This window comes from Elephantulus edwardii, unplaced genomic scaffold, assembly GCF_000299155.1.
Source record: "Elephantulus edwardii isolate Elephantulus edwardi_28Jun2011 unplaced genomic scaffold, EleEdw1.0 scaffold00048, whole genome shotgun sequence".
NCBI lineage: Eukaryota > Metazoa > Chordata > Mammalia > Macroscelidea > Macroscelididae > Elephantulus > Elephantulus edwardii.
In genome coordinates this window covers 3744659-3815014 of record NW_006399798.1, presented here as the reverse complement: position 1 = coordinate 3815014, position 70356 = coordinate 3744659, and the positions used below count along the sequence as shown (strand labels likewise).

The following is a 70356-nucleotide window of genomic DNA, read 5'->3' as shown; positions in this document are numbered from 1 at the left end:
TAGAATTTCAGGGGTAAGCAGTGCTCTCTCCTGTTCTTGTTCCATCCTCTTCAGTTTCAGCCAATAGGCTTTCCATTTGAGCCCTTAGTCATAGGTTTACTCTCTCCGACAGAAGACTGGATAGCCATGGCCTTGGAGGTGAACATTTGAGGTCCCTAGATTGAATCACAGAACATTCAGATCTTGAAATTTTGTTTTCATTTTGCACAGTGCATTTTTCAGTTCCTTTCCTCTCACAGACCCAGAAAGGAGAAACCACATGATTTCTTTAAGATCATGTTAGAATTTTCATCAGCCAACTATTCAAATCCATCACTGACAAATTCTGCCTTCCGCCAAACATTTTCCAGATGAATTCAGATTTGCCTTTGCCATGGAATAGAAAGCACAGCCTTTTCTTTCTCCATTGTCCAATCACATGTTCACCATTTGTCCAGTCACAAGCTCACCACTCACTTTGAAAGCCTCACCAGAAGCACCTTTGGCATCCACATTTCTAACAGCATTCTGTTGTTGGACCCACATGTATTTTCTAGGTTGATAGAGATTTTCTGATATTGTGGAGTTTATTATTATTATTAAAAATGGCTTTCCTAGGCACTGAACTTGACTTTGGCATATAGATGGGCACAAAAATGCAAATAGGGCATGTCAGCCTATCCACAAGGGGACAGGCTAGTCTCACCATTAAATTGAGTGGCCCAGCAGCAGGAGGAGGAGACCTTTACCACCATTGAAGAACAAGCAAGAGGATGTCGAGTCAGAACCCACTCATAGCTGAGCCCCTAGCAGGTTTTCAGAGGCAATAAATCTCACAGGAAGAGTTTGCCCATATTTCTCCTGTGGAGCAGCTGGTGGATTTGAACTGCATACTCTTGCACTGGCAGCACAATTCCTTACGAATGAACCACCAGGAAGAAGGAGTGGCATCCACTTCCTAAGTAACATGCCTCTGAAAATATATGCCTCCTAGAAACGTAGAGTTTCCATGAACCTTGATAAATGTTGGTGGTTGTAGAGGGGCTTCAGGCCTTCTGTTCATGGGGTTGCTACGCTACGAGTCATGCTCAAAGGCAATCAACAACGACAACAAGAGGCCACCAGAGCGCCCTATCACGGACTAGTGCTATGTGATTAGATAATTTGGTCTTTAGGAAAGCAAACCACCTGCATAATGTGGGTGTGAGTCTTATCCAATTAGTCCTCAGTCTTAAAAGCAAAAGTGAGCTTCCGTGAAGGTGCATCCTGCCTCCAGACTGTAAATACTTTTGCTGGAAGTCGCTCCCTTTGCCCTCTTTCCGCTGCCTGACCGATGGTTTTGAGGATCTCTAACCAGTCCCCTTATATACTCCTGAAAATGAACCGACTACAGAGCATTGTCCCTCTCACGTGTGTTGGACCATCCTTACCCAAAGCCCACCCAGCACTGTAGAGGCGGCTCGTAACGCCCTGACAAGGTGTTACATCTCAATGGGGAAGATTGCTATCCTTCTCCTGTCGAGCAATTGCTGGATTCAAACCAGGGACCTTTTGGTGAGCAGCACAACGCACGATGCCCTCCACCCCACGAGCATTAGTTGCTGGAGGAGGTTATTATGTTTGGTCAGGTTGAGGACCAGCAGAGGAGGCCTTGGAGCACTGGACTGGTGTGAGAGCCACAGTGACAGGCTTGAAGATGCGGGCGGCTGTGGGATGAAGCAGGACCGGGCAGTGTTCCGTTCTGTAGTGCGTCAGGTTGCCACGTATCAGGATTAAGTCCATGTGGTCATCTGGCTATCGAGCACCTCTTACTGATCCTGACTCGAAGCCTTGGGACACAAAGCCAAGACCAAGAATGGCCTCTCCTCGGTGTCTGTTGGTTGTCTCAATCCCTCGTCTGCAAAAGTCCCCTGACCTCTCTCCTTCCCAGCCCCCTCCTCAGGCCCAGCAGTTCTTCCTGCAGTCCACTGTGGGCAGGATGGACAACTATGGGTACATCCTTTGTCCTTCACTCCTTCCTAAAAGCAAACACCAATCTATCCCAGGAATCATCATCATCATCAAAAATATCCAACCAAACTTCAAGCCGCTGTTACCACGTTGGTTCAGGGTAACTGGCCTGCGGGGTTGCCAAGGCTGGTCCTTTACAGAGTGCCTCATTGTTCTTCTAGGTGGCTGGTGGGTTTGATCCACCAACCTTTCACTTAGCAGTCCAATGCTTAACTTACCACATCACCAAGACTCCTTCCCACCCGGTTGAGAGAGGGAACAAAACCCCAACCCAACAAAGTAAGACAGATCTACATTTCAAAGGCTGCAGACTAATTTTTAGCAAAAGCACAGCCCCTGCAATGTGTGGGATATGCTAATCACACAAAAAATATTTCTGCTTTTCTGCTCAAATGTCACCCAGGGTCCTGCATTTAACAGGCAGGCCTGGTCCCACCTGCCCCTTTCTGGGCCTCCTCCATCTGGAAGAAAGCAGCTCGATTTCTCACCGAGTCTGCTGCTCAGAGCGTGTGTCAAGTGCGTCTTTCCTGCTGCTGCGTGTGTCAGTGTCTTTCCTGGGGCTGAGAAAAGCTGCTGCTTTTTTGCATTTTATAGTTTTACAATTGCAGCAGTGAAAAACAAAACAGAAGAAAACCCGCTTGTCAGCAGAATGACTGGAAATTTAACTACAAAAGGAAGAATGTGTTTCATTAGCGTTTTAATCAGAGACAAGACAGCCGAGCATTCTCAAGAACACAACTGCAGTTCTTGACTGTGAACTTGGTGTCTGGAAGTGACCAAAGCAGCGAGACTGTAATTACCGTATTTTGGACACACAGTAACGTTTCTTCCCAGCCATCTTGCTGCAGTGGGGCTGTTTGGTTTTTGTTTGTGTTTTACAGTTATTGTTGCAGTAAAATTTATAATCCATTGAATTATGATACTATTCTTCTACTAATGGGGTCATTGTATTTCTTTGTTGGTGTTTTATAGCCATGGAAATAAAATTTACTTCTAACAATGCAGCTACCATTTGTATGCCTGAAACTGGCCATAAAGAAGAGCGATAGGAAGAGAATGTCTGTAAACCCACAAGTGCCTTTCTTGGAAGGAGTGGGCTGGAAGTTCCCTGATGAGACCCTGTGGGTGGCAGGCACTCACCTGACTGTGAGTTAGGGTGCCCTGGGCCTTGGCATCCACCAGAGGACTTCAAAAGGCCGAAGGTACTTCTTCAGCAGCTGCAGGGAGCAGCAAATAGGACTCAGAAGTCTGTGAAATGGGTACAGAAGGCAAGCATGGAAGAGCTTTCCTGTAGGGAGAATGCACTCATTTCCTGAGCCGGCCGTAACTGATGCCAAAGGAGGGACCTTCTCAGCCTGGAAGCCTCAAGTCAGGACCCACAATGTTGCCGGGCTGTTCCGGAGTCTGTCATTGCCTCTCCAGCTTCTGGGGGCTCAAGGCATCTGGCCTGTGGCTGCATCTCTACACTACCTCTATCTTCCTGGTCTTTTCCTCTGCCTCACTGCCTCGCTGCCTCTCTCCTTCTGTCTCTTATTTTCATCTTTCTCCCATAGACTATCTGGTGGACTAGAACTGCTGACCTTTTGGTCATGCACTACAGCACCAAGGATCCTTTCGTTCTCTTCTTAGGCACTCCCTAATCCAGAAGGAACCTAACCCTTTTTCCAAGTAAGGTTTTAGGTGGGCATACCTTTTGGGGGTCAGCTGAGCCCTCTACGGTTGTTGTTACAACCAGAGGGGCGGTAAAAGGAAGGTGAAGAAGTCCCACCAGAAGGATGTGGTGGGGTGCACCTCACCCTCAGGCCTCTCCCCTCTTCCCATTCCACAGTACCCTGCACTCACGGTCCAGGAGGGACTTTAGGATATTCTGACAGCCTCCGAAGGCTTGCTCCTCCTGTTCCTGCTCCGTCCTGCCCCCTCCCCAGACAGCCTCTTTTCCTGGTCTATTGAGGCCTGCAGGATGCCCTCCTGGACTCACCTCCGTCCATCAGATGCATTTCCCCAGTGCTGGAAGTGGGGTGATGCCCTCCTGGACTCACCTCCGTCCATCAGATGTGTTCTCCTCGTGCTGGAAGTGGGGTGAGCCCTGCTTGAATGAATGAATGAGAACGAGGCAGCAGCAGCAGCAATCAGGCCTGGTCAGCAGCTGAGGGAAGCCTGGTCCTTTAGGCTTCAACTGCTGTCCAGGCCTGGGGTGTGAGGTTTCCTGCAACAGCCCATACCGGCTGCTTCTGCACCTGAGGCCGCTAGAGGGAGACCTTTTCAGCCCATCCTAGTGCTGGCCAGTCTGTGTGTCTGTGCGTGCTGATGGTGCAGGGGTTAGTTAAACAGCTGGCTGCTATTAGAAAGATCCAAGGTTCTGCCCTCCCAGCCCCTCTTGGCGAGCAGGAATCCCACAGCCCCCGCAGGAATCGCCGTGTGCGGGGTTGCACCACGAGGCAGGGTTGCTGTGATTCTGAATTAACAAGGACAAGTTATGGGTGAATTTCCAAAGACTCAACAATTGCTCCCGGGTCTGCCCCTCAGTTCTGTCCACCGTGTTGATTCCACGTCCCTCCTCCAGGACAGATCAAGGTTAAACCTTGACTCTCCAAGGGGACCCTTTCCCTGTCGCTGGAACCCTCTATGCCCAGTTTGTCCTGGGTGGGTCTGACTTTGTTCTGCTCAAGGTCCTGGGCCTGGCCTCCCTTCATCAGGCTTCCTGGAGCTTGACTGGACACTAGCCCCTCTGTCCCCAGCTCCCTCCTCCTCCTCTGCTTGCTCTTCCCTTCCCCTCTCACTCCTACTGCCTCCCTTTCCCCCCCTCACTGTGTTCTGCTTGGACCCCATCCTAGTCCTGACACCCTCTTGGTTGATGCCCTTTCCAACCACTGACAACATCCCTCAGGCTCCTTCACTAGGGTAAGTCTTTGCCTCCTCCATCCTTGCCCAGAAGCCCTGCCTTCCTACTGTTAACACCTCCTCTCCAGCTACTCTTACCTCAAAACTTGACTCCCATCAGACCCAGCCCTGCTCCTGTCCCCTCTTCCACCAGGTGGGACTCCATCAGGGCTGGGGTGAGGATGCCAACAATCTGCTTTCCAAACTTGGCAAGAGACCACCCTCTGAAAAGTATTGATTTAAAAAATGAGTCAACTGGATGATTTTTTTTTCATGCTCCAGGGTGTTTTAGAAAATAAAATTTTTAAAAATCCCATCTTATCTGTAATTTAAAAGAAAGCATCACTTAAGTGTGGGATGTATGAAATAAGAATTCAGGAACATTGAAATTGTCAAAAATTAAATGGGACATTTCAAGATTGATCTCCTAGGTCGTGGTGAGTGAAAGTGGACTAGTTAATATCAGCCGTTGCAGGGCCGTAAAGAGGAAGTGTCTCATTCTAAAGATTACTGTCGTCTTCTGCAGACTGGAACCCACCAGACATGCAGTCAGGACGCACTGGAAATTACTGGAGATTGGAACGTGAAAGTTGGAAACAAAGAAGGGATCAGTAGTCAGAAAATATGGGCTTGGGAACAGAGAGCACAAGACGGAACTTCGCAAAACAAATGAATGACTTATGGAATACCTTGTTGACCAGATGGGCCACATGGAAATCAAGTGGGCTTTATCTATAGAAAGAGATAATGGAAAAGCTAAGTCTCATCAGAGAACAAGGTCAAGACCGACAATGGACTTGCTCATATCCAAGTTCAAGCTGAAGTGGAAGAAAATGAAAGCAAGTTCACAAGAGCCAAAGTGTAACCTTGAGTACCTCCCACCTGACTTCAGAAGCCATCTCTAAATGTGCAACAATGAATGGAAATCCAAGTTTTCTGTAAACTTTCATTAAAATATCAATAAAAAAGAAAAAAAATGAATTGACCAAAAAAAAGAGAAAAATCTGTCTCTTAGTAAATTTGATGCATTGAACACTGATGATTGAATACCAGATGAATCGTGGGATGACATCAAGGACATCATCCCTGAAGAAAGCAAAAGGTCATTGGAAAGACAGGAAATAAGATCAAAACAGATGTCCCAGGGTCTCTAAAACACACTCCTGACATAAATTAGTAAGTGGAGGGGAAGAAATGAGGAAATAGGAGAGCTGAACAGACGTCAAAGGTCAGCTCAAGAAGACAAAGCCAAGTGTTGTGATGAAACAGGCAAAGATCTAGAGTTAGAAAGCTGAAAGAAAGTAACACAGCATTTCTCAGGTTAAAGGAACTGAAGAAAAACGTCAAGCCTTGAGGTCCAGTATTTAGGGTTCTGGGGGCAAAAATTGAGAAGGTCCAGAAAAAGAAAGTGGAAGAATTAGACAGTCTCTCTGGAGCAAAAAAGAATTGGTCTGTGTCTATCATTTCAGGAAGTAGCATGTGATATTTTTTAAAAATAGTATTGAAGGAAGGAGGCCAAGCTGCACTGCAGACATAGGCAAAAACCAAGCCTCCAGGAATTGTCTTTGTTCTGTGCTGTCGAGTGGACTACACCTCACGTCAAGCTGATGAACAACGGCCCTGAACCTTGCCCTGTGCTGACCTTCTCTCACACACCTGCCCCCACTGCCGCAGTGACGGTGTCAACCCTCTCGTCCGGGGTCTTCCTCTTCTCCGCTGATCCTCCATCCTTCTACCATGATGTTCTTCTCCCAGGACTGACACCTTCTGACAACATGTCTAAAGTTTGTGAAACAGAATTTCAAAACCCTTTCCTCCAAAAAGCAAACTCATTTTACCCTCTCCAATGCCCTTCTCTAGCACTCCAACTCAAAAGCATCAATTCTTCTTCTGTCCTCCTTTTTTATTGACCAGCTGTCAGATGCATAGTTATCTGTTCTGAAGATTACCTCCTGGTCCAAGCATAGGTTTTACATGAGCACAATTGGTATTCATGAATTCCTGCAGCCTTCAATATGACTTGTATCTCGACATCAAGGAAACAAAAATCCTCACCACTGGGCCTATAGGCAGCATCATGACAGATGGAGAAGAGATTGAGGTTGTTAACAATTTCATCTTGCTCAGATCCACATCAACACCCTTGGCACCAACAGTCAGGAAATCAAAAGACTAATTGCATTGGGAAACTCTGCCGTCAAGGACCTCTCCAGAGTGCCAAAGAGTAAATGATGTCAGCCTAGATACTAAAGTGCTCCTGATGCAGGCCATGTCTTCTCAATTGCTTGCTATGCATCAGACAGCTAGATAATGACCAAGGATGACAGAAGAACTGATGCCTTTGAATTGTGCTTCTGGAGAAGAGTATTGAAAATATCATGGACTTCCAAGAGAACTAACAGGTCCGTCCTGGAGAGGGTGAAACCAAGCTGCTCCATGGAGGCAAGGATTTTTTTTTTAATATTAATTTCAATGAAAATTTACAGAGACTTTGGATTTCCATTCATCCATTGTTGCAGTTTCTCCCCTCCCAACCCTCTTCCCTAGTATACTACCCTCTTGGAAAAGTAAAAGAAAAATTCCTTCATTGTTTTACAAACCCTTCCCCCAGGTCCACTTCACCATGTAGTCTTTGCTCTGGACTCCTGTCAAGACAATAATACCTAATCACATATCCCTTTTAAACAGTTTTCTCCCTCATCTGTTTCAATGCAGTATACATTATTTATCCCATCTTTCTCAGTCTGCCCCCCAACCCCAATGTCAGTCCTGTTTTACAACAGTGGCACCATGCAGTATTTGTCCTTTTGTGACTGAGATATTTCATTCAGCATAATGTCCTCCTGGGTCACCCATTTTGAATAATATTGCAGAGTTCCTTGTTTTTCAATGAAGCGTACGTAGTATTCAATTGTGTGAATAGACCATAGCTTCTCTATCCATTCATTTGTTGATGGGCACTTAGGTTGTTTCCAACTCCTTGCTATTGTGAACAAAACCACAATAAATATGGGTATGCATATATCTGCTTGGATGGCAATTATGGTCCCCTTGGGGTATATTTCCAGTCGTGAATTTCTGGGTCAAACGGTATCTCTATTTGCAACTTTTTGAGAAAGCGTCATACAGCGGTTGCACCAAGGCAAGGATTTTAACTCCATCTCATATACTTTGGGCATGTGATCAAGAGGGACCAGTCCTTGGAGAAGGACATGATGCTTGAAAAGATGGAGGGACTGGAGGGAAAGCACGAGAGGAAGATCTCAGGTGAGATGGATTGACATAATAACTGGGGTAATGAGGGTAGGTGTATTAGAGGTAGTGAGACTGGCTCAGGATAGAAGAAGGTTCAGAGCTAGCGTACATAGGGTCGCTGTAAGTAATAGTCAGCACGTAACAACAATGCTGGTGTTTCAGCAAAGAAATGCAGCCCTGGACATGCTCATTGGTCTGTGCCAACCAACTGGAAGAAACATACACACACACACACACACACACACACACACACACACACATGCATTTCTAGAGAAAAGTGAACCAATGGAATGAGAAAATTATTGGGCCATATCATTAATATCACATTATAATAAAATTTTGCTGAAGAGAATTCGAAAGTACTTTGATGGGGAACTTAGAAACATTCAAGCCAGATTCAGAAGCCATGGAACAAGGGATTTCATTGCTAACATCAAATGATGGATCTTGGCTTGAAGCAGAGAACATCTGGGGGTTTTTTGGTTGTTAATTTGGTTTTGACTGTGTGGGTCACAACAAGTGATGGATAAGAATTCCAGAACATCTCATTGTGTTCATGCAGAGCCTTTAGGTAAATCAAGAGGCAGTCAGCTGAACAGAACAATGGGACACTTCGTGGTTTAACGTCAGAAATGATGTACCTCAGGGTTATTACCCTTCCCTGCTCCTGGTCAGTCTGCCAGAGAGAGATGAACGGACTCCTGTGTGGTTTACAGTCTCCAAACCCCCTGGACGGTCAGCTGGGAGTTGTTCTGACTCAATGGCAATATGAAAGACTCGATCTGTCACTGAGCAGATAATCCAAGCCCCTGAGCTTTATGAAGAGAAATACAGCAACAGGATTGGAGGAAGGCTCATTAGGAAGCCACAACATGCAGCTGACACACCATAACACTTACTGAAGAAGCTCAAAGACCACAGTCTTCTCCACGACTTGAACCTCAATCTACCTACCTCCATACCTTTTCAACCTGTATGCAGAACAGATTATCCGGGAGGCTGGGCTGTATGAGGAGAAGTGTGGCGTCAGGATGGTGGAAGATTCACCAACAATCCTGATGCCACACTCTTCTTCATAGAGCCCAGCCTCCCGGATAATCTGTTCAGCATATACATTGAAAAGTTATGGAGTTTGGGACACATTCCTGGCATACACCCTTCCTGATTTTAAACCATGCAGTGTTTCTTTGCTCTGTCCTGATGACCACCTCCTGGTCCAGGTATAGATTTTGCATAAGTACTATCAAAGACCCTCTATGAGATGGATTGATTCTGTGACTGGGGTAATCGGGATGGGTGTGTCAGAGGCAGTACGGTTGGTGCAGGATAGAGCAGGGTTTAGGGCTGTTGTGCTTAGGGTTGCTATGAGTCGCAAACAACTCGACGGCACATAACAACAACTATCAAATGTTCTGGGATTCCCATTCTCAGAGTCAGCCACAATTTACTGTGATCCACACAGTCAAAAGCCTTTGCATAGCCAATGAAACACAGATAGACATTCCTCTGGTACTCTCTGCTTTCAGTCAAGTTCCATCTAACATTAGCTATAATATCCCTAGTACCACGGCCTCTTCTAAATCAAGCCTGCACTTCAGGCAGTTCTCTGCTGATGTGCTGTTCCAGTCATTTTTGAATAATTTTCTGCAGATTCTTACTTGCATATGATATTAATGATATTGTTAGATAATTTTCACACTCTTTCAGGTCAACTTTCTTTGGGATAGAAAAAAATGTAAATTTCCTCCAGTCAGTTGGCAGGTGGTTGTCCTTTAGATTTCTTGCCACAACTTGGTGAGTGCATCCAGGGCAGCGTCTTTTTGTTGAACTATGTCAATTGGTATACCATCAATTCCAGGGGTCTTCAATGGAATCCTGACCTGCCATGGAAAATGTGAAGGAAAAATGGCATAAGATCTCTCATTTGGGACGCTATCATGTGATGATGTGATGTTTGGAGCAGTGGCAGCTATTTTGTGTCATGAGGCATACCATTCCCCAAAACGGTTTGGATTAGGTTTCTTGAGATGTGGAACTTCTAACACTAAGCAGAATGGTTGACTACCCAATGATGGAGCCATGGAAGAAGGATAGAAAGGCCTTGTTTGTTACTACCAGCTCGGAAACTCTGCCCTCTGAATTTGCTGTGCGAACAATGAATGTCTATATGGTTTAAGTCTTCATTTACTTGCAGCTGACAGGGGTAGCCTGAGAGTTGCACACTTGCCATCCTTTTCTACCTCTTGCTGTTCCATCACTGCATCCCTGACCCCAGTGCCTGCTGTCAACACACCTTTGAGGCTGTCTTCCTAATGCCACCTCCTCCAGGCAGGCTTCCTGAGTTACTCTCAACAAGGGGCAGCTAGTTCACCTCTACACTGCCTGGTCCTTCTCTCTGGCATTTCTAGGCTCTACTCTGTACACCCTTTATCTGGGAGCTCACTCTCTTCTTGCCAGCTCCTGTCCATGCCCCTCCCTCTCGGTGGGCAAACCCCAGGACTCTCTCTGCCGGCCCCCGTTCCAGGAAGGGCACACAGTGAGCCCAAGCTCTAGACCCCTCTCTCCCTTCCTAGGCAGCACATCCTGCTATGTTCCAGGTCTTGCTTTTGGTCTACCCTATTGCTGAGCCGTCTTTCTGTCCCTGTCTTACCTCGGTCCTCTCATCCCAGAGGCCCCACAGCTGGTCCTCATCCCTCCCACCCAAGCTGCTCCTGCCCCAGGGCCTCTGAGCCCTCTCCTCTGGCTCCTCTAGCTCTTGCCCAAAGCCAAGCATCCCCTTTGACCCTGTCCATCACACACCCTGGGAGCTGTCAGTGCAGGTCCCAGCTCGGGGCCAACAGAGCAAACCCAAAAAGAGATCATTCTCGGAAAAGCTTCTCAAGTCGTGATTCAGACCATGCTGCCAGGATGCCTGTGTGCTGGGAACAACTGTGGCCTATCCTGTCCCCATCCCCAGCTCACTGTGTCCCCTCCCTGGGCCTCAGCCTTCTTGTTGGGCAAAAAGGGACTCTTCTCAAAACTATCCAGCAAAAACAGAAGAAGAATCTAAATGAGACGGTTGACGCTGCAGCAGGGACTCTCCAGAGAGACTGGGCGGCTGGCACAGGCCTGACAGGACCTCCTGCTGCTGGTGAGTTAGAGCTGACCAGACGGCACCTAACGCCAACGAGAATGGTGGGCCGTGGTTCCGTGGTAGGACTCCTCCCTCCAAGCAGGGGACCAAGGTTCAGTTCCTCGCCTGGGAGGGTCAGCGTTCTCATGTCCTCTGAAGCCCCGCGGGGACACGCTGGCCCAACAGCCTGCTCTGGGGTGCCTGTCTTCTTTTGGGAACCCATCGGGGGGGGGCAGGGAAACAAGACCTGCAAGCACCTCTCACATGATGAGGTGAGAGGACTGGACTTCCAGAAAGGAAGCTAAAGCTAGCCCTTCCCAGCACTGCTGGAACCGAATTCCCTGTCCTGCCATCTGGGGCCAGGGTGGTGACCAGGGGCCCCTCAGCAGCTGGGCTGTCTGGGCACCTCTAGGGGCTGGATCCTGGGACAGGCATCCATTGGCCGAGCCTCCAACCGGTGGGCGAGGCCAGGCCAGCAGCTGTGTTCCTGGAAGCTGGGCTTGTCTCTGCCAAGCTGCCCACAGCATTCTTCAGCCTCCTATTCCAGGCAGCCCCTGGGACCAGGCCCCGACCTGACTGCCCCAGCTGGGTGCCACTCACCCACATTTGGGGTCACCGCAGCTGGGGCTTGGGGCAGCGGCTAAGATGGGCGGGAGTGGGATGGGAATGAATGCTGGCAGAGTTGGACTTCTCCTGGGGACCCCCAGAACTGAGTGAGGGGTGCTGTGTGTGCAGGTGGGGGCTGCATTAGGCCTGGAGTTGTATGTCTCATTTCTTCAAGTTCTCTGAGACGTGAGGGCCGCGGGGGGCACGGCCAGCCCTGTGTTATTGGAAGGAGCTGTGTGCTTGGCGGGTCTGTGGCTGATGGGGTGCAGCTTGGTAACTGTTACAACCCAGAGCCCACTCAGCCTCCTGCAGCTCCACCCTGCTTGTCCCAGAATCCCCTCTAGGCTCCACGGCGGAGTGAAGGGAGGTGTGGGCTTGCATCCCAGCTCACTCCCCGCACCTGCAAGGCCTGGGACTGCTTCCCAGCAGGCATCGTGCCCTGGAAGGGAGGGCCATGGTGGTGCCATGGTTAAAGCAAAAGCTGAACCCACCACCAACTCCAGAAAGACCAAGAGATCAGTTCCTCAGGATTTCAGACTTGGAAACTGTGTTGTTATCGCTAGATGCTCTCAGGCTGACTGCACTCAGAGCAACAGAGCTAAAGGCCACCCACTACCAGTAGAAAGCAGGGCAGCTGCTGCCATTAAGATTCACGGCCTCGGCACTGCAGTCCCAGAGATACACGGTTTGAATCCACCAGATGCCCTGCTGGAGAAGGAAGGACAATCTCCTCCTGTGCCAGTCAGATCCGATTTGACTGTACACACACGAAAAATAGTAATGGGATAAATTATGTATACTGCATTGAAACAGATGAGGGAGAAAACTGTTTAAAAGGTATATATGATTAGGTATTATTGTCATGACAGGAGTCCAGAATGAAGGCTGCAACAGTGGAGTTGACTTGGGGGGAGGGATTGTATAACAATGAAAGAATTTTTCTTTTCCTTTTCAAAGAGAAGAGCGAACTCAAGTGGGGAGAGTTTGGGCAGGGAGAAAAGCGCAACAATGAATGACTGGAAATCCAAAGTCTCTGTAAACTTTCATTAAAATTAATTTTAAAAAAGTAAATTAAAAAATAGTAAAATAAAATTATAAAAAGAAGATTCACAGCCTTGAAAGTCAACGTGGGTGGGACATGAATCAGAATCGACTGGACAGCAGTGGCTTTGGGCGACACGGTCTCACCAGCTCCTGCAGAAGAGGGGGTCTGCTTGGACGATGGAGCCCTCCGGGTGCCAGGTGGCAGGTGAGGATGCCCTTCACCGCAGCATCCTAACAACCTGGCAGCAAGAACTAGTCTTCCTGTTCAAATGCCCCGGGGCACAGCACACCAAATGTTAGGTGACCAAGGTCACTGGGTAGTGATGGCTCAGGCCATGAAAGCGGGGCCGTCCTTGGCTCTCACATGGCGCACGGGGTCCAGTCAGCCATGCTGACTCTGGGACCATCAAGAACTTGGTTTGTCCACTTTGCTCCAACTCTGCTCCACTTCCCCCTGGGCCTCATCGGCAAACACCCCTCCCTGGAGGTGACTAAAGCAGCTTCAGGCATCTTTGGGACCAGTCCAGGGCTGGCTGGCCTTCTGCCCTCTTGGGCCCTGCCCCATGCCTGGACCAGCCAGGTGTGCCATATTCGGATTGGCTGGTCCTAAGTCACGTGCTACCCCCAGGGGAGAGGTAGGTCAGCCTCACCCCTGAGACACACGGACCAGAGCCAAGGGAGGGGAAGGATCTGAGCCCTCCCCTCAAAGAGGAGGACAGGGTGCTGGGCAGGCCAAGGCCACATGAGGCTAGTTTGGGGACCCTTACCTCTCGGGGCTGAGCTGTGTCCATCAGGAGCGGGAGTCCCAGGTCACATGCTTTATGTAACTAACAAGGGGCTGTTGGGTCACTTCTAACTCAAGGCTGTAAATCCTGACGGGAGGAGGCCGCCTGCCTTTCTCTCTTGGAGTTGTGGGTAGATTCAAACTTCCAGTTAGCAGCTTGGTACGTTACACACTATGCCAGCTGGCTCCCACTGTTGTTATGTGTCATCGAGTCGGAACCGATGCATCGCTTACTCTCCAGTGGGTTTTCAGAGACAGTAAATCGCATTGGGTGAGATTCCCCGTCCTCCTCCCACAGAGCAGCTCGTGTCTTCACACAGCCTGCCTTTGGGATTGCAGTGTGGCTTCTCACCACAGGCAGCTGGAGCTCCCTGAAGTAAAATAGTAGGAGGGAAAAACGATGGGGAATAAAGAAATCAATGAATGTAAACAGAAGTCTTCACGAAAAAGTGGAAGGCCCCTCTCCCCGGGCTGCAGTCTGAGCATGGGGTTCCCTCGCCCGCTGCCAGTGGCTCTCGGCCAGCGGCTCACCTGCCCGAGGTTCTCCACCTGGTGGGACAACCCAACCTGCATTTCTGAAGAGTCCTTTCCTAGGGAACGACCCTCAACAGGGCGGATGGACACAGTGGCTGAAACAGGCTCGGGCATGGCCGAGGTTGTGAGGAGGGGACAGGACAGCAGAGTGTTCCTCCTGCTTTACGTGGGGTCCCTGGGGGTCAGAGTCAACCCAAGACCACCTTACAGAGACAACAGCTGAAGAGTAATCCATGTCGCCTGCAACTGCAAATGAGCTTCAGGACCACGGAATGCACTTAAAATTCTGTTCTTGTTGGACGCCACTGACCACGACTCAGTTAACAACAACAGAAACACTGCCCTATCTTGTGCCACCCTCATGACAATGTTCCATGTTGTTGTTGATTGCCTTCGAGTCAAACACAACTCATAGCAACCCTGTGAACGAAAGGCTTGAAGCTCCTCAACAACCATCGACATTTATCAAAGTTCACAGGGTTTCCAGACACATGTTATTTAGGAAGTGGATGCCATAGTCTTCAGTATATTCAGAGTTCTGTAACCATCAACAACACCCCAAAAAGAAGCTCTGAACCTAGTTGCTCCCTATTCCTCCTGCCCCCATCCCATGGCAACCTTCAATCTATTTCCTGTCTCTCTAGATTTTCCTGGGCCTGTCGGTGAAATGGACCTCCGGCCTGTGCTTTTAGTGTCGGCTTCCTTCACACTGCAGAGCATGGGTCCACGTCCACTCCTTCACGGAGCTCCATGGCGTCTGATGGCCCAACGGCACTCTGCTCTGTGCATCACACTGTGTGTGTCCATCTACTGATGGACATGTAGGTGGTTTCCAGGTTTGGGTTCTTCTGAACATCAATGGACAAGCTATGCATTGTCGATGTCAGATGCCATCAAGTCAACTCGGATGCACAGTGACCCTGTGGGCGACAGAACTGAGCCTCGCCCTGTCCAGCACTACCCTCTGTCATGGTCAGGCCTGTGGTGGTTGTCCCCACATCAACGCATCTTGTCGGGTCACCCTGTCATTTGCTGACCTCTGCTTTTCCCAGCATAAGGTCTCTCGCTAAGGACCTCTGATGTCTCTCTGGTCCCTGTTGAGAACATACCCAAAGCTCCGCGTGGACACACCTTTTCATTACTCGGGAATACGCAGAGGCGTGGAAATGCCGGGTTTTCCACTAGCTTTTACAACTGGATGAGATTTGTTGTTGGGTGCCAGCAAGTCAGTTCCATTTCATCAGGACGTTACTGCAATGGACTTGAGCTTGACCGAGATCTCGAAGATGGGGCAGGCTAGCGCAAGGTTCAGACTTGTTCATAGAGTTGTTATGAGTTGTTAGTAATTCAGTGACACCTAACACCACCACCACACGCAAACAGCCCGCCCAGCTTCCCCATCCTCAGCCTGCTGTGTTCCGGCCACTGCTGCGGCCCTGAGTCAAGCATCTCATGCAGGCCCCTCTTTGCTGACTCTAACAAGCATAGTGTTTTCCTCCAGAGACGGGTCCTTCCTGATAACACGTCCAAAGTGCTCGAAATGCAGCCTCAGCCCTTTGCTTCCAAGGAGACTCCGGCTGCACTTCCTCCAAGAAACAGATGTGTTTGTTCTTTTGGTCATGCACGGCTCGGTCAATATTCCTTGTTTTTAATTAAATATTATTATTATTAATTTTAATGAAAATTTGCAGAGACTTTGGATTTCCATTAATTCATTGTTGCACGTTTCTCCCTGCCCAACTGTCCCCCCCACACCCAGTACACTCTTCTCTTTGAAAAGTAAAAGAAAAATTCTTTCGTTGTTTCACAACCCCTCCCCCCAGGTTCACTCCACTATGTAGTCTTCGCTCTGGACTCCTGTCATGACAAAAATACCGAATCACACATCCCTTTTAAACAGTTTTCTCCCTTGTCTGTTTCAATGCAGTATACATTATTTATCCCATCTTTCTCAGTCTCCCCCCAACCCCGATGTCAGTCCTGTTTTACCACAGTGGCACCATGCAGTATTTATCCTTTTGTGACCAAGATACTTCACTTAGCATAATGTCCTCCAGGGTCACCCATTCTGAATAATACTGCATGAGTTCCTTGTTTTTCAATGCAGCGTAGTATTCCATTGTGTGACTGTGCCACAGCTTCTCTATTCGTTTCTTGATGGGCACTTAGGTTGTTTCCAACTCCTTGCTATTGTGAACAAAGCTGCAATAAACCTGGGTGTGCATAAGTCTGCTTGGATGTCAGTTATGGTCTCTTTGGGGTATATTCTCAGTAGTGGAATTGCTGGGTTAAATGGTATCTCTATTTGCAACTTTTTTGAGAAAGCGCCATACCGCCTTCTTCAGTGGTTGCACCATTTTACACTCCCACCAGCAGTGAATAAGGGTTCCAGTTTCTCCACAACCTCACTAGCATTTGTTGCTTGCTGTTCTGTTAAATTTTGCTATTCTGACTGGAGTGAGATGATATCTCATAGTTGTTTTGATTTGCATCTCTCTTAAAGCTAGAGATTTTTAACATTTCTTTATGTGCTTTTTGGCCATCTGGATGTCTTCTTTGGTGAAGTGTCTGTTCATATCCTGTGCTTGTTTTTCAATTGGATTGTTTACCTTTATCTTGTGGTGTCGATCAACATTCTTCACCAACATCACAATTCAGTCATGCGTTCATTTTCCTTATTCACAGCCCAGCTTTCAGATGACCATGGTGTGACTGGAGGGTCTGAGACCCAGCGTGGTCCTCCTTGTTCCTGGTAGCCCCACGATGATGAGAACCACCTCCCCTAACAGGAGGGGCCCGGAGGAGCAGCCAGGGAACTCTCCCCCTTTTCAGTGGGACTATTATTGTGACTCTGGGGCTGCCTTAGTCTCTTTGTGCTGCTGTAACAGAAATCTTACAAGTGGTGATGAGTAGAACACAGACATTGTTTACAGTGCAGGAGGGTAGAGATCCCAGTTCTTGGCCTTGGACTTCTAGTGGCCGCAATCCTCAGAGCTGCTGGGCAGGGTGTACCTGCCGTGTCATCAGGTCAGGCTGCCTTCTCTCATCTTGCTCACTCATCTCCGTGTCTGCGCTGATACCCACAGCTCAGAGGTGGTTAGGGTTAGCATTGATCTTACCCAGACAGGACCTCATTATCACGACAGAGAAACTGCTCCCAAATGGGATTTCACCCACAGGAGACGGATGGGAGCACAGATCAAACCACAAATGATGGAAGTGCCCCTTCTCGGAGAACAAATCCCTCTAAACCATAATGATATTACTCAAACATTCATAATAATATTATTCAAAATGGGTCCACATCGCAGGCTGTAGCCCCTGTGACCCTGAGGCTTGGGGCAATGAACTTCAGTGAAGCTATTCCGTCGGTCAGTCTAGACTGAAGCGCCCTCCTCTGGGAGCCTGAAGCCTTGGTCCTGTCAACTGGTGCCCATCCTAGCTCTCAAGTCTGTGTTGGCCACTTTGACACTGTGTAGCCTGACCCCAGCTTACGGAGTCGGGCATAGTCCTCCCATCCTGCAAGCACTGGCTGTGGTCAGACTGAGGGTCAGACCTAAGAGAGGAGAGACCTGAGACACAGACCCTGCTCCTGAAGGGTCCACCTGACCAAGGTGGCTGAGACACCAGCAGTCACAGGCCATCAGGTCATGGGTGGGGCGGGCAAAGAGTCACTGTCTCCTCCACTCTACTCAAAAGCCACTTCTGAACCAGCCACACAAAACTGAAAGTGTCTGATAGCCTAGTGGCAAGAACGTGCACTGCAATCCCAGAGGTGTGTGGTTCGAATCCACCAGATGCTCTGCTGGAGAAGGGGAGTCAATCTCCTCCTGAATCAGTCAGATCCGATTTGACAGTACACACACACACACAAATGTAAAAACAAAAACAAACCAACAAAACTGAAAGGGCCACATTTGCCCAGGAATAAGGCTTAGAAGACAGGACAGGATAGGAAAGATGGATGTGTGGAAAGGCCACACACAAGGAAGAAGTGGGAAGAGTCCTGTGACACATGTAGAAGCTTCTGTCAATGTCACAAAATAAAATGTGTAAGAGCTGTTGGATGAAAACCAAGTCTGCTCGAGAAACTTTCACTCAAGTCACGTTGAAAAGTTAACGGGGAGGAATCACTTCAGGTCAAGGGTTTAGATGGGCTGGAGTAGGATGGGGACCTTGAAGGCAGGTGGGCGTGATTATGAAAAGGCAAGCTGGGGGCCCTGGTGGTGTGGGGATCCATCAGCTTCTTGATCCGACACAGTGACAGAACTGTCAGCCCCACCTCTCGGAGCTGACTTGACTCTTAGCACGCAGCCATCAGGTTCCAAGGCTGAAATCTTTGCGGGAGAGACCGCCTATCTTGCTCCTGAGAAGCAACTGTTGGATTCAAACTGCCGACCTTTTTGTTAGCAGCTGGACACATAAGGCACTATCCCACCAGAACTCATTTGCATACGCTGTGCTCTTCGAAAGACAGTTGTCATGGAGCCAACTCCTGCGATTCTGGGCGGGTCAGGGCCAAGCTGAGCTCTCTCGTCAGTGTTCCTTGAAGAGGTGATGCCTCGAGTTTTCAGTGGCTGATTCTTTGAGAGACTCCAGGTCTTCTGCGGTGTCTCTGGGTGGACTCAAATCTCCAGCCTTCCGGTTCACACCTCACAGGAAAGTCAACACACATATGCACTTCTGTATAAATTTACAGATTCACACAAGGAAATCCGAATAAGACTGTCATCAAGGCCTGTATCCTGAGTGTCATATTAACTATACAGTTTAGTGAAATGATACCATTGTGGCAATTGGGATAAAATACAAAAGAGATTTCTCTCTTTGTTCTTTGAGAACATTTTGATCATTGAGTCTACAATGATCTCAACAAAGATTTCAATCTAAGACATTTCTTTATTGGGCCCAAACTGGCCTAGCGGCTTTTCCCCTCATGATTAGTGTGGCACAGGATTATAGAAGGGTCTCCCTTTACCATGCTGCTCCATGGAATCATCAGGCTTGGAACAGGGTATGACTTAATGAGCACACTGCAAAAAAATGGGATGAATGAATGTAGGATGGATGGATGGATTCATGAGTGGGTAGATGGATGAATGCACTGAGTGGATAAATGAAGGCGGTGAATGAATGCATGCATGGATGAATGGATGGATGATGAATGAAGGATGGATGAATGAATGAAGAGAATGAATGAATGTGTGTGTAAGTGGACAGTAAATGAATGAATGAGTATATGGATGGATGGATGAATGGTTGGATAGATGAACGTAGTGAGTGGAAGGATGAATGAATAAATGCACGGATGGACAGAAGGGTGGATGAATGAAGCAAGCGAATGAATGCATGGATGGCTTCAGCCCAGTGAACATAGTAGTGAAAGCTAAGAGGCAGGAAGGTCCCTCTAGCCTAGGTGATGAGACAGGACCGCCCTCAGAAGGTCTGCCACCTGCCTGCCTGGAACCTGGGTCCCCACAATGGAATACAGGCTGGCAAAAGCTCCATTGAGGGACACAAGCCCCCTACCCCCCACAGCTCCACCCTCCACAGCGCCCAAACCCCCACTTGGCCCTCGCCATTGGCAGAGATACTGAGGTGACCGCCCGGCCCACAGCTGCCATCCTTCTGCCCCGTTAGTGTCCCAGGACCACTCCGCAGCCCCTCTCCCTCCTGCAGCTTAGTTTTACAAACCAGTGGCAGTGGAAGGAGCTTGAGACCAGGGAGGGCATAGTGGGTCCAGCTGGCTCAAACCTCTCTCCTTCTCCTCTTCCTCCTCAGGTCAGAAGCTGAATGTTCTGACCCCAGGAAGGTATGTCTCCCTGCCTTGGTCAGCTGGAGGCCCAGTGCACACAGGAGACAGTGTCTCCAGGCTTTGTCCAACTGCCCCCTCCGCCTTCCAAGGTAGACAACACCATGAAACCCCTTCCCCAAGCCCTGCTGGCTAGTGCACCCCCTCACCAGAGTCTCCCTTGGCTCTGTCACCCTCTGCCTGCAGGACCCTGAGCTGAGATGGGGGAGAGATATGGGAGCAGAGGAGACCCTGGGCCTGGGGGCGGAGCCTCTCCCATTCTCCCTGTGACTCTTTTCCCATGCAAACCCCTCCCAATGGGCACAGACCCAGACACACACCCAAATGCCCCTTGTAATGGCTCAGGCCTGAGGTCTGAGGGAGGGCCGCACCTGACCTGCAGGAGGAGGGACAGTGGCAGCCTGCCATGGTCCACAACGCCTCTCACCTTCCCAGAAATGGTTCCTCTGCTTCCCAGTCTCCCACCCTTCCTCCCCTACCACCTTCCTTCCTCAAGGCCCAGATCTGGCGTGGGGGCTCAGGTGGGGGCCAGTGAGCTGGCTGTGCCCCTGGGTGACTTCCCACAGATCCACCAGTTCCAGGGGCTTCTGGCCTTCCTCTTCCACCTTCCAAACAAAGCCCTCACCTCCCAACAATGAGGCTGACAGAGACATCCCCAAGATGTCCCCACACGTGCTAGTCCTGGGCACTGAGTGCAGCTGAGGCTGCACGGTGGTGGGGTGCCTCTCCCTTTCAGCTAATAGTTGTCCCTTTCCCTACCCCCTCCCATGGTGAATATTATTTATAGGCCCCAATTCTCTGAACTGTTAGAGCCAATCCCTGGCCCTCTTCTTTTAGGGGACCCTTTGTCATCAGTTGGGGGGCTACCTGGTCCAAGCTGGGGCAGAGGCTGTGATCTGGGTCACACTGGGCTAGTTTATGGGGATGCACGCGGGGGCGGGGGGCGGCGGCTGTGTTCAACCCATTTCACAGACAAGCAAGGAGACAAGTGGCTCATTCAGCAAGGACAGGACGAAGGGGGTGCCTCCTGAGACGTGCCAGCACCCAGGCCTTCTGCGAGGGCCGCTGTGGTGCAGGATGCAGGCAGGGACCCGGCAAGCTGCGTCCGGGGCCCGGCCCCCTCCCTGCGCGGGGCGGCGGACAGGCGGATGCATTGATCGGCTGCTGGAGGCGCGGCTGCCCGGCTGCCCCGGGCGGGTAGGCGCGCGCCTGGGTCGCTGTCGGGAATTCGCCGGCTCCGCTCCGCTTCCTGGAAAGAGCCTCCCGAGCGGGCTGGGTTCGATGGCTGGAGCCCGGCCGTCCTGGCTGCGCGCAGGGCTCGGGCCGGGTTCGGGGCGCCACGAACTTGCCCGCCTCTCAGGGCCACCGGGGCGGGCGCGCCCCACCTGGGCCTGGCGTGTGCTGGGGCGCCCAGCCCTCCCTGACTGCGCTCTCAGGGCGGGTATCTACAGCTGCAGAGCGAAGGCGACTCCCTTCCCGGTATCCCAGCGGCCACCCATGGACGGTGGCACTAGGCCAGGCGCAGGCGGGAGTCTGGCGCAGCCATGCCCGGCCGACGATGCAGGTCAGCCTGGGCCCTCAGGAAGACCCCCTATCGCCTTCCAACAACGGAGCTGGCATGCACACTGTCCCCACGAGGATGTCCTACTGCAGGCTAGCCTGGGGCATGAGCACAGCGACTGGGGAAGGGCAGGTGGGACTTCTCTCCCTTCAGGAAATTGTTGCCCCACGTGGATAGTTATTTATTTATAAACCACTGGGCACTTGACTGCTGTGTCCATCTATTATGTAGCCACAAAAGTTGAAATTTCAAAAAGATACGTTAAGAAGTAGAAAGAGAAGGTTGCTTCCTGCTGTCCCAGTGGGCTGTCTGGTGAGCTCTCACCAGGGGGTCCGGGTGCAGAGCAGATGCATCCGGGCTGGGCCTGGGGCTGCAGACCACGTGGCACTCCATCTACACTGCAGCTCCTCCTCCCATGGCTCCCACCCGACCTCTGCACTCCCCACCCCCATTTTAATCATAACTTATCGGATGGGCAGGTCCACATGGCCAGTACTGGCTTGGTGTCCTCTCTGACCGTTGGTTGCCTCTTGAGTGAAATGGAAGGAGCAATCTCTCTCCTGCCTGACTGAGAGCTGTTGGCTTGTAGGCACCCCTCCCCACACCCCCATCCCATCTGCTGCCCACTGGACAGGGCGCACGCTATGCAGTGGAACCCCCGAGTGAACGTGGAGTACACTCCAGGTACCACTGAACTCCTGCAGATTCAGAGAGTACACTTCTTGGGGTGTCAGGCAGACACAGTAGTGAGAATGGCAAAGGATTGTGAAGTCAGGGGCATACAACCGAGGGAGGATCTGGGAAGGGCTTGGAGAGGAACCAGAGTCGGTCAGTTAGTCATTCATCAAACACACTGTGGTCAGAGTCATTTCCACCAGCAGCTTCAGGCAGTGCCCTGCTGAGGAACTCTTGAAGCAGTCCCGGCTCCTTCCCTGGGCTGCCTGCTCCATCAGGAGAGGTACTGGAGTCACCTCCAGAGGCTGCTGGCCCGCCCACCTGACAGAGCCACGCAGCAGGGACCTTTGGGAGTGTTTCAGGAGCAGCTGGGGAGGCCCAGTGTCCCCCCAGGACGGGAGCCAAGTGGCTGAGGTGTGGCTCCCCCCTGGGTGGGGGGTGACTCGAGCCCCGCCCAGCCTCTCCACCCCCTGGGTTCGGTTTGTTTAAGAACAAATTAGTCACAGCGCAGCTTTCCCGAAAGGAATGAGGATCCCCAGGAAGCAGGGAAAATTGATGGCAGGCAGTGAGTCAGCACGTGCCACCCCTGGGGCTGCACTTTCCAAAAAGCCTCGCCCTGCGCCCTCCTCCTGGCCCCAGCCTCCCCACCCCAACAGCGGACTCTCACCTCTCCTCCCCTCCCCCACGTTCCTCGCCTGCTCTTTCTGCAGGTGCCCAGTTCACCCCTCCACCGCAGCTCCCTCTCAGATCGCAAGCTCTCTGTCCGCCCATCTGGACATCCGTTCACTAACCCGGCCATTGTGTGGTCATGGGGAAGAAAACAGGAAGGGAAAGTCTGTGCCCACCCAGCTAAGACCCTTTCAGCTGGGAAAGAAGCCTGTCGCATAGGAAACAAAGAGGTTGGTACTGGGCAGCAGTGGGCACCCAGGCCCACCAACCACCCTTGCCACCCACCTGGGTCAGACAGTGCTGGGCGCAGGGCTGCAGCTGCTGTGTAGACATGGCTGTCAGGAGAACCAGCCCAGGGCAGGGGCGTAAGGACCCTAGGACCTAGAAAAGGAAGGGGAGGCCGGCCTGGCCTGGGGAGGAGTTGTGGCTACATTTCTCTGTAAGCTCTGATGGCCACCTGCTCCCCATGTCCTGTCTGTCCCTCCCTTGGGAGAAGGTGGCTAGGTCTGAATGTGGGGTGGGGCTATACCCCTTACGAAGCCAGAGGTCAGTAAGGAAGTTTCCTGGCTGCAGAAGAGATACCATCTGGAGCAGTTAGAAACCATGGAACTTGTAGGCATGAACCTGTCATAGCCTGGAGTCCACCTGGGTCAGGAGCAATCTCTAGAAGGTGAGGGACTCTTTTCAGGGTGAGTCCCCAAGCTCTCTGCCCTCTCCTCACCTGTCTCCCATCTACATCTCCCCATCTCCACCTCCCCCCTCTGCAGCCTCCTCTCTCCAAGCCCATCCTCCACCTTTTATATCTATCTCCCCATCTCCACTTTGTGTCTCAGCTCTCTCACCTCCATCTAGCACCTCTAACTCCCCAACTTTCCCTGCCACCTCTGTAACCACCTCTCTAACTCCCATCTCTAACACCACCAAGGATGGAGGCAAGGATAGCAGAGCTTCGCCTCACATGCTTAGAAAGGGACATCATGCTAGGAAAGGCGGACGGTGAGCGCAGGAGATGGAGACCCTCAGCGAGATGGACTGACAGAGTGACAGCAGCAGTGAACTGAAGTGTCCGAGGTGATGAGGATGGCACAGGACAGGACAGAGCTCAGGTCTGTTGTTCATGAGTCTTACTTGAATCAATGGCATCTAACAACAACAACAACTTCCGCCTCTATCGCCAACTTTCATCTCCCCATCTCCACCTCCTACGTCTAACTCTTCGCCTCCATCACCCACCTCTACTCTCACCTCAATCACCCTGTCCCTGCATCCATCTCCCATGTCTGTATCCTCCCTCCGTCACTCATGTCTATGTCTCACCTCCTGTCACCTCTCACTCCAGCCTCTCTCTCACCTCATCCTCCTCACCTGTCTTCGCATCTTACCATCTCCACCTCCCACATCTCCCCACTTCCACTCCCCACCCCCACCTCCCCCATCTCCCCACCTCCGCCTCCTAAGCCATCTCCCAGCTGAAATTGATGCTCTTTCAATACCCCCTCTGCCCTACCCCCCATCCACCTCTCACTGAGGCCAAAGACTCCCTCATCCCTCTAAGTACTACAGGATTCACTGGAGCTGGAGATGGGGGTGAGCAACCTCAAGTCTGAGTTATGGGGTTGGGCCAGGGTCTCCTGTCCCTCTGGTCCCTGTCCAATTTCTGTCTGCTGCTCTCGATGAATAATTTAGTTGTTCGAATTACAGTAAAGAGCTATTCGACTTCCCTTCCCAAATCGTTAAGAGCTAATACAAGATGTCTTGTCTTGGTTCCTTCTAAAGAAAGTCCCCTCTCAGTGGAAACTGAGCCGTGGGGGCAGGATCTCCTTCACTGCCCCCTCAGCCATTCACCAATGTGGAGCAGTCAGGTGACTCCATTTACCACAAGTCTCAGTGCAGCAAGGTGCCCTGAGCTGCCAGAGCTCCGGACCAGGGAAGTGGGGCTGTTCTGAGATAGGGGGTTAGTGCTGCTCCCGAAAAAAACCTTAGAGGAGCTGAGAGTGACCCCCAAGTCCACTAATCTAGACTCCAGATGCTGGAGGTAGCATGGAACCACAAGGGAGGTGCATGAAATGAGAGGCTGACCAGATGGTTCAAGAGTAGATGCTTGTGGGGGGACCTCTGCACCCGCCTGCCATCAGCAGCCAGCTTCGCTTTCTCGCTCTGGGGTGGAATCTTAACGCAGGAGCCCCCAGCCTAAGTCTCTTTACAACAGCAGCAACAGCAGAGTACATACTTGTGGACACATGAGTGTGCACACGTGTGTGTTAGTGTGTGCCCCTGCTTGTGTGAGTGAGTGTGTGTTTGCATGCATGTGCATACGTGGATGTGTGTCTGTCTGGAGTACGTGCATACACATAGACTCATGTGAGTTTGTGCTGGTGTATTCGGATACGGGCATGTGAACATGTGCATGTGTGCACACATGGCTCTGTGTGTATGCACGACTGTGTGAGTGTGTGAGGAGACGTGAGTGGGTGCACGTGTCGGTGCCCATGCGCGCACACGCGTGTGGACATGGGGAGCGTGCCTTGTCTATCGGAGCCGGAGCCGGGTGGTGGAGTGCGGCAGCTGGAAAGGGAGCTTCAGCCTGGCAGGAAAGGGGATTTTTAACCCTGGATTGTGCGGAGAGCTCTGGCAGCCTCGTCCGCAGGCAGAGGCGCTGCCTGTCCAAACGGTGACCCCTCAGGCAGTGTGATTCCACCAGCGGCTCCAAGGGAGGAAGATGGGCATTTCCTGTTGTGTGATTTACAGCCTGGGAAAGCCCGCTGCAGGTTCAGCTATGAACTGGTTCTAACCCCAAGGCAAATAGTTCCTATTGTTTTGTTTGGGGGTAGAGTCAAGGGTGGGGGGAGGGAGAGGGAGGAGCCAGTGTGGTTAGGGTTAGGGTTAGGGCTAGGGATCGGGGTGGGGGGAGGGAGAGGGAGGAGCCAGTGTGAAGGACAGGCGGAAGAAGGAGGCTTTGGGTATTCGGGAGCCCAGGACAGTGCTGTCCCCTGGGGTTAATGTGGCACTGCTGGGAGGCCTCCATCACCTCCGCTTGGGGAGTTCTCTTGGGGATTTCTAAAAGGGCCCCAGGGTGATGGGGATGCGACCTAAAGCCCAGGCCTGTGGTGAGGTGGGGTGCGGAGGAGGAGGAGTCAGAGAAGAAAGCCTGACCTAACAGGTTCTGCTCCTTGTAGCTGGGGAGGCTGAGGCGGTGGGAGGGAGAGAGAGGAGAGGGAGAGGAGCCTCTGAAATTAAACCTGAAGCCAGGGAACAGCAGAGATGCTGCCCACCTGCCCACTGCTCACCCCCACTCCTGGCAGCGGACATGCCGCCCACATGCCCACTGCTCGACCCACTCCTCGCTGCCCCCACTGCAGGCGTGGTACCTTGTGGTAAACAACCAGAACTCTGGTCCAGAGCAACACCTACACGCCCTTTGCCTCTGTCCCACTGTCCTCCCCTCGAGGACACACAGCACATGTGCAGGAGGAGATGCCCAGCCCCATCTCTGTAGCACCCTCCATCTTTGAGGAATCTAAGGACAAGGGAATTTTCCACTGTCACTCCAGGGGTGGCCTCTCCCCAGAGGGAACCACTGAGACAGGACTGTGCAGAGGTGGTCTTAAGGAGGCCCAGCCTCCCCTCCAACTCTGGGTTTGCAGCTGCAGGAGGAGAAAGTGCCTGTCCTGCCATCCCACCCAGTGGGGAAGGCTCCAGCTAGTGAGGGAGCAAGGGAGGGCCACCAGTGATGTGGCTGGGCAGGGTGGACACGGGGTCCTGTGAACAGACTTCTGGAGGCCCCGTGTCCAGTGTCAGCGGCTCCTTTTCTTCCTGCACGGTCATACGGGTCCAGCAGTGAACTCAGCACACTGGGCCAGCTGTGGGCTTTGTCCCAGGCCCCGTGCTGTTGTTAGGTACTGTCAAGTGCCACCCTATAAATAACAGATCTGAACCCTGTCCTATCCTGTGCCATGTTCACACCTCCTGACACACTAGGACCCATTGCGCCAGTCACTGTCAATCCGCCTGGTGGAAGGGTCTTCCTCTCCTTAGCAGACCCTCCAACTTTCTGAGCATCATGTCCTTCTCCGAGGACTAGCACCTTCTAGCTGCATGCCCAGAGTATGTGAAGTGAGACGAAGCCTAATCACCTCTGCCTCTAAAAAGCACTCCTGCTGCACCTTTTCCACGACGTGTTTGTTCTTTTGGCCGTCCATGGGATGTTCAGTGCTCCTCTCCAACACCACGACTCAAAGGCATCAATCCTTCTTCTGTCATTCTTATTCATTATCTCAGATAAATAGTAAGTGATCCGAAAGACCATGTTCTGAATCAGACGCACCTTAGTCCTCAAACTGACATCATTACTCCTCAACAGTTTGGAGAGGTCCCTATCTGCAGCTTTTCTCGGTGTAGTGTGTCTCCTGATATTTTGACTGCTGGTACCAAGGGTGTTCATTGTGGATCCAAGTAAGATGAAGTTGTTGACAGTTTTAATCTTTTCTCCTTCCATCATGATGTTGCGTATCAGTCCAGTGGTAAGAATCTTTGTCTTCTTGACACTGAGATGCAACTCAGAATAAAGGGTGCATACTTTGATCCTCTGCAACAAGTGTTTCAAGTCCTCCTCACTTACAGTAAGCAAGGTTGTGTCGTCTGCATAGCACAGGTTATTGATGAGTCTCTCTCTGATCCTGGTGCCACATTTCTCTTAACAGAGTCCAACTGCTTGACTAATTTGCTCAGCACACAGATTAAATGCCTTTGAGCTGTGGTGCTGGAGAAGAGTATTGAATATACCATGGACCGCTAGGAGAACAAACAGCTTCGTCCTAGAGAGGGTGAAACCAGACTCCATGGAGGCAAGGAGTCTGACATTCTTTGAGCAGGTTGCAAGGAGTGACCAGTCCTTGGAGACGGACATCATGCTTGGAAGGGTGAAGGAACAGAGCAGGAGAAGAAGACCCTCGATGAGACGGATTGATTCAGTGACTGAAATAATGGGGGTAGGTGTGTCTGAAACAATGCGATTGGAACAGGATAGAGCAGGGTTCAGAGCTGTTGTACATAAGGTCGCTATGAGTTGCAAGTGACTCAATGGCACATAACAACAGCAGCAACAGACTGAATAGGTGTGAAGAGAGAATACAATCCTTCTTAATTTTAAACCATGTAGTGTTCCCCTGCTCTGTTCGCACAACAGCCTCCAGTCTGGGTATAGGCTTCATAGGAGCACAGTCAAGTGCTCTGGGATCCCCAGTCTTCTTGATGTCAGCCACAACTTGTTATGATCCACACAGTCAAATGCCTTTGCATAATCAGTAAAACACAGCTAGGCATTCTTTACTTTCAGCCAGGATCCATCTGACATCAGCAGTGTTGTCCCTGGTGCCCTGGCCTCTTCTAAATCCTGCTTGAACTTCTTCTAATCGTTCCCTAGCTATGTACGAATGTTCTAGCTGTTTTTTATTGATCGTCAGCAGTATTTTTCTTGCAGGTGATATTAAGGATGTTTGATAACGAGGTTCCATGTCCTGTTGGAACACCTTTCTTGTGAATGGGAACATTCTTCCAATCTGTTGTCCAGAGAGCTGTCCCCAAATGTTCTGGCATAGACTGGTGAGTGCATCCAAGGCTGCATCTGTTAACTGAAACAAATTCATTGGTATCCCATCGATTCCTGGGGCCTTGTTTTTTACCAATGCCTTCAATGCACCTTCAACTTCCTTCTTCTTTACCTTAGGCTCCGGTTCATAAGGTACTTTCTGGAATTTTTCAGTGTCAGTCAGTTCTTTTTGGTACAGTGAGTCTGTGTATTTCTTCCATCTTCTTTTGATGCGTTCTGGGTCATTCAATATATTGCCCGCAGCTTTCAATATTGCGACTTGAGGCTTAAATTTGTTTTTCTATTCTCTCAGCTTGAGAAATGCAGAATGAGTTCCTCCCCTTTTATTCTCCAATTCCAGCTCTCTACACATTCCATCATAATACTTTGCTTTATCTTCTTGGAAATCTGTTCAGCTCTTTTACCTCGGCATGTGGTCCCTTTGTTTTGGCTTCTCAATGCTCTAGTGCAATTTTTAGAGTCTCTTCTGACATACATTTCTGTTTTCTCCTTCTCCTCGGTCCTTGCTTTCTTCATGAATGAGTTCAGGTTCTATCCTGAAATACAACATTGTGAGTAATAGTCTATTATCTGGACTCGTAGAAAGAAGGCCGATAATACGACGACTATTCAAATCTATACTCCTACATCTAGAGTCAAAGAGGAAGAAACTGAAAATTTTACCAAATCTTGCAGTTCAAATTGACTGAACATGTAATCAAGATGCCTTAATAACAATTGATGACTTGAATGTAAAAGTTGGCTATAGGGAAGAAGGAATAATAGTTGGAAAATAGGGACTTGGTGATAGAAATGAGGCTGTAAATAGAATGATCAAATTTTATCTTTTCAATGATTTATTCATTTTAAATACCTTTTTTTAAAAAAATACCTTTTTTAAAGACACACACGGCGACTTTATCCGTAGACCTCCCCTGCTGAGCTGCCCAGTACCAGATTGACTGCATCTGTGGAAGGAATCATTGGAGAAGTTCAATATCAGTTGTCAAAACTAAGCCAGGGGCGTACTGTGGGTCAGACCATCATATGCAAGTTCAAACTGAGGCTGAAGAAAATAAAAATAAGTATGTGGTTCAAATCCACCAGATGCTCTGCTGGAGAAGGAGGGGGCAATCTCCTCCTGTACCAGTCAGATCTGATTTGACGGTACACGCGTAAAAATAATACAATAAAAATTTTAGAAAAATGTTAAAAATAAAAAAAGAAGTGCAGCTGCGGTGCTCCTTGGAAGCAAGGATGGTGACACTTCATCTCATGACGTTAGACACGTTATTGAGGGGTCAGAAGTGGAGAGGAAGATCCTCAAAGAGATGGGTGGACACCGTGGCCGCACCAGTGGGCTTAAACCTGGCAGAGACTGTGAGGCGGGGGCAGCCCGGGCAGGGCTTGGTCTCTTGTACAGAGCGCGTGTGAGTCAGCGCCGACTCGGTGGCACCTGGCAGCACCTGTATAAATAGTTTCTTTATGAAACGTCCTTCAGTTCTCCCTTTTGAGAGAGGCTGGTCCTGACTGGTACACCCTTATTTAGCTCTTCAGAGTACTTGTTTGATTCCTTGGCATTTTAATCTCTCTAATGACTCCTGTCCCCACCAGATGTGCCTTGCTGGTACTCCTGTGCATGTCAGGGCAGGAGCGTGATCACTGTGATCAGTACACGGTGGGTGCTGAGTGCTGAGTGCATGGTGAGTGCTGAGTGCATGGTGGGTGCTGAGTACATGGTGGGTGCTGAGTGTACAACAGGTGCCCAGTGCACAGTGGGTGCTCAGTGCACAGTGAGTGCTGAGTGCATGGTGGGTGCTGAGTGCTGAGTGCATGGTGAGTGCTGAGTACATGGTGGGCGCTGAGTGTACAACAGGTGCCCAGTGCACAGTGGGTGCTCAGTGCACAGTGGGTGCTGAGTGCATGGTGGGTGCTTGGTGCACGGTGGGTGCTGAGTGCTGAGTGCATGATGGGTGCTAAGTGTACAACAGGTGCCTGGTGCCCAGTACAAGGTGGGCGCTCGGAGTACAGTAAGTGCTGAGTGCATGGTGGGTGGTGAGTATACAATGGGTGCCCAGTGCATGGTGGGTGCTCAGTGCACAGTGAGTGCTGAGTGCATGGTGAGTGCTGAGTGCATGGTGGGTGCTGAGTGGATGGTGAGTGCTGAGTGCAAGGTGGGTGCTGAGTGTACAATGGGTGCCCAGTGCCCAGTGCATGGTGGGTGCTCAGTGCACAGTGAGTGCTGAGTGCATGGTGAGTGCTGAGTGTATGGTGGGTGCTGAGTGGATGGTGAGTGCTGAGTGCAAGGTGGGTGCTCGGTGCATGGTGGGTGGTGAGTATACAATGGGTGCCCAGTGCCCAGTGCATGGTGGGTGCTCAGTGCACAGTGAGTGCTGAGTGCATGGTGGGTGCTTGGTGCATGGTGAGTGCTGAGTGGATGGTGAGTGCTGAGTGCAAGGTGGGTGCTCGGTGCATGGTGGGTGGTGAGTATACAGCAGGTGCCCAGTGTATGGCAGGTGCTCAGAGCACAGTGAGTGCTGAGTGCATGGTGGGTGTCCAGTGTGGTGGGTGCTGAGTACCCGGTGAGTGCTCAGAGCATGGTAGGTGCCCAGTGGATGGTGAGTGCTGAATGCATAATGGGTGCTCAGTGCTCAGTGCACGGTGAGTGCTCAGTGTGTTATGGGTGCTGCGTGCATGTTGGGTGCTCAACGTACCCACCATGCTCTAAACACTATCACCATGCACTGAGCACCCACCACACACTGTGCACCAAGCACCCACCATGCACTGGGAAGCCACCTGCACTGAGCACTCAGCACTGTAGTGTTGGCAAAGTGAACGGCTGTTGTTTCATAATCAGCACATAGTAAGTGCTTTTTGAGCCTAGGCCCCCTGTGTTCTCATGTCTCAGGCTGACTACTGAGTTCAGACCCTGGCCTCTGGTCTCCAGTCTTGCCTTCTCAGCAATTCCAGGGTCTTCCCCAGGCCTCCTTCTGTAGGACCCCTACTCAGTCTTCCCCCTGGCTGTCACTCAATGCAGTCTCAGTCACATCTCCACTGGCCACAGCCTGGTTCAGCCGAGGCTCCCATATCAGGTACCCTTCTCCCCACATGTCAGAAAGACACCTTCCCACTCCCAGCTCAGCTTAGGAATGGGATGTGCTGAGGCGGCCAGGAGGGCAGTCCAGTCGCGATCTGCCTTCTCATTTGGGGACACCTGAGGGCCTGCGGTTGGGAGGGGCTGGACCAGCAGGTTTGTGTAGCTCCCCTCTCCACCCAGCGCTCCCCTATAGAGCATCTTGGGAACAGGATTCCCGTCACCTGGATCTAGGCTTCTCATCACCCTGTCACAGTTCCTCGGAAGTTCCTTGAAGAGAAAAGGGACTGGGCTGCAGGAGAGGACAAGTTAGGGTCCTGCAGATGAGGTATGGCTGATGCCAGCCAGCTTGGAAGGGACCACAGTGCACAATGGCATCAGCAGCGTTAAAGAGCTTTATCATAGCTCCATCCGTAGCATCTTCCAGGTGGAGATGCCAAGCCGACTGTGAGGAGTGGGCTGAGGGAGCCAAGGACCTGGACATATTGACTCTTTAGAGGAGATTCAAAGCCAAAGCTACTCAGGTTTCCGGTCCAGAACGTGAGAAGATGCCACACCCCCCACACTGGTGGGTCTCACCTATGTTCAGCAGGAGCTTGCTGGTCTCCACCATGCCAACTCCACCGTGGGCTGGATGGTGGGGGCGTGGTTCAAAGGCAGGGAAGGGTGAGGTGGACACTTCAGTGGAGAAAGCGAGGAAGGGGAAAAAGGGAATGAGAAGGCAGAGAAGGAAGAAAGGAAGGAGAAAGGGAAGAAAATGGGAGGACAGATGGGTGGAAGGATGAGAAGGCAGGCAGGAGAAGGGAGGGGTGGAGCGGCAGAGCAGAGAGCAGAGAAAGACACAGGTGGTCTGTAAAGAGCCTCCTAGCAGAGCCCCCCGGTTGCCAGGCCCCTGTGTTTACTTGTTCATGTCTCGGCTCCTTGGTGAGATGACATTCTGGCTCTCCTCCTTGAATTCACTGACTTCCTCTCTGCTTCCTGGGCTCAGGCCTGGCCAGTTGGGATGGGCGCCCAGTGCCGCAGGCCTAGTTGCCCTGGCAACACCCTGTGTTAGACATCAGCATCTGCAAATGTGGAAATGTTTCCAGCAGGTCAGACTTGCTCCCTCCCTTTCTTCCCCTTCTCCTTTTTCAATCCCAGTTGCCGCAGACCAAGTTGCAAACTTCCTCTGTCTCCATGGGGATGGACGAGGCTGCCTCTCTTTTTCCGTCCCAAACATCTGTCTCTATAAACAGTTGTGCAGAGGCACTCTGCCTCTGGGCCGGACTCCGGAGAGGAAGTCCTTTGTTTATCTGGAGAGGGTCTGCCTCCTCCCTTCTTTCTGGGCTGGGCCACTGCCTTGGGTGGCTACAGCCTTGGACTTGGGGGAGCTGGGGAGTTTGAGGAGTGTGGGCAGCCCCCCTGGGAGGCACCTCTGTGTGGGAGGAACAGCCTCTGTACCATCTTCTGATAGACCTCAGCTCTGCTTGACTCACTGGGCTGCTTTGGGTAGCTTTCTTAACCTTTCAATTCTTCCTCTGTAAAGTGGGCATTCTGGCCGCATCGCCCTCTCGGTTTTGTGAAGGGGTTAAATGAGTGTCAGGAGCAGTAGAAGCGCTCTGATCAGCTTGTCCTTGTGTTGTTGTTAGGTCCTGTTGCCTGGGATTCAGAGTGACTCTGAGAATCACAGAATCCAGCCCTGCCCGTCCAGCGCCGTCCTCACCACCTCTGCTCGTACTCATCACCCTCACATGTCCATCTATCTTCCTGAGTTGCTTCCTCTTTTTCACCGATCCTCCACTTTCTCAAGGACGCTGTCCTTCTCCGGGACTTGTCCTTCCTGATAACATGCCCCAGCTATGAGTAAAGCCCTGTTGTTACAGGCCTTGTCATGAACTGAACTATATTTCCCAAAATTCTGTGTCAGCTTGGCTGGGTCAGGATCCGTGGTGGTTTGGCAGTTATGCGGTGATGTCATTTGGCAGTTATGCAATGACGTAATCATCCCTCAAGATTTGATTAGCCAATCAGTTGTAAGTGGATGAGGGTGGGTGCAGTACCCCCAGGTCACAGCCCTGGGCAGATGGAAGGAGAGGGAATGAGCTCCTGGGGTGCTTCCTGTATCACCTTTTACCTAACAAGAGATGAAAGAGAGGGGAGCACACAGGGAAGGAGGGACCTCAGTATCACTAAGAAAAAGAGCCTGGAGCAGAGGCATCCTTTGGACCAGGTCCCTGCCCAAGAACCTCCTAGACCCACGGGGAGATGGACAGATGCCAAGCCACATGGAGATCTCGCCAAGCCCACAGATGCTGAAAGGAGACAAGGACCATCCCTAGAGCGGACACAGAGGGAAAGCTACCCCCTGAACTTGGACTCCTAGCCTCCTAAACTGTGACAGAATAAACTTCTGTTTAACTGATGTTCAGGCCATCTGTGGACATTTTTTCTGTTCCAGTGGCACCAGAGGTCTAAGACAGAATCCATCTGAGAGAAAGGCCAGAGTCTGGGAGACGAGTTGCTGAGAGCGGCGTGCCCACCGCTCAGTGCTGCAGGGCTGCACCCTGACAGCCCACAGACACCCACCAGGATGCCCATCTGAGCCCTGTCCTCAGCTGGCAGGCGGCAACTTTGCATTAGGGATCTCCTTTCCTGTTTGAGACTTTTGTTTATTTTACGGATGAGGGTGGGGCGTGTTGAAATGCTTGTGGGGTTTCGCCGAGAACCAGGGACGGGAATTTGTGGTGCATGGCCAGGACACAGCGACAGGGACTCCGGTGACTCAGACCCACTTTCTGTGGTGAGAATGAGATGTGGATCCCAAGAGACCTCAGGCTTGGCTGGGTCCCAGGTCTGGCTCAGTCACCTCCCAGAGCCTCTCCTGCACCAGCCTGCCTGCTCACCAATGTCCCTGCCATGGGCCTCCTGGCACTCAACTTCCAAGTCCAGAGCCCTTTCCTGTGCCAGGAACCCCCTATGTGGTGCAAAGAATTCGTTCACAAGACACAAATTCATCCCATGATTCAGCTGTCAGCGAAACTATAGACAGTCCCACAAAGGGATCAGTTACACCAGAGAGGCACGTACTTTCTAGAACAGCTAACAATAGGAGATCAAAGGTCAGCATTTGTACAAGTATAAAGGTTAAAAGGCAGGAAAATAAAGGAAAGAAGGAAGAATAGAAAGGAGAATACCAGGGAGGGAGAAGGTAGAGTGAGCTTCCAGCATGAGAATTGCACTCGACATCATGGAACAAAATGTGTGCAAATTCTCGAATCCAAAGCCAATTTACTCAGCAAACATTCACCCAAGTCACAGTGAAAAAAGGAAAAAAAGACATATTCAAAGACATTTTTGTTGTTATGTGTCATCAAATTGCTTGCAGTTCATCACACCCCTATGTAGAATAGCCCTCAACCCTGCTCTATCCTGTGCCAACTTTATTGTCTCTGACACACCCACCCCCATTAGGCCAGACACTGAGTCAGTCCATCTCATCAAGGGTCTTCATCTCCTGCACTGTTCCCCCACCTTGCCAAGCATGATGTCCCTCTCCAAGGGACATGATGTCCTGCCTTGCAACATGCCCAAAGTATGTCGGATGAAGCCTCAGAATCCTTGCCTCCAAGGAGAAGCCTGGTTTCACCCTCTCCAGGACAAAACTATTTGTTCACCTGGCAGTCTATGGTATATTCAACACTGTTCTCCAGCACCACAGCTCAAAGACATCAATTCTCCTCCTATCATCCTTAGCCATTGTCCAGCTTTCTGATGCATAGTAAGCAATTAGGAAGACTATGGCCTAAGTGAGGCTCATCTTAGTGTTTAGACTGACATCATTGCTCTTCAGTACTCTGGAGAGGTCTCTGACAGCTGTCTTTCCCAATGCAGTTCGTCTTTTGATTTCCTGGCTGCTGGTACCAAAAGTGTTGATTGTGGAGCCAGGTAAACTAAAGGTGTTAACAATCTCAATCTCTTCACCGTCTATCATGATGCTGCCAGTTGGCCCAGTGGTGAGTGGGAAAACCCCCCCAAGATGGCCACAAATCATTACAAACCAAGCTCAGGGTCCCCTCTGAGCGTGAGTCCCAGGTGACCACTCAGGTTACATGTACCCCATGGAGCTGGCCCTGCCCTTGAGCATCCAATGAGATTTCTTGCTCTGCTTCCTGATGTCCTCTGAGAGGAACTGACCACTGAATTTTAAGGTTGCATAGTGGAATGTACTTGAGGCAGTGGGAGGGGTGCGGGGGGGGATTGTGTACCAAGGAAGGAGTGTTTCTTTACTTTTGAAAGAGAGGAGTGAACTGGGGGGCAGGGGGAGAGGGCTGGGCGGGGAGAGAAGTGCAGCAATGAATGTATGGAAATCTAAAATCTCTGTAAATGCTCATTAAAATTATTTTTTTTTTAAATGTCAAACCAGTTACTGTCAAGTTGATCCCACTTGTAGTTGACTGCACATGTTGTAAAGTAAAACTGTGCTTCACAGCGAAGAGAAAAAAAAGTTCACCCTGACATTGTTGGCACCTCAGAGTCATGGTGCTGGTAATAACCGCGCCAGCGCCGCGGATTCAGTCAAAATCGAACCCAGTCCCTGCCATCTAGTTGATTCCGGCTCCTAGGCCTCCTGGGACAGAGCAGAGCGGCTCTAGGATTTCCGAGGCTGTAATCTTTACAGACGAGAGCTCTGGCGGCCTGCTGCTAAGAAGCCGTGCTCCAACCTGGAGCAGGATGGGCTGTCTCCTCCCACAGGACCGACTGCCTCTGAGAGCAGCCAGCGGTGAGTCAGCTCCGACTTGAAGGCACGTGACACGACGTAAACCTTTCCAGCCTCAGACTCCCTCATCTTCCTCCCTCAGAGCTGCTGGTCAGTGTGGGCCACTGACCCTTCCGGTAGCATCTGCCCGCTTTAACCACAGTGCCACCCAGGCTCAGTAGCGGTGGGAGAACACCAGTCAGGAAGGAAGCCCTCATGAGATTGGCTGCAGACCACGGTGGTCAGGTGACCGATCTGAGCTGGACACAGACTCAGACAAGACCCAGAGACCTGACCACCAAACTGAGGCCATTGCCTCCAGTGGGTCGCGGACACCTGGTCCGTCCAGCAAGTCCTGGTCCATCCAATGGATTCCGGACACCCAGGCCATCCGATGGGTCCTGGCCTGGGACACCTGGTCTATCGGATCCTTACCCAGGATACCCAGGGTCAGCTTCCTGACGCTGTAACTCTTTGTGCAAGGAGACAGCCTCACTGTCCTTCTTCCATGGCTGTGGATTTGAACCGGCAACCTTTCGGTTAGCCCGACATGTAGCACACCCAGGGCTCTGCAGGACTTCTGAAGTGTGCATGGAAAGCCTCTGTGGCTGACGTGGCCTGTGACTCTGATGCCCTTGTCCTCGAGAACAAGGCTGTGGAGGCATCGTGTCTGGAACCTTCTCCCACGGACCAGAAGAGGCACCGGGGTGGCAGAGCTGAAACAGCCTGACCTGGGCCTCGGGTGAGAGGCATGTGGGGTTCTTGGCAGGGCCTCTCAACTTTGCTGTGTGTCTGAATTTACTTCAGCAGAAAAATGCCCTTCCCTCTCAGTACGTCAGCCACACTGCTGGGAACACTATCGGTCAGGACCCGTCCATCCTCTGCGCCCCGAGCCTAGCTTCTGCCGAGCCACTGGGCCCGTGGAGAAAGGAGGTGTAGGCACCGCAATGCCAGCACCCCCATCCCTGCCACCACTGGACCCCAGCTTTCCGGCCTGTGGCTAGCCTTCCCCTTTGGGGGGCCAATGACTCAGCTGCGGGCTCCATGAGGCAGGAAGTGGGCGCTGTGACTCACACAGTGGCTTTAAAGTCTCCCTTCTGGAGCTGGGAAGACAGATTGGGGATCCAGGCCGAGGCACCCCAAACACAGGGGCACTGTACCCCATGGTAACGACTCCAGAGTGGTGCTGCCCAGCCTGAGGAGTGGGAGCGCTCAGCCTGGCGGGGAGGCCAGACGGGCACAGGGCCAGCTCTGCCCACAGCCTGGGGCGTCTTCCAGCCCCTTGTGGGCCTGTGTCTGGTGCTGGGCACTCCTGCAAGACAAGTAACCGCTGCCAAGGTCTCCAGCCGGCTGACCACCCCACCATGTGCCTGGGCCACCAGGCCAGCGTGCAGCCGCGCACGGACGCCGTGATCCGCGTCAGGACACTTCCAGCTCGCGGAGGCTGAGGCTCCAGGGTCCTCCCCTTCCCGGGGCAGTTCTTCACTGGCCCAGAGGATCCAAGTGGGGGCTTCATGTGTCATCAGGGGCTCAAACCAAGAGACAAAGCAGTCAGTGAATGGATACTGCTTACATGGTCCTGAGGCAGCCTTCCTCCAGGTGTCCCTGGCCGCCCCAGCTGACCCCTGAACACAGAGAGCATGCCAACTAGGGGTGCTCACTGGAAAAGCAAGTCCCACTCACATTTAAGGGGTGTTATGGGCTTTGTTGTTGTTGTTATTTTTGTGTACTGTTACGTTGGAACCAACTCATGGAACCTGACCCTCCAGCAGGTTTTCAGAGGCAGTAAATTGTGCAGAGAGAGACTGCCCGTCCTTCTCCCGGGGAGCAGCTGGTGGACTTGAACTATGTGCCTTTGGGGTTGCAACACACGTTCTTAACACTAGGCCACCAGAGCTCCCTATGGCTTGAACTATGGATTAAATTCCTGTTCTATGTTATGGGTTGAATTTTCATTAATAATTGAAACTTGGAATACTTGAAGTATGACTCTAGGGAAACTGGAAGGTGTGACAACAGAGGATCAGTGAGAGGGCAGAAAACTCTCGACGAGATGGACTGACAGAGAATGCAGCAGCACGTTGGCGCGCAGAGATGGCAGGGATGGGGCGGGGGAGGACAAGCTTCCGTCCGTAGTTCAAGGAGTGGCTGTGTGTCGGAGTCAATGTCTCACAACCACAGTAAGGCTTGAATTGTGTTGCCAGAAATAACGTGCCAACTTGGTCAGGCCACGGTTCTCAATACTGCGTCCTTATCGTCTGCGCCATCATCTGACGTCACCCCTCTCTACGTCGTCAGTAGTCACCTCTATGGTGGTGACGAAGTCCTGGTGGTGGTACACTGTATGCTGGGCTGCTGGCTGGACATTGAGCCATCTGAACTCACCAGCGGCTCCACAGGAGAAACGTGAAGCTGGTTCCTGTTAGGACGGTTAGCCTTGGAAACCCAGCCGCCATGGATCAAGATCTACTGGATGGCAGTGAGCTAGTGGGCTGATGTCCATGTAAATAGAGAAGGACGCTGTCTAGAGAGTTAGATTGTGTCTTGATTCACTCACTCATGAGAGAGAAAAGAGTAGAAACCAGAAGGCCCGAGGACTCCCCAGACAGAAGGGCTGGGAATGGAGTACCTAACTCGGACCCAGGATCCTAAGTCAAGAACATCCTAACTCCAGGGAAAATTTGGTGCCAAAACATGAAACTCTCCAAGGGACAGCAGGACCACAGGTGACAAGGTGAATGGAGACAACGGCCTTCTCTAGAGCCAATGGAGAGAGAGCGTCCCCCAGGGCTGCTGCTCGGAGTCTGGGCTTCCAGCTTCCCAAACAGCAAGAGAAGGGAAGTGTTTGTTAAAGCCGCCGGCTGACGCTGATGTCTCTGTTAACAGTGTTAGTGCAGCCTTGAGAACCACCCACTGGGCGGCACTGGAGTGTGGTGAGGCAGCCAGGACTCCCGCTGCGTCGTGTGGCTTCCGTGGACCCCAAAAGCCCACACTTCACAGTCCGGTCAGCCTCAGCTTATGGGCAGTGGGTGCCCATGCTGCCTATCTCACCTGTCCCAGTGCCCACCAGCAACGAGGACAACGAGGGCTTCTCAGGGGAGCCCTGGAGGCCTCATGGTAGATCAGTCTATGTAGAACCCAGATGAAAGCAGGAGACTTGACATTTGACCGTGACTGCATAGCAATGACAGCTGTGACCAGAGTGAATCAGAAAGCTAGAAAGTAGAGGAAGCTCTAGTGGCCTAGTGGCAAAAAAGCTGTGCTGCAATCCTGAAGGTGCACGGTTCAGATCCTCTGTTGGAGAAGGAGGGGCAATCTCCTGTATAAGCTGGTTCTGATTTGACGCTACATAGCAAAAAAAAAAAGGAGGGGGAAGTTAGAAAGGAAACCAGCAGAGTGTCAGACCGCCTTACATTTCTACCGATACGGCAAGCAGAGCTTGCGAAAAACATTTTTGTTCTTACCATTAACTACAGGGGTATTTAAAAAAAAAAAAAGAAAGAAATCATTTCTGCTGAAACAAAGTGTGGACATTATCATTATTTCCCCATGATCTTACGTCACCACCCTCTACGTCGTCAGTAGTCACCTCTGGTTCTCAACACTTCTAACATCTTCTTCCTTTTTTTTAGTTGTGATTTGCATGAAAGCTTACTGAGAAAATTCATTTTTCATCTAGCCACACTGCATGTGTTGCTTGACAACATTAACTTCTGCCCCCACGGTGTAAGTGGGCTTTCCCCGTTTCCTCTCTACTGTCTGGTTTCCAGTCATCTTTCTCTGCCTCTCCGTGGCCTCCTTTCCTGTAGTGACATCAAGCAGCACTTCTTCTTGACATTGCTTTTCCCTTCACCCATCTTCATATGCAGCCATTATCTTTTTTACTCCACTTGCTCTCTCTTCCACGTTGCCTGTAAATTGTCCAAGAATGAGTCTATCAGGGTGTAAACCTTTCACAACGGTGGTCTTGAACCGTATTTGTCTTTTTGTGACTGACTGACGTCCTAGCTGTATGCAGCGTTTCACGAATCCGTGTTTGAGTGTTGTATAGTACTCCATTGTGTGAATATACCACAGTTTCTTTATCCATTGCTCTGTGGGTGGACACTTGTTTCCTTCTTTTTGCTATTGTGAATAGTGATACTTCACAGGAGAAGGATGGTCCATCTCCTCCCGTGTGATTAACTGCTTCTGAAAACCCACCAGAGGGTCATCTATGGGTCGGATCTGACTCTGCAGTACACAACAACAACAACAAGTAATGCTACAATCAATGCTGGGTTGAAACAAACTGTGTGTCGATTGTTTAATGGGAAACAAATTTGTCCTGTAGACTTTCACCTGAAACAATCAGTGTTGCATGGTTACTGGAGATAGGAGAGGGAGATGAGAGCCAAAATTAATAGATAAGTTGGGTGGGGGGAAAGGCGATGTGCAGTGAGCTGATCAGAGGTAACAATGAATTGATTATATTCATAAACTGTGATTAATGTTATTAAACAAAATGTGTACAAACGATTCAAGAAATAACCAAGAATTTGTAAACTTTCACTCAAATTCTTTAGAAAAATTACCCGGGAGAAAGGTTCCCCAATTCCCCTGTATGACTTCATCTCTTCAGATACTTATTCCTAATTTGTCCTTGGAGAAAGCATCAAGTTGGCACGGGGGCCAGACAAAGAAGAGGACCCAGTGCGAGGGGGTGGATTGGCTCGAGTACAGCAGAGACTGTGAGGTCAGCGAGGGGCCAAACAGATGGCGTGGGGCCAAGCAGAGTTGGACTCGGTTGTACCTGGGGCTGCTACAAGTCGGAGTCAATTCAATGGTGCCTGACAAGGACACTACTCTGTCAACAATTGGCACAATCTTCCTTGGCTGCAACCAGAACGCTGAGGGTTCAAGTCCACCAGAAGCACTAGGAAGAAATGACCCCCCAAACCTCAGTCTCTGACAACCTAACAAAGCACAGTCCTGCCGGGTCCCCGGGAGGTGAAGCTGACGCCTGGTTTGCCTTATCAGCAGCTTGTATGGAGAGACACTCCACAAACATAAGTTGGAAAAGGGCGTGAATAAATGCATTTCTCCAGTGATTCATTCTAGAATTCCACTGGTGATTAACACCTCCCTTGCTGGGTCCCAGCCTCCCAGGTCTGGTTCTTATCATACACTGCTTGCACAGTTTCTGGTTTCCCTGGAATGACAAGATGCCCCCTCTGAGTGGGTGCACAGAAACCCGACATGGATTTAGAGCTTAGAGCCCGCACCATGGTCTCCTTCTCTGATTTCAGTTACCTCGGGGCCCTGCTTCCTCTCTGAATGTGAAGATGGGTATCAGAGGAGGCTGTTTTGTCCTGATCATGGCCATCTGAGAGACCACCCTGCAGGAGGAACGCAACTGTTTTGGCTTCAGAGGGCTGAGGTCAAACTCGTGCTCTGAGAAGGGGGTCAGTAGAGAATTTAAACAAAACACCCAAAACTGACCACCGTCCCAGGCAGAGCTGATCCAGTTTCAGGGCTGTCATTCCCCTCCGTGCTCTGCAGTCAGGACGTTCTCCTCGCTGCCCCTCCAGCGCGTTTTAGGAGCCGATACATCACATGAGAGGATATCGCTCAACTTTCTCCTTCAGAGCCAGTGGGGGATTCAAACAGCCAGACAAGCTGCAGCCTTTGGATTGACAACACGACCCCCCTGCAGGCTTAGCCTCTCATGCCGCTGTAACAGGAAGTACAGGCAGACAGACCTAAAACCAACTTCATTCTCACAGTTTAGAAGGCTGTTGTTGTGTGCTGTTGAGTCAGAATTCACTCATAGCTGACCCCGCTGTGGACTTTCAGAGACTGGCAATCATGCGGGAAGAGATTGTTCCTCGTTCTCTGTGGAGCAGCTGGTGGATTCGAACCACCTGCCTTCGGGATGGCAGCGCAGCTCCTAAGGCACTGGGCCCCAGAGCTCCCTTTTAGGAAGCAGAAGTCCAAGTGCCAGTGCTAGCTCCAGAGGCCCCTCGAGGTCTGTGCTGATCTGAAGGAGGATCCTTGGTCCCTCTGTGGGCTCCACGTTCTCCGGACACCATCATGTGTGGGCCTTCACCAGCCTCCAGGTGCTGTGTCCACAGCAATGCGCTCCTCTCCTGGGGACCAGAGGGGCGGGCTCCCTGGGACTGCTCCCTTCCCTTTCCCTTTCCTCTACTGAGATAGAAGGTATTACAGGCCACACCCTAGGAGACACCCTTTACCTCAGATTAGGATTGAGATGGGATTAGGGAGTGCTGCATTCCACACTTAATCCTCCTACAACTATTTGGTTTCTTGGGATCCTAGGCGGTCATTGTATAGCTTCCAAATGATATCATTAAATGCATACATTTTGGGGGACACAAGTCAATCCCCAACAGAGGCTGCTGATCTTTACAGGAGGAAATGGTCCTTCTCGAACACATAACACACCAGGACACCTTTGTTGTTGTTGTCAGGTGTCATCAAATCGACTACAATTTGCAGTGAGTCTGAACAGATTGAAACCACCGTCCTCACAGATTGATGTGCTCTGATGCCCTGTCTCGATCACACTGTCCTCACAGGCTGACGTGCTTGGATCCACTGTCGCAGTCACTGTCTGTCTGTCTCTTTGAAGGCTTCCCTCTCTTCCGATTCTCTCCTTTTCCTGAGAACTGGCCCCTCCTGACATCATCACCAAAGTATGTGAGACAAATGTACCATCCTTGCCTCGAAGGAACACCCTGGTTGCACATCCAGACAGACTTGTTTGTTCTTTTTGCAGTGAGTGGGATTTGCAGTGTTCTTGTCCAACACCACAATTCAAAGGCATCAATTCTTCTGTCATCCATATTCACTGTCCCAACTTTCACATGCATAGGTTGTTGTTGTTGTTGTTGTTGTTATGTGCCATCGAGTCGTTTGCGACTCATAGCGACCCGATGTACAACAGCCCTAAACCCTGCTCTATCCTGTGCCAATCTCATTGCCTCCAACACACCCATCCCGAGTACTCCAGTCACTGAATCAATCCACCTCATAGAGGGTCTTCCCCTCCTGCGCTGTCCCTCCACTCTGCCCAGCATGATGTCCCTCTCCAAAGACCTATAGCAACTGAAACAAACCATGGTAGCAACTGAAAACAAACCATGGCTTGAATCAGACACACCTCAGTCCTTAAACTGACATCCTTGCTCTTTAGCACTTTGGAGAGGTTCTTGACATACTTCCCCAAGGCAACATGTCTTTTGAATTTTTGGCTGCTGTTCCCAAGGGCTTTGGTTGTGGATCCAAGTAAAATGAAATCATTGGCAATGTCAGCCTCTTCTCCACCTACCACACTGTACACCTCCGTGCTCAATAAAGGCGGTTGCCAGCTCTTTTCCACGCTGCCCTCTGTCGTTCTCCTCTGTCTTCCCACAGGAGGGCTGGACCAGCTCTTGCCTCTTTCTTTCTAGCCCTGGATAGAACTTCCAAAATCCTTTCTATTTTCTTGGGAGCACTGTGGGCAAGTGGTAGAGGTGCTTGCCTGCTAAACCAAGAATGGGCGGTCTGCACCCGCCAGGTTCTCTCTGCAGTAGTGGGGGTGACCAGCTGCTTCCACAGAGGTCTGCGGCCGCCCTGGAAACCCTCCAAGGTGGCTCTGCTCGTCCTAAGGGCTGTAGTGAATCGGCACTACTGGAAGGCTGTAGGTATTTTGTTTTGATTTAGTTTCTTAGAAGTTTTATTGAAAACCAATGTCATAGTGACCCTGCCCCTCCCACCAGACTCAGAATCGCTCATCTAGGGCACGGGGCTGAGCGCCCCTTTCCCTCTTTTCCTTCCATTTTGTCTTGCTTTCTTCCCCTGCCCTGTCCTCATCCTTCTGAAATACCAGCTCAGCTTCCAGAAGGTTCTCAGGGCTTTATTTAACATCCCTACTTGCTCAAATGTACAAAAGGTCAGTAGTTCAAATCCACCAGCTACTCCTTGGGTAAAAGATGGGCAATCGCCTCCTGTTAAGATTTACAGCTTTAGAAACCCAACGGAGGGTCCCCACAAATCGGCAGTGCGGCTCAGCCCACTGAGAGTTACTGAACAGTCGGAACCTGTGAGGCAGGGCAAAGGTCAACTCCCTCCAGCTGTTACTATCTGAAAAGGGAGCTCGAATGGTACGAAGCTACACTGCAATCCCAAAGGCACCAGGTTCGAACCCACCAGCTGCCCTGTGAGAGAAGGATGGGCAATCTCCTCCTCTGCGATTTACTACCTCTGAAAGCTCACTGGAGGGTCAGCTATGGGTTGGTTTTATTTTGACAGCACACAATAACTATTTGAAAGGCTGACAGTTCAAATCCACTCAAAGGCCCCTCAGAAGAAAGGCCTGGCAGCCTACCTTCCAAAAAAATCAAACCTTGGAAACCTGGTGGGGCACAACTGCACTTCACCACAAAAGGAGGGGGTCACCATACCACAGCAACAGAAGGATACATAACCTCCCACCATCCCACCCGTGACACCCCAGAGAGCCAGAGGGGGAAATGTGAAACAGAATTCCAAGACAATCACAGCCGGGTGTACTAGCCCCACACAGCCCGGAGACACCACCCCTACCACCCCCCAGACTATGGCATCTGGTCATTTGCAAACCTGGAACAATACTCACCCCCAAGCTCAACTTTCAACCAAAATATGTCACCGTTACACGCCAGGCGAAGGGCGCTGACTCACAGCAAGTCTTGGGCAGTGGTAAATTGCACAGCAGGAGACTGCCCATGTTCCTCCATGGAGCAGCTTGGAGATTCAAACCACGTGCCTTTGGGTTGGCAGCGCAGCTCCTTCCTATGAAGCCACCAGAGGCCCCTGCCCAACAGCAGTCAGGCCTATAAAGTAATTGACCCGTTACAGCAGGGAGGCCCCTACTCCTTCGAATAACCAGCTGATCTTGTCAGATCACGAGAGCATTTGTCCAGTAACAAAGGCCTGAAAGGGTGAACTATAAGGATGGATGGAAACGAGAATCCCAAGGCCAAAGTGGGGAGAGAGCGTTATCACTGTGGTTATTGTACTGGATGTTACTAAACAGAATGTGTAGGAATGCTGATCGAAAAACCACTCTGCTTTTTAAAGCTTCCTCTCTAATCACACCCAAATTAGGAGAGACGAAAAGGTAAAACACAGGTCGCTCATTGAGTCCAGTGGGTTTTCAGAGGCAGTAAACCAGATGCCAGTTCGCTTATCTTTCTCCCCCAGAGCAACTGGCGGATTCTAACCAGATGCCTTTGGGTTGGCATCCCAACTCCTAACTGACATGCTCTCTCACAAATCAAAAATGTTGGGGTGCTGTGAGGAGGCTAGTGCCCAGGTCTCACCAGTGAGCGGCCCAGCCGAGGAGTCCCACTTGAGGGGCTCCGAGCTGCGTAATGGGGTGTGGAATTCTCGGGGGAAACCCTACTACCCATGTTGTAATATTCTAGGAAAACAGTCTGTTCACTAAGGGGGAATCACTTGGGGAAGGTTTGGGGCAGCCAGCGCTGGCCCGTGTCCAAATGTGTCCTCATCCTCCACTTCCCCAGGGATGCTTTGGGGGCCCTGGGGCCGAGAGTGGTGACACTGATGTGGAATTTCAAGGAGGCATATGCAAATATTCCGGTGGGCCGAGAGGAGGAAGTCAGGGGCCAGACGGACTATGGTCAGCTCAAAGCAGAAGTGAAAGTGGGTGAGACACCCCAATTCCTCTCTTTCACTCCTTCCCTTATAGCACCCAGACCTCATTCTCCAACTTCCGAGTGGGTTCCCTCCCACTTCCTGCCAGAAATGCCACCTATGAATTTGGAGTTGTGTTTTTTGTTGTTTTTTTATTTATTGTATTATTTTACGTGTACCGTCAAATCAGATCTGACTGGTACAGGAGGAGATTGCCCCCTCCTTCTCCAGCAAAGCATCTGGTGGATTTGAACCGCATATCTCTGGGACTGCAGTGTGGGGTTGTTTTTTAAAAACAAGGAAAAGGGGGCTTTTTTTAAGGCAATAAGAGAGGTACAGGTAGTGAAATGTGGGCCATGGGGAAAGGGAAGAGGGGGAGACACACCAGAAAGAAAGAGGTAACCCCAAATTTTATGAGATCCTGTCACCAGGAAAAAAGGTGACAAGAGGAAGGCTCCTACAACCTTTATCCCACCAGCCACATCTGAGAAAAATATCTTCAGTGGGTTGATGACGGAGTGAGAGAGCCACCCGCACCCCAGTTGTTGCTGTTATGTGCCATCAAGTTGCCTGTGACTCCGCGGCTCTGAAGCCTGCCCTGTCCTGAGCCAGTCTCACTAGTTCTGACACGCCAACCCCCATTGCCCCAGTCACTGTATCAGTCCATCTCATCCAGGGTCTTCCTCACCTGCGCTGTCCCTCCACCCTTCCGAGCATGATGTCCTTCTCCAAGGACCAGTATCTCCTGGCCATGTGCCCAAAGGATGTGAGACGGAGCTTCAAAATCCTTGCCTCCAAGGAGAGACTTGGTTTCACCCTCAGTTAATCCTCCACAAAGACTGGTGCCAACAAGTCCATGTGGCCTCACAGCGGCCCCACAGGGCAGAGGAGAGCCGCCCATCATGTTTCCTGGCTGGAAGCCCTCACAGACATGGACATTTCTATCCTACAGAGCAGCTCCTGGGCTCCAACTGCCAGACTTTGGGTTGGCCTCTAATGCTTTAACCACCGTGCTACCAGAATCCCCAGAAGATGACCGAAGAGACGAAAGAGCACCTAGGGGTGATTGCTGTGTCAGATATTTGAGGTGCTCCTCATCAGGCCCTCCAGAGGGGTCATCACACCATTTTACAGATGAAAAGATGGTGGCCCGGCCAGTGGGCATTGGTATCTGGCTCCACTGTCCCCCCAGCACCCCGTGGAGTCACATGGTGGCACGCAAGTGGTTTCCCAGCGCCCCGGCATTGGGACAGTAAGTTCCCCAAGGCCAGCCTGGGACACTAATGGACACCAGGCATGGTCACCAGCCAGGTGCCTTCAGGTAGGACCACATTGTCTATGGGCGGGCCGGTTCTGCTTCCAGAGACTCTGCAGATGGTTAGGCTTCCCTGGAGGAGGAGATGTGAAGGTCAGGAAGATGACTCTCCACCACTGAGCCCAGGAGGCTGCGGCTCATCCAGGAAGAGGAGGTGGGAGCTCTGGACTTCCCCTCCCCCATCCAGCCCCCTGAAAGGTGGAAGTCAGGGCTCTGCGGAGAAAGTCGTTTCCTGGCTTCTGCTTTCTCATCTTCTGTCTGTCCGCCTCCCTCTTTTCTGTTTCCTCTCACTGGTTTTTCCTAGGCCTCCCTCTCTGTCTCCTCTCTCATTTTCTTTCTCTTTTTTCTCTCTTTCTCCTGCCTTCTCTGTCTCTCCCTCCCTCATTGCCCCCTCTCCCTCTCTGCAGCTCTTCCTCCCTCACCTTCCCTTCTCCCTCTCTGTCTCCCTCTTAGTCCCTCTGCTGTGCCCTCGCCCTCTCCCTCCCTCACTGTCCCCTCTCCCTCTCTCCCCCCCACTGTCCCCTCTCCCTCTCTCTCTCTCCCTCAGTCCCCTCTCCCTCTCTCTTCCCCCCCACTGTCCGCTCTCCCTCTCTGTCTCTCTCCCTCCCTCACTGTCTCCTCTCCCTCCCTTTCTCTCTCTCTCTCTCCTCTCTCCTTCTCTGTGTCTCACCATCTTAATCTCTTTGTGTCTCTCTGATCTCTTGCAGACAGCCTAGACTCTGCTCAACAAGTTCCACTGCTCATGTCTGAGGACTTTTCTCACTTCTTTCCCACCTTCTATACCATTAGGCTGACTAACCCAAAGTGTAAGTAAAACTCAGTGGCCACAGGCTGAAAGGAGGTTAACAGTGATGCAGCAGTGGCATTGCTTGAGGAGAGGGTTGCACAAGCTGGTTATTGTCATTTCTGTAAATGGGCAGGACACCTGAAAAAAAGTTGAATGGGCAAAAGTTACATGATAGATATATTTACAACATGACAAAACCAAAAACGGTGATTGCATTGGCCTACAGATCACCAAATACCTCATGGGACTTGACTTCCTGGCTTAGGGTCATGGTTTTGAGGGAAATCCCAGTTATTTGACCTAATAACACACTTAGAGCCCCTGTTGTACCTCCTAGTTCATTGCTTAGTGCCTGGGGTCTTAAGGAGCTTGCAGGCAGCTCAAAATCAGGGGTCTCCTCTCAGCTGGAGCAGGACGGGGAAGCAGAATCTGTGGCTCACGACCTCCTTTGCAGAGACCCGAAGAAGTAGATGGTGCCCAGCTGCCAGAGCAGAAAGCTCTGTCCAACAGACTATAGATAAAAGCGCCGAAGGGGCAATCTCCTCCTGTGCCAGTCCGATCTGACACAACAATACACAACAACAACAAAACCAAATAAATAAAGGAAGGAAGGAAGAACATGCCATTTTCACAGGCGTTAGACTTTCTGGAGCCATGGAGGAAGAAGGTGAAGGTGTTACCCTATTGTTTTAATGTGCTGTCAAGTCTCCTGCGACCACACTCTGAAGCCTGCCCTCTCCTGAGCCAGTCTCACTAATTTCAACACACCAACCCCTATCGCCCCAGTCATTGTATCAATCCAGGGTCTTCCTTTCCTGCACTGTCCCTCCACCCTTTCAAGCACGATGCCCTTCTCCAAGGACTAGTCCCTCCTGGCCACATGCCCAAAGGATGAGAGACGTAGCTTCAAAATTTAGCCTCCAAGGATTGACTTGGTTTCACCCTCTCCAAGACAGACCTATTTGTTTTCTTGGCAGTCCATGGTATGTTTAAGACTTTTCCAGCACTACAATTTGAAGGCAATGATTCTTCTGTCATCCTTAGTTACTGCCTAGCTCTCTGATGGATAGCAAGTAATTGCAAAGACTATGGCCTGGAATAGGTGTACCTTAGTTTCTACACTGACAACGTTGCTTTTCAGCTCTCTGGAGAGGTCCCTGACAGCAGACTTTCCCAGTACAATTCATCTTTTGATTTCCACTTTAAATAAAAAATATCCCCTTAAACTTTCTTTAAACTGTGCAATAATATAAACTAGTTGTTTTTTTTTTAAAAAAATCTATTTTGCTATGGTCTTCTATTTTTATTTCTTTTTTTTTAAACCATCTTTTTAATTGTAATTTGGGTGAAAATTTTACAGCATAAATTCTTGCCCCATGCAACAATGGTTGGGTATTTTGATTTATGATATTGATTGCATGTATTTTGGGTAATGACATCGATTGCAATCCTTTCAAGGTAATAGCACACTCCCTCTTCTTCCTTGTGTTTACTATTTCTTTCATCCTTGTTTGTTACCTGACCTCCCTTGGACCCTACTGAGTAAGAAGTGCACTGCCCACCCACAGGCATCTGGCGGTCTGAAGCCACCAGCGGCTCTGAGAGAGTTGTGATGATGGTGGAGGTGGTGGAGGTGGTGGAGGTGGTGGTGGTGGAGGTGGTGGTGGTAGTGAAGGTGGTGGTGGTGGAGGTGGTGGTGGTGGTGGTGATGGTGGTGGTGGTGGTGGTGATGGTGGTGGTAGTGAAGGTGGTGGTGGTGGTGGTGGTGGTGAAGGTGGTGAACCTTCTAGCCAAACCAACCCAGAGGGAATCCTCCAGCAGGTTTTCAGAAGTGTTAATTATACCAGAAGAGATTGCCCATCTTTCTCCCCTGGAGCCGATGGTGGATTCAAAGAGCACTTTTTTTTTACCTTTGCACTGACAGTGAAATTCCTTCCCCCTAAGCTATCACAGCTGCTCTGAATGATAGACTGCAGTCTCCCCTTGTGTGATTTACAGCCTCTGACAAGGGCTGCAGGGTCAGTTTCAGTTCCCAGTTTACTCCTTCTTGATAGAGCATCACCACCTACCTGCCTTGGAAGCTTGATCCCGGGGGGCAAATGTGGCTCTTTGACCTTCTGTGCTTGAGTGTTCTAAGGAATAGTTTCTTCTTGCTGTTACTGTTCACTTCACAAAGACATCTATAGTTTGGATGAAAGTTGAGCCCTCAAGAGCAGTGGGGAGCAAGCACTATGCTTGTTTATGATCTGTGTATTTAGGGTCAAACTTCCAGGAGCTGCTGAGAGGTGAGGTGGAACCCTTAGGGGGTAATGACTTTATGTTAACAGGAAAGGAACAGCCGGGAAGTGGAGGGAGGGAAGGATGGTGGCACAATGAGAAGATTGTCACCAAATTGTTGACACAGAAACTGCTGAATCGCCCTGTACAATCTCCACAGAAATGTAAAGAAATTAAAAAATGGAATAGAGGGAGAAATCCAAAAGGATAGAAAGGCCCCGGGTGTACAGAAAAGCTGGTGGTTAACTGGGGAGTGGGCTACGAAGAGGCGCTTGAGGAGGGGCTTTCCTTTTTATTCTTACACAAGGGATCATTTTCATTAACGACTTATTTTTATGCAGAACATCCGACAGCCCACAGGTTGTAAAGGAAAAGGGACAAAGAAAGCTAAGGAGTGAATGTGTGTGTGGGGTGTGCTCTGAGCGAGCCAGGTGGGAGGGGCCCACGCAGCCCGGGGTCCGTGCTGATGGTCACCACAGCTGCGCCTCAGCAGAACCAGGTCATCGCCAAGTCTCTGCTCTGAGCAGCTGGCTAGAAATGCATGTTCCCAGGGTCATCCCTTATTCCCAGGACAGTGGAACCAGCTCCTGACCCTTGGCGGGATCCCCAGTGACTGGCGATGCCAAGGCGCAGAGAAGTTATGATGATAAACGAGAGATGACGCAGGGACACCTGGCAGGTGTGATGTGTCCCCTTCCTGCCCGCCTCAGCCTCTTTTGTTTGGGTGAGGTGGGGGCGGGGACCTCTGGGTCCGCGGGGGGGCCGGGGGAGGGTCTCAGATGGCCGCACCTGGCCCGGGGGCCGGCCTGTGCACCCCTGGACTGTCCAGCAGTGACCAGGCCGCTGACAGCGTTCCGGGCTGGAGAAGGACCCGGGTCTGGCCAGCCAGGGGCGGGCCCGGCGCGGGGCAGGTGGCGTGGGAGGGCGGGGAGCCCTGGCCCCACGTGCCCTCTGGCCGGGGCGCACCGTGCCGGGAAGCCCGGGGGCCCAGCTGCTCGGCCCGGCCCAGAATAGCCTTCCGGGCAGGGCGGCCGGGCCGCAGCGCCAGCGCCCGAAATAGGGCCAGGGGGACCGCGAGCGGCGAGCAGGGCCACCCCCCCACCACGCGGGCCCAAAGTGACCCAGACCGGACCCCAACCCCAACCCGGACGGGGGTGGGGCCCCGCTGGAGTGGGAAGTGGGGGCCCAGGGGCGGGTCTGAAGGAGGACCTGGGAGGGGGCGGGACACCGCTGAGATGGGGGACCCAGGGGATGGGGCCTGAAGGGGGACTGGCCGGGGAGGTGCGGGGGGGGGGGGAGACATGCGGGCAGGCGGGCAGCATCCAGGGAACTCGGGGCTCAGGCTGGGGCGGGGCGTGGGAATCTGGGTGCGGGGCGCGGTCCAGGTCCAAGGTCTGAGACCCTGGTGGGGATTGGAATGGGTAAGGGGATAAGGATGACCAGGGCATGGGGCGAGGAAGCAGGGACCAGGCCAAGGGCCTGAGGGAAGATGCCCCAGGGATTCCAGGTGGGCTCCTGCGGGTGGGCTGGGGTGTTCCCAGCGCCTCCCGACCTCTAGGAGCAAGGCAGGAAGGACAGAGCCATGGGTGGCTGTTGCCACGGCCAAGGGCAGAGCACTGGCCCTGCTGGGGTCCAGCCTGGGGGGGTCCAGCCTCCTGGGGCATGCTGCCAGAATCCCAGGCCCCTCCTGGTCTGTGAAAGGAAGTCTCTCTCTGCTGGTCTGATGCTGCCTGGGCATTGCTGACCCTGAGACACTGCGTGTTCCCTCTGCCCACCACAAAGGTGGCCTCGGCCTGTGCTGCCCTCCTATTAGCCGAGGTGGAAACAGGCTGAGAAGGAAGAGTTTCAACCCAGCCCTGAGTTCTGCCCGTCAGTCTCCCTCTCTCCCTCCACCCTGTGGCTGCCCAAGCCCTGGGCGCCTCAGTTTCCTCATCCGCTGGTGACCGGTTCTGTCCAACAGGCTGTGCTGGTGAAAATATCATGCATGGTCCTCTGTCCCTTCTCCACTCTGCGAACCTTGGCTGGCTGCGTTCGTGAGGTCGGCCCCTGTCACCAGCTCACCCCAGGCCTGGAGTTATAGATGCCAGCACCCTCCCTGGCCTCCTGTCCCCTGAGGTTACCCTGGAACCCGCCTGCATACACAGGAGGACGCTCCAACTTGTTGTCGGAACCTGCAGGAGTCCCAGGCCCACTGCCAAGAGTACGAGCTGAGGCCGGGCTGGCAGTGAGTCAGTCTCCCCACTGAGCGTCCGTGGCTACAGCTGCCCTTTGCGGTGTGGGCCTGGCAGCTGCCAGGAGGAGGCGTCTCCTGAACATCACTGGGAAGACCAGGAGTGTCCTGGAGGTGGGGGTGGGAGTGGGCTGGTGCCTCTGGGAAAGGGCGCTTCACTGCTTGTCACCTCGGTGGCACTGGGGAGCTGGAAACAGGGAGCCCCAGGGAGGAAAGCTGCTGTCCTGACTCATTGTAACCCCCGAGGTTGCCTATCCGATCAGTGAGCGACCCCACATGGCGGATTCAACCCCTGAGGCCATGCGAGGGATAGTTGTAGACTTGGAGGGGTCTTCAGTGTACCAGGAGGGCTCCCTGGAAGATTCCAGCTTCTCCCCCAAACAGGATAGGATCTCACTAAAATACTTCCGTTAGTAGCAAGAAGGCCAGGCTGTCTGCGTGTGGGGGGCTCGGCCACTCTTGGGGAATCTGCCAAGTCCCACTGGACCATGCGATTTGCACTGATCAAACTCTCAGCACCATCCCTGAGGGTGGAGATTCACTTATACCCATTGTACAGATAGGGAAACAGGCACAGAGACCCGCAAGGGTGTCCCAGAGGAGACATGGTGGAGCAGGGATCCAGACTCAGACTCGTAAGCCCAGGTCCTCTGCCTCTTGACTTGAGTGAGGCCCTCACTCAGAGGGCACAGGTGCCCGAGCCCCTCCCCCCGGCACACCCGCGCTCGGTACCCAGCTGATTTCCTGTCCCTGGGAGAGCAGCTGCCGGGGTGCTGGGGCAGGGCGGTCCCCTTCCTGTGGTTCAGGTAAGGGCATAGCCGCCCTTCCTCTTCTTTCCCAGGCTCTCGAAGTCAGCCTGGGTCCCACACAGAGCCCCTCGGGCCAGGGAGAGGGTCTGCAGGTCCTTGCTGAGGTGGCAGTCGGGAAGGACTGAGAGTTTCTCCCCTCCTCCCCAGCCTGCCCCTGGCCACCTGGGTGCAGCACCTTGCTGCCTCATCTGCAGTGCCTGAACTAGGGGCTGTCCGGCCTCACCTGGCTTGTTTTTGTGGTTCAGAGAGCATTGGCCCTCACCCGGCCTTCTCTCATGGATAAGAGAATGTGGACCCTGCCCAGCTCCCTCCGCCTCCTGCCCACAGAAGCTCAGAGGAGCTTTCTAGAGGATGCACTCCTTCGTGAGGGTCATCCGAGGTCACAGAAAGCATCCCCACAGCTGTATGAGCTGATGTCTCCCGAGCAGCAGGTCCTGCCGGGTAGTTCCAGCTGTGTGCTTGCTTCTGGAGAGGCCCCTGGCCTGTGTGCAGGGCTCCTTCCCCGACACTGCAGCCTGTCCTTTGCCCTCAGGTACCCTTAATGAGGCACAGAGGGGCATCCTCCTTGTCCTTTATCTTGACAGTAAGGCCACACCTCTGGCGTTCTTCTGGAAGATTCAGGAAAGAAGAATATTCTCAGTCTGAGATCCCACGGGGCTAGCACACGAGCTTGACTAACGTGCCCCTAACCCACGTCGTGCCGGAAGCCGGGAAGGGGACCTTCTTCTGAAATTGCGTCTCTGCAGTTGAAATCAAGTTAAGATGACGTCATGCTGGAGTCCAGTGGCCCTGATCTGCTGGCTGGTTTCCTTAGAAGAAGGGAAATTTGGACAGAGAGACAACCAGGGAAGACAAGGGTGTGAAGATGAGACAGAGATGGGGGAGTTATGTCCAAGGATCCTGAGCTGCCCCCAGCCCTGAGAGAGGCAAGGATGAGCTTCCTCGGGGAGCCTGCCCTCCCTGGGTCTCGGACTTGTAGCCTCCAGTCTAAGGGAAGGTGTGTTGCGTTGTTGCCTGCTGCCCGGCTCGCTGTTATGGCAACCCCCGGAATCTTCCATACACACCAAATGTCAAACTGAGGGCACCGGAGAATGAGGAGGAAATGCAGCAGGCGCAGGAAGAGGCACAGGAGGGCCCAGGGAGGGCCGGGAGGAGGGTTTCCTCTGCTTCTCCCTCTTGCCTGAACAGGAAGCCTCATGTATGCTGAGCCGCTTCTCCCCGGGTGCATGCAGTGGGGTGACGGCTGGGCGCCAGGGGTGCCTGGCTGGGCGTCCACGGGACTCGAGAATGTGCTGCTGAAATCCCAGGACGTGTTGTTCTGACTCAGCCCCAGGAAGCCAAGGCAGGGTGCGTAGGTCCCTCCTTGTCATGGGTTGAGTGCTGTTCCCCCCAAATACGTGTATGTGATGATATAATGTGCAAATTTTACCGCAAGCCCCCATAATCTGGTAAACCAAGTAGCTGTAAGAGGATCCAGGGTGGGGTGCACACCCTCGCCTGGTCTGATCAGCCAGAAATCGGATGTGAGGGACGTTTCCCTGGGGTGTGGCCTACACCACTTCTTGTCTGATGGAGAGATGAAAAAGCGGGCAAGAGGGCCTCGCTTCGGCCAACACAGACGAGCCACAGGTGGCGCTTGTGCTGGGAAACTCCTGACAGCAGGAAAGAGCAAGACGCATGGAGATTGCCAAGGAAAGCCAGGCCTACCGACGCTGCAGGAGACGGGTCTGCCTCCAGAACCAACGGTGAGAGGGAGTGGTCCTTCCCCTGGAGCAGGCACCTGAATTTGAACTTCTGACCTCCTAAACTGTGAAAGAATGAAGTTCTATTTGTTAAAAGCAACCCCTTGTGGTATCTCTGTCATAGCAGCACTGGATAAGCAAGATGCCGCTTCAACTCCCACGCTAAACAATAGTCAGTGAGCTCAGCTCTCCAGACCTTCAGCCTACACTCTGCCTTGGTCACTCTGCCCCCTCCTAGTCTGAGCCTCCCGTGCTCACGTCCAGCCCTGCAGAGTTGGGCCAAGGAGGACAGCAAGTGCTAGGCAGGGGCTCCGTGGCCTGGCACTGAATCCCAGCTCCCCACAGCTGGGTGACTTTGGCCCATTATGTCACCTCTCCAATTGCACCTTTTTCTCAGCTGAAGAAATAGGGCCAGTAATACAGTCATGCACTCAGCTGTAAGCAAAAGGTCAGTGGTTCAAACCTACCCAGTGACTCTGCAGGAGAAAAAAACTAGGTGATCTGCTTCTATAAAAATTGCAGGCTAGGGCGTGGACACATAAGACTACGACACCCACGGTCATGTAGTCTTGACAGACGACATTTCTACGTACTGTATGTAGGTGCTGTAAACAGATCCACATGCATAACAGAGCAAAAGAACGAAAACTTAGCGTAACTGAGCACCTTCAGGACCTAAGTCACTGCATCTGGGAACTCAGGACCCTAGTGGTGGGGGACACCAACATCGATTGACACAAGCTGGTCTATAAAGACAGTGTCCCCCATCCTGTGTGAGTGACTATTGACTGTACAATGGTTAGTCTTTCCTCATCCAGACCAAAGAGTGAAGAGAATCAAAGACTATTATTATGTGTTAACAGATAAATATTCCAAAGGGGTTCTCTTTTTTCTTGGGATGTATTGTGTGTATATGGACCAGTCTTTGCTGAGTTTCTTTGGCTTTCAAAAGATGGTTGGCAAAATTTTGATTTTTGTTAATTTATCTTAATAAAAGGAGCGAAAGACTCTCTACCACGTGGGTTGGCACGGTGACTGCAGGAGTGGACTCAGGTGTTGGTGAGATTGTGAGGACGGCTCAGGACAGGGTTCAGTTCTGCTGCTCACAGGGTCGCTATGTCTCGTACTCAACTTGATGGCACCTAACAACAACAATATCATCTCAAGAAAAGTCCGTAGGAACTAAAGAAAAAGAGAGAGAGAGAGAGAGAGACTATTATTCGTCCAAAGGATGAATGGAGCAGGTGAACTTCGGAGTCTGAGAACAGAACTGAACTAGCTGACACCTCACTCCCATGGTTGATCGCTCTGAAAGGAGTCACAGTGGAAGGTCCCTAGGAGGATGAGAGCAAAGAATGAAATAAAACCGAAAAAATTATTAAGAAATAAAAAAGACCAGGCTTGCTGGAGTGATCGAGGCTGCGATAATTAGTGACCCTTCAGGCCTGGACTCGGTCTCTCCCCTGCGGCTCAACTTTTAGCCAAACCATAGACAGACCTGTAAGGTGACACATGGGATTGGGGGTATTCACTCCTTACAACACTCAGCCACAAGAGATAAAAGTGTAGCATTTGTCCAGGATGAAGGTAAGAGGGGACAGGAGAGAAGGATGAAAGGAAGGAAGAGTCGCGGGAAGGAAGAGGGAAGCGGACTGTTAGAATGTGGAGCTGCAGTCATGTCAGGAAATGTGGATGGATGGTTGATTGGAAAGCCAATTTGCTCTGTAAACTTTCAATCATATAACAATAAACAATAGAATAAAATAAGTTTAGCACTCAGACATTAAGCAAAGGGGGAAAGAGCTGACCCTGCTCCTGGAAGGAAGGCAGCCTGGGACACCCGCGGGCCGGCTCTGCGCTGTTGCACAGGGACACTGTGAGATGGCATCGCCTTGGTCACCCCTAACAACAGTACCTAACTCTCTTCCCGGTGCTGAGAGCAGCGCTGGACACCGTGAGCAGCACAAGTACTGAAGTGTGTCTGTGGGAGAAATCCACCGTGCCCACACTGCTCTGGCAGGGCCCTTCTTTTTTTCTTTCCATTTTTGTGTGTGTTTTATTGAAAGAGACACTCCAGCTGTGGGGCTTAGGGTTGAAGGCATGGAGTATTCTGTCCTTGGGTGTCCCCTCCAGGCCAACATGAGAAGGGTAGGTGTTAAGGGTAGCAGAGCCCATGGAGAAACATCTGTGCCCTGATGATCTCAGGATGCTCCTTGGAAATAGAAAAATTCTAAGAGAAACTGTGTCCCAGAGGAGGGCAAAACAGGAGACTCCCACCAATCCGTACTCCTCTGCTCTCAAGCAGTTTCTTGCCTCTGTCTTCTGAGCCAAGAATGAGAAGTGGCCCCAAGAACTCTCCTGGGCGCATGGACTCAGACTCCTCACAAACGCTGGGTGCCTCTAACCTTTCAGGGTCTCAAGCAAGGCTTGAGTTACTTTGCCCACTATTCCCTCTTTGAAGGGGTCACAGTATGTCCCAGAAAAGCTCAAAGTGGAGTCCTGTGTATCTTCAGGCAGCACAGGCAGAGAGGGACAACTGCCCCTCCACATTCTCCTGTTGCTATTCCTTGGACCTGCTCATTGTCACCTTAGGGGGCCCGTGGGGCCAGCCGGAAAGGTTGTGTCCAGGTTGGGCTCTGGAGAATTGACACCTGGAAGGCTGGGAATGCATGTGAACGTGGTGGCGCAGAGAGCTGGCAGTTCTCAGGCTGTTGGGTCCTCCTCTCTTGTCAGGCGGGGCCCTTCTTGTTCAGTAAGAGTGACCACAAGGGACCCACCTGCAGGATGACCAGGCCACGGGGACACCAAGGCCAGCAGCATCGCCATACCCTCCCCAGCTGTCTTACAGCAAAACCAGGGAGCTGAGTCCAGACATTCTGGGAAGGCTGACTCAGTTGTGGGAATCCTGTTTCAAGGTCAAGGTCACCTTCTGCCCCTGGCCTGGGCCAGCTCCCTACCGCCCAGAGGCCGGTTTGTGCAGTAGCCTCCACATGGACCCCGGTCTAGGGTAAAGGGTCAGCTGTTAACCGCTTGCAGGGGCCTAGGGGGAGATGGGTGAGTCACTACCACTCACACCCCCCAGACAGGGAGCCACATCACATCCGCATGACGGCACAGCCTGTCACCTTTCCAGACAAGCTTGGCGTGTGCACGCAGCGACTTGTCCATCCCACATACGTGTCCAGTAAGTCCTCTACCCACCCAGCCACTTCCCATCTTTCTTCAGGGCCCTGTGACCTCTACCACACCTGGCTTTGCTAACTGGTTCCTCCCAGACCCTTCTTCTCCTGGACGCAGCCCCCAGGCTCTCTGCCCCAGGCTCTGCGCCCTCAGGGTCGATCTGCTCCCCTCCTACCCGACTCAGGACTGCCCAGCTCAGGCCCGTCCGGCTGTGGCACAAGGTCTCTCCCTGCAGCTGGGCCTCTTGGCTGACCTTCTCAGCTCCTTGTCTCTATGGGAGAGGCCTGGCAGCTGGCCTGCAGGATGGCCAGCTGCGCTCCTGGGCCCCTCCCCTTCCACTCCAGCCCTCTTGCTAGAGCTCTGGCCAGGGTCCCCACTGAGTTCTCTGCCAAATCTGGACCCTGTGACCGCCTGAGGACTTCCATCCGGGAACCCCAAGTGTAGGGCAGTATTCCAAAGCCACTTTCTGTTCCCTCCTTTGAGCCCTGCCGGCTGGTCTCCCAGGGTCTCCTGGGTAGCTCTCCTGCCAGGCCTTTTTACTCACTTTTATGAGAGCCAAGGACAACAAAAGGGCAATGGCAGCTGAAGGCCCAGGTGTGGAAGCCCCCGTGTCTCCCTCCCAGCGCTGGCTTCCCTGACTCCAGTCTCATCTCTGTAGGGTTCTACAACAGGAAGGAGCCGAGAAGTCCACTTCCTGCATCCCTGCGATTCCAGAAAGGAGAGGTTAGGAGGACATTAGGTTCTCTGTGACTTCAAGCAAAACCGCGGGCATTGGCTCAGCTAGTCGACCTCAGGTTTTGAGCTTTTGTGTCCATGGCAGCACCAGGCTGAGACATAGTCCGCTCCCTTTGGCTACTCATGGTCTAGTGGAGAGAATGGTGGCCTGTGGGCTGACCTGGACTCTGACTGAAGACAGATGTGAACCCAGTGGCTACCTGGGGCCCTTGGGGGCCTTCTCAGTGGCGATGAAGGGACCGTAGAGAATGGGGGTATGTGTGCCCTGTGCAGACACAAGCAGTGGTGGAAGGTTACAGGATGAGGACTGAGCCCTCATTCCGTGGACGTCAGAGCAGAACTTACTCCACAGCGTATCATTTTGTTGTGAAGGTTTGTAGACCAGATTCATCTTCCATCCAACGAGTCACTTGCGCTTGTTTCATGTCCTTAATTGTGGTCCCCACAATGGAACGTCTGCTGCCCCACTCCCAACCTGTGTTTTCCTGCTTCCATCTCTTCCCCTTCTCTTTTCACCCGCTGAACGCTCTGTCCTGGGCCAGCGCCGTCCCTCCATCTCGGCTGGTGGTTGTACTGAGAGGGAGTGAGTCCTGCCCTGGCGTTCTTCTCATGCACTTGTCTTCTGTCCCTCTGACAACTGAACCTGCGAGTGAGTCCTCCAAAGCCACCCCCCCCAGGCCTTTTTCTAGGTTACCTGGTGGACTTAAACCTCTACAATTTTAGCTAACAGCCAAACATGTTAACTGTTTACACTATGCAGAGACTCCAGTGGAAAGTGAACCAAAAGATAGATACACCAACTCCACTCCTGCCACTGACTATCTGTGTGATTTAGAGCAAAGCAAAATCCCTTTTAAGCTGGAGTTTGTTCGTGTGGAAACGGGAAACATCTGTCTGGTTTGCCAGGAGTCCTGATGGGGTGCTGGGTTACATGAACTGCTAAGGGAAAGCTTGTTGGTTCATAGTCACCATCTGCTCTGCAGGAGAAAGGTGAGCCCATCTCTTCCTGTAAAGATGTGCAGGCTTGGAAAGCTGATGGGTGACCGTGAGTCAGCCCTGACTTGAGGGTTTGGGGGCCTTCCTTACATCCGAGGGACGGAAGGAGGGTAGAATGAGCTGGGGCGGTGCAACACACTTTGACAAAACCCCGAGTGCTGTTTATGCAGGCATCGGTTGCTAATGGTAAAAGATGCCTCTTGCTTCTTACAGCAGAGAGTACGAACGAATGAAGTCGTAGCACAATGTCTTTGGAGAAAGAGCTTAGGCGGCATGACATGTAGCATGGTTATAACCAAAAGGTCCGTGGTTCAAATCCAGTAAATCCTCCGAGGGAGAAGGATGAAGGGTCTCCATGACTCTCAATTCAATGGTCTAGAACAGCAACCACAGCGGACCCTCCGGCGGGTTTTAGAGGCCATAAATCAGCTGGGAGGAGATTGCCTATATCCTTCTCCCATAAAGCAGCTGGTGGCCTCAGCCGCCTGCGATTGGGTTAGCAGTGCAGCTCCTTGCCCCTGGGCCACCAGAGCTCTTAACTTAGTGGCCGTCGAGATGGTTTTTTGGGTTTTGGGGCTTTTTTTACCAATGTCTTAATGAACATTGATGTTTACATGCATTTCTTTGTGCACAGCTGGTGGTCAAGTACTCATGGCCTCCACTGGGTGCCCACGTGGTGCTGGACGTGGTGAAGAATATATGAAAGCAGGTTAGTGTCTGGTACAGCAGATATGTAGGAAAACATGTTCCTGTTCCCAACGGCACACGTGTGACCGAGCAGAGCTGGTCCACAGGCTTTTCTCAGCTGTCATCTTTATGGACGTGATTACCAGGCCGATTCTTCCTTGGTGTCACTGGGTGGTTCTGAACCACCAAGGTTTAGCTTAGTGGTCAAGCACCTCACCAGGGACTCTGGTACTGAGTAGGAATTCCATAAATAAACGCTGAATGCCTAACTAAGGACGAGTCTCGTCCCCCAGAGAGTTACCAGTCCAGTTTGGAGGGAAATTGAAGGAGACTTCATGTTGTAAACAAATGCTAGTCGAATGGTGCACGCTTTAGGGATTGGATGTGTTCAGGGGGCAGAGAGACCCTCGGTTCTATTACACCACGAGCAGCTTCAGAGCCAAGCCAGGAAAGCAGGCCTCTCCAGAAGAGAGGCAGAATTCTGGGAGGTGGACAGGAGGGGCAAGTCCGAGCCTTGAGGTGGGCAGAGGAGGGGTGTGTGGAGGGGGCAGGGGGCAGGTAAGGTGACCTTCTCAACACAGGCAGCATGTCCCCCCCCAGCCGTGGGGTTGGAGATGCTACAGAAAGTGGAGAAGTCCACTCTCTTCCCAGTATCACACTGGATTTTACAGAGGATCTTACAATGATAGCCCTGAAGCAGAAGAGCCAGGAGGGTTTGGAAACCCAGCGTGGCATAAGGGGAACCAGCACACATCCTGGGGATGGCCAGGGGAAGCAGTATTTTTAGAAGTGTGTGGTGAGGACAGACTGAATCTTCTAGAAGTTTCCCCCAAATTTCCCATTTCCAAGCCATTTCCCTGTTTCTGATACTTAGCCATTTCTCTGGTCCTGCAGAGGCACAGCCGTCTGCCTTCCACGCTGGTGTCATCTCTTCTGGGAAGTCACCAAGTCATTTCCTCCTGGGCACCACCAGCTGTGCCCCGCACATAACTGTATTTTTACAGCTGTCTTCCTTTCTTAAGATATGTCTTGGCTTTCACATCTAGTTCCCCATGGAGGCTGTGAGCTCCTGGACTATTTCCTGGTGATCATTTATCTTCAGATTGGGGAGTACTGCTCAGAAGAGCATTTCCATCTGTATTGGAGTCACCAGGAAGATCAGGAACATGGCAGCCTACCTGTCGGTCCTACAGCGCAGTCTAGACTCATATTATATTGAATAGCTTCAGAGTTGTGCCGTACCATGGCCTCCTGGGGACGACGTTCTCATGGACTCCATAATCCATGCCTGTCTGGACCCTTCAGTGAAGGATCTCTGCTGGTGTAGGTTACACATTGAGCTGCTAACTGAAAGGTAGTCAGTTCAAGGCCACCTAGGGCTCTGAGGGAAAAAGATGACAGACAGCCTCTCGCCTTGGATATTTTCAGCCCAGCACTGGGAGTCGGAACAGAATTGATGGCAGTGATTTTGGGTCTTGTAGGTATGTCCTTCAGCAAGCAGCCTGGGCAGTGCAGGTGGTGGAAGTTCCGATCCACCCAGGGGTCCTGTGAAAGAAAGGCCTGGTGATCTTGCGTCTGTAAAGATAAAGGCCGCTTGCCATGGAGTTGGTTCTGACTCATAACAACCCTGTAGAGTGAGGAGGAAGTGACCCAGAAGGCGTTCACGGCTGTACATTATGGGGAATGTAGACCTCTTTCTCCACCTGAGTGCTTAAACCTCTGTGCTGCTAGGGGGTCATGGAGAAACTCTTACCCGGGAGGTTCTTCCCTGTAGTACATGAGGTCATCATTGAGTCAGGGGGCCCACTGGACTGGACCGCAGTTAACAGCAACGTCCTTCAACTCAGAAGAGTTACAGATAAATCCCAAACCAAAGCCTTCGAGTGCATTCAAAGCCGCCCGGAGACTGTATATCCTCACAGGTCCGTCCATCTGCCTCCTGCGGAGCAGCTGGTGGATCTGAACTACCCACCTTCTAGTTAGCAGCCCACCATGCAAGGGCTCTTTATGTTCTAGATACTAAGTGGCTAAGGTTTTCTGTAGTAAAGGAGTCTAGGATTTGAGATTTGACAGAAGAAAGGCAAGAGAGGAGACCCATTTCTCAATTCACTCAATATGGACAAAGAACAAGTATTCTGGGGTTTTATGCCTAGGAGGTTGTCAGCCTTTGGCTGCTAGGAAGAGCAGTGGGACCGTATTAGGAAGGGCAGTGCATAGTCTAGCACCCAGAGCCCTGGCCTCTTTCCAGAATGATCTCCAGGCCACCAGCCTTCCAGGCGACCGCTGTTGCTTAAGGCTGTGCTGCAATCGGAGAGCTCGGAGTGGGAAGTCCAGAGTTCTCGCTGCTTCTGGGAACAGCCTCCCGCCCCTCCCTGTGTGGCTCCCACAGGCAGGCCTCTTGACAGTGGGTCAGGCTCGCTCACTCGGGATTTCACAAATGCCTGGCCAGTTCCCAGCACATCACAGCTGGGAGGGCTCTGAGCTGGGGGAGGGGAGGAGCAGCTCCCTCCTGGGCCCCCTGTCCTCAGGCCCAGGGCCCCGGGGCAGGACCCCAGGGAGAGGGAAGGGCTGCACTTGTCTGAGCTTGCTGTTTCAAGGGCTATGTGCTCCAGCTTCACCCGCTGATTTCCCAGCTCAGGCTTAGTCAAAGTTCCAGGAGGGATTTCCCTGTCCCAGGAATAGGGGAAGCTGAGTTTGTCTTCCCCGAAAGGCTGCGGTCAGTGGTCTCAGAGTCACCTGGGGGGGGGGGGGGTTGATCCTGGGGGGGGATTGTATACAAATGAAGGAATTTTTCTTTTGCTTTTCAAGGAGAAGAGCAAACTGGGGGTGGTTGATCCTTCAGATGTATGTCATTCTCAGAGCTTCTCTTCAGAGGACCTGGGGTACAGTCCTGGAGTCAGTAATGTCATATCCACCCTGGGGTGGGAGGTGAGAGTCCTCAAGAAATGCAGGGATGGGATAGAGGTTCAAGTGTACCCTAAAGGCACCTCAGAAGAAAGCCCCTCTGTTGCTGAAAAATCTACCACTGAAATGATATAGAGCCCAGATCTACACACACACACACACACACACACACACACACACACACACACACGTGTGCAAAAAAGCCTTACAATTTAAGTTAGGATGCCCACAGGCCTCCCTTCCCTCCTAGCACTTCAGTACCTCAGTTTCTCCGTCTCTGAAATGGACTTATTCTGATCCAGGGGTAACAAGAGAACCAGCTGTCTTGGTTTGCAAGGATATCCAGAGAAGCTGGTAGACCTGCTTGAGGGTGGCAGATCTCAGATCTCAGATGCTGGATGTAACTAGCGCGTGTGCGACTTGGAAGTTGCAACTCCACAGCTTCTATGGTAGGAACCCAGTCTGACAGCTGCTCTGAACCAAACCTCCCAGACCTGACCTCGTCCTGCAAGACACCCCAAAAGCCCCTGCAATGTAGGATGTGTCCTACAGACCTTGACTGAGTGAATGAATGAGTGGATAGATGAGTGCGGGCGTGGATGAGCAAATGAATGAGTGAATGAATGAATGAATGAATGAGTGGGGGTGGGGAATCCCCAGGGCAGGGCGCCTGGCTTCAGTGGACGTGCTTGGGCTGGGGGGTTCCTCTGGTCAGCAGGGGCATCTTGGTCCCTAGAATGGGAGACTTTGAACCCTCCCCGGGAAGGGGAGTCCGAGCTCCCCAAGGCGCCTCTCATCCGAGGGTCATTGACCCCAAATGACGAATGTCTGCCTCCTCCTCCTCCCCCACGAGCAGGGCGGCCCGGCCCCCCGCCCCCCGCTCGCTCCCGCCCCCCACCCCTGGGAGGTGCGCCTGGCAGCTCCAGGCCGAATTTCCTGGCACTCGGCTGAGAATAAACAGCGCTCCCCGCCTGTAATCCCGTTGCCATGACGACGCGCTCGCGGGCGGCGGGGCGGGACAGAGCCCAGGAGGGGCGTGGCCTTCTGCGGAGAGGCGTGTGTCCATCCTCGGAGGGGCGTGGTTAAGGGCGTGATCTGCTCCTGCGGGGCGGGGCCTCGGCGCGCACGCTCGCTAGGCCCGCGGGTCCCGGTGCCGCCCCCCCGGCCGGGCTCGGCGTGGACATTCCTCGCATAGCTCCGCCGGGGCTCCCGCGGTGTCCGGGAAGTGACTCTTCCTGGCAGTGGCCGGCCTCGCGGCGACGCTCCCTCCCGCCTGGGGATGCTCCGAAATGACCGGGGTGTGTGTGTGTGTGTGTGTGTGTGTGTGTGCGCGCGCGCGTGTGTGTGCAGGGCAGCTCCCCAAGCGTCCTGCGCCCCCAGCCCGCGCTTGGACCTTGCACAACACACCCATCTGCAGACTGATCTCGGTTAACGACGCTCGCTGCCTGGCACCCGGCCGCGCCCCCCACCTCGGCGGCCGCCTGCTCCCTCTCGGGGCCTCCTTCCTGCCCCCCGCTGAGCTGGCCCAGGGGTTCCCACTCCAGGCGTCGCCTTGTCCAGCGGCCAGCACAAAGCCGCCAGGGGCAGAGGAGGATCCCTGGCGGGACGGGACGACTCTTGCACTACAGAAGTGGGGTGATGCAGCTAGCAAGCTCCGCCCCTTGCTGGCAGTGGGTACGCCAACTCTACTCTTAAACCTGCAGAGCCTGGGGCAGGGGTACTGGCCCTAACCCACTATCAACTCCAGGAGGAGGGGGACAGGGTAGGGCCCCGGAGGCTTCGCCAAGGCTGCCATCCTTAAAGAAGCCCATGCTTCAGCCTCCCCCCAGGAGTTTCTGGTGGGTTCCACGGCCAGCCTTTTTGTTTAGCAGGCGAACGCTTTAACCACATGGCTTGTTGTGTACCGGACCCTCTGGCAGTTATTCGCACCGGAGGAAGAGGAGGAGATTGCCCATTCTTCTTCTCTAGAGCAGCTGGTGGACTTGAACTGTGTGCCTTCCGAACTGCAGCGCAGACTCTTGCCACCAGAGCACCTCACTGGAGCTCTAAACTGAATGGGCGATCAACTCTATGTGACCACCAGTCGGTTTCCTGGGCTGAAAGTCCTTAAAGAGAGGAGACTCGCTCTCTGCTCTCTCTTGGATGGCTGGGTGGAACGATGCCACCAGGCTCCTTCAGGGAATTGTCCCTGGTGGTGCTGAGCATTACTTAAGCATGTCGGGCAGAGGGGCACCCCACCTCCAGCTCCAGTGGCCAGCCCTAAGCTGTTGGGAAGAGGGGTCTTTCCCTGGGAACTGAACCAGTGTCCAGTAGGAAGAGAAAGCCTCCTTGAGTGAGGCCCCAGGGAAACATCAGGAGATGGCTTCCTCTGGGCCTCACTTTCCCTGTGTGTAGAGCCAGGGCTTGGTCCAGCGGTCTGCCTACCCCGTCTTCCCAGACACAACATTCCACATCCAAAGGGCAAGATGGACCACTTCCCTGAGGCTGAGAAGGCCAGGCCCAGCTCCCATGAAAGCAGAGCACCCGACTAAATAGCTGTGTCCTGCTGATGGCCAGGGGAGACTCTGAGCAGAACGTGTCACTGATGTGTACTGTCTTCAGTCACAGGCGATGCTACCTCGCTCCTAGTGTGTGGACATTGGACATTGGGTGGCTGGGAGGTGTCTGAACCTTCCTGGGCTTGCACAGGACCTGCTGGGGGAAGAGAGTTGCTGATAAACCCACGTCATATTCTGTGCACTCTGACCACCCGTGAAGCAAGTGTTTCAATTAGCCACAAGCCATGAGTTAACCCACTGGCCTGGGGGGTCCCCAGGATCTCATCCTTGGGGCTCCCCTCTGTTTCTCTTCTCTGCTCTGAATGGTCTGGCTTCCCAGTGCTCAAGCTGAAAGATCCCTCATTCTCCCAACACTGAGTTTGGTGTCTGACCACTTCTAACCACTTTAGCTAATTTCCCCCAAAGTCCAGGGAATGGGAAAGAAAAATGACTACATTTATTTACTCTCCAAGGTACGTTATGCACAGAGTCCAGGAGGAGCTCAATGGTTGTTGGGAAAGAGCTCTGGACTGTTGCAGGCAGAGGGGCTCAGAGAAGGAACAGGGAAGGCTCTCGTCCCCCAGCTGCTGGCTGGGGGTGGCAAGTAGAAGCATGGGGGGGAATGGAGTGGACAGGTGTAGAAGTCACTGAAGTATTGTTTTTTAGCAGAAATCTAATGCTGGAACCCCAGGGTGGAGATCTCATATTCAGGGGTCCACCGTGGACACACATTTAGCATCTGGGTTTGAGGAATGGTGCCCTGTTGGCTGGGTTTTTGAGGATCACTTCAACTGCAAAAGTCTGGCTGTTTTGAGTTTGGATTCAGTCCTGGCTCTCACATTCCCAGGAGATATGTCCTTGGGCACATTGCTTAACGTCCCTGCACCCTGGTCCATCACTGCCACCATTCAGTCAACAAATATTTACCGAGCCCCATTCTAGGCACCAGGGTGACCCCTCTGTGTCCGCTCACTCAAGCCCTCAGCTCCTGGGACAGAGAACTTGGGCAAAGGCACCTGTCTTTGGGAGTTGAAGCAGGTAGCCTCGAAATGCCAAAGGCTGGGGCTGCCTAAAAATAGTGTTGACTGGGAGGGGGAGGCCCTGTTGAGGGCTCAGGCGGGGCCCCAAGGAATGTGGGAGGTGTAGGGAAGAGCTGGGGATGAAAGCTGGTCCCACCTGCCCGCCGCCTTGGCAGCTGGCAACAGTCTGCCCTGCCCCCATTTCCCACGAACCCTGCTGTGAAATCTCGGGGTCACCAGCAGGACCCAGTCGTCTGAGCTTTCTCGGAACACCTCCCAGCTCGGGGAGCCAGAGCGCCTAATAGCTTGGAGCCTCTAAAAGCTTTGACCACATCTCGGCTGGCTCCCTGCAAGCCCGTTGACGCGCTTCCTTCCAACTTGCTTTGCATATTCTGGTTAGATCTGAATCACACTGGCAGGAATTACCCCTCGTGCGGCAGTCAAGGTGGCGGCCTCAGCTTGTCAGGGACGCACAGGGGCGGTCCTGACGCGTAAGAGGGCAGTTCCCACTCCCTGTGGCTCCCCCACCCTCACTTTGGAGGCACCCCATGTAGATGAAAGGAAAAGGGGGAGGGCGGGTAAAGAAAGGGCAAGTCATGATTTTCATTAAAAAATAGTGCTCTTTATTATAAATTACTGAAATGTTTCTTTTCTGAATATAAATATAAATATGTGCAAAGTTTGACTCGGATTGGTATTTTGTTGAGTTCTTCAAGCATCTCTGAACAGCCTGGAAGGCCTGGGGGGAGGGGATGGGACTGGAGGTGGAATCTTTATAAAAGAGTGAGGCAGATTGTAAACATTATTCAAAGAAAACAAAACAAAAATAAAACCCAAAACAAACAAAAAACAGAATAAAACAAAACAAAAAAAACACCCCAGTACACAGTTTCCCCCCATCCAGCCCCAATATCTGACACAGAAAATTTTGTGTGGGTCTGTTCCCTTCTTCCCCCTAAAAAATAAAACAACAAAAAAACACAACACAGTTCCAGGTAATTCCTGTAGATTTCACCCATCAGAGCTCCTGCAGATTGGGGGGGTGGGGGGCAGTAGAGAGTGCAGCAAGAGTGGAGACTGCCTTCCTGCCCAGCCTGAGGGTCTAGGGAGTCCGAGTGGCTCTGCCGGGAGTGACTGGCCACTAAGACTGGGCTAACATCCAAAGTAACTGCTACCCTCCTGATTGCTTAGCGGAGGGCCTGGGTTCTGCCCGCCAACCCTCTCCTGGGGAGGACTGAACGTGGGACACTCATGGGAACTGGTTGCCCCCTCTGGGCCTGGCTGGTGGCACGGTAGCTGTGTTATCATCTCAATCTAGGGGACAGGGAGCGTTTTTAAGGCAAATCTCCTAACCAGACAAAGTCAGGAGGTGCCAGCAGAAACCCCTCCCCACTCTATTAGGGGTCAAAGGTGGCTCGCTCCCCTCCCCCAGGTGCTGGGAGATTCAACTTCCTGGGAAAGAACTGGCCAGTGCCCCACCAAATGCACTTCTCCCTTAAAACAGGGAAAGGTCCCAGAGCTCCATGACCAGTATATTTCCTGCGATTGTCCCCAGAGAGAGAGCGAGGGGTCAGAGCCCAGGAGGACTGCCCGAAAGGCGATGGTAACCTCCTGGCCTGTCCTGCACTTCTCCTCAGAGCCAGGAGAGCACGCACCTTCCTCACCGCGCGCAGCGGTCGCACCCACCCACCTGCAGCAGAAGGTTTCCATTGCCTTGGGCAGCTGGAAGCCCTGGGCCCCCCAGGCCCACTTCCCACCAAATCAAAGAGCAAACAAGTTCCTCCAGAAAAGTGTGAAAATTCCCTGGCAAGTCTCAGAGTTCAGCTCCCCCGGCAGCCTCCCCAGTTCCGAATCGCAGGGAGAACGCGGGAAGGTAAGAAAGAGAATCCACTTGTCGCTGCTATAGTCCCACCAGGCTTCTCTGGAGAGCTGGAGTGGGGGAGGGGAGGTCAGGTGGCATCCCCCTCCGGTCAAACACATTCCAGGGCCACGGCCTCAGCTCCACTCCGGGTCACGCAGCGCGGTGGACCTCGGCAGGCCCAATTTTTGTGCTTGTGCCTTGTGCCAGAGGGCCCTTGCCCTTGGCTCTTTAAAGGGGGGCGTCGTACTGGTCCAGGAACTCCCGTATGGGCCCAGGCAGTTGGGTGACCTTCTCGTAAGAGTCCAAGTGGCCATTGACTGTCTTCCGACAGAGATGCTGGAGGGTAGCCACGCTGGAGGAAAGCGGCCGGCTCAACACCAAGGGAATCTTCTCACCCCCGGAGTAGATGTAATAGGCTCTCCTGGGCGCGCTCCCCGGAGACTGCTGGGCAGGCGGCTGCTCCGGCTCCTCGGACGAGGGCGAGGCGGGCTCCGGCGGGGGCACCGGGGGCGGCATGTAGTGGTGCACCAGTTTAAGCACGCAGTCGAAACGGGGCACAGGCTGCGTGCTCCGTGGGTCGCTCTGCAGCGAGAAGCTGCCTCCCTCGCACTGGATGCGCAGGTTCTTGGTCCCCGACTGGGTCTTGACGCTGAGTGTGAAGAAGTGACGCTGGTCGGAGCTGTCACGGATGAGGAAGGTGCCGGCGGGCTCCGCGCTGAGCAGCAGGTTCGCCTCGCCGCCAGTCACCGCGCTCCAGTAGAAGCCGCTCTCCTGCAGCTTACGCACGGCGTTCACCACCAGCTGGTACTCGCTCTTGGAGCTGAAGGTCTTGAGGCGCAGGCTGGTGTCCAGGGGGCGGCTCATCCCGGCGGCGGGAAACTTGCTGTGGGTGACCATGGCGCACGGAGCCAGCGTGGGTCTGCGCGGCGGCGGCTGCAGCTGCTTGGCGGCCTCCGCACAGCGGCCGCTACCGCATCCCGGGGGGCTGCAGGGAGGAAAGCGCGCCGTTGAGTGCCCAACTCTGCCCGCGTGCCAGCCTGCACCCTGCACCCTGGGGCCCCGCCGCGCCCCGCCCGGAGGCGCCCCTCCCCTCCCGCAGGGGGTCTCGGGCCACCCCTTCCCTCAGGCGCACGGAGGTGGAAAACTGGAGCGAGCGCGGAAGTTGGGTGTCCCGGAGCGCGGCCGGAGTGGGAAGTGGGAGAAGGGCCCCCCTCCCCGCCCCGGGACGCTCGGGCGCCATTCAGTCCAGTGGCCCCCGG

General features: G+C 52.4%; 2 protein-coding genes across 2 annotated transcripts; both read right to left on the bottom strand.

Moving 5' to 3' along the window:
• Window positions 1–21013: 21013 nt before the first annotated feature.
• LOC102872672 lies at window positions 21014–37863 on the bottom strand. Its single transcript, XM_006886347.1, has 3 exons — window positions 37501–37863; window positions 36776–36873; window positions 21014–21401 (listed from the first exon to the last, which is right to left on the bottom strand). The coding sequence occupies exons 1-3, from the start codon at window positions 37861–37863 to the stop codon at window positions 21014–21016; spliced, it is 849 nt and encodes a 282-aa protein (XP_006886409.1).
• Window positions 37864–69325: 31462 nt separating this feature from the next.
• Window positions 69326–70076, bottom strand: SOCS3 (suppressor of cytokine signaling 3). Its single transcript, XM_006886170.1, has one exon. It carries the CDS (start codon window positions 69992–69994, stop codon window positions 69326–69328), a length of 669 nt encoding a protein of 222 aa, XP_006886232.1. The 5' UTR covers window positions 69995–70076.
• Window positions 70077–70356: the final 280 nt, after the last annotated feature.

Excerpts from the sequence above, each read along its gene's own strand:
- LOC102872672 (XM_006886347.1), bottom strand. The coding sequence starts at position 37,863 with ATGACACATGAAGCCCCCACTTGGATCCTCTGGGCCAGTGAAGAACTG. Across the intron at positions 36,874-37,500 it reads TCTGGAGTCGTTACCATGGG|GTTGCCGGTTCAAATCCACA; the intron begins GTACAGTGCCCC and ends GCTAACCGAAAG. Across the intron at positions 21,402-36,775 it reads GCTGACCCTGGGTATCCTGG|GTGGGGCGCGCCCGCCCCGG; the intron begins GTAAGGATCCGA and ends CGCCAGGCCCAG.
- SOCS3 (XM_006886170.1), bottom strand. The coding sequence starts at position 69,994 with ATGGTCACCCACAGCAAGTTTCCCGCCGCCGGGATGAGCCGCCCCCTG.